Genomic DNA, 62,350 nt, shown 5'->3' with positions numbered 1-62,350 from the left:
TTTGATTACGCTGGCTAATTTACATTGGCTTTTTTTGTCATGTATACGATTTTGCCGACGGAACATGCTGCCCATGCTTACATCTGATGATTGACGCCTCGTGACTAGATCTTGTGAGAAATCGAGCGCTTTGACTTTACGCTCCCTCTATCGCCGTAAGGCCGGACGTGGCTTTGTAGTCATTTTTATTTTTGGATGAATTTTGATAACTTCTTTCTGCACGTTACTAGTGCTTTCAGACGGGAGTGCGCGATATCTAAATGTTAAATCAACTTTTTATACTTTTTTTCTATACATTGTGAAGCGCCTGCTGACAAGATTAATTATTGATTAGTTCAACTGCCTGCATGTTTTGAAAAGTTTCCGCGCTGGTGTATCCTATTTATGGTGTCTGCTAGTTTTGGGAGGCGATGTCGAGCTAAACCCGGGACCCATGACTAAGGCTCAAGAGGAAAAGCTGGACCTTGTGGCTGGTTCCATCTTACGCCTTGAAGCTAGCAATGCAGTCCTTCAAGACTCTGTCAACAAAGTGCTTCAGATTCACGCAGACTTAAAAATTGACTTAGAAAAACTAACAAAGCGAGTTCACGATCTAGAGCAGAAATTTGCAACCGCACCATCTGCTGAGCTCGTGGTGAACAGTGACAAGGGTCTCGCAATTGTACAGGAAAAAATTGACGACCTTGAAAATCGCTCTAGGCGATCCAATGTTCTATTTTACGGTATAGATGATCCAGAGAAGTCGGAAACTTGGGAGGAGTCTGAACGTCTCGTAAATGACTTTTGTAAAGAAAAACTTGGGCTTACTGTTGAATCTGTTTCTAGAGCACATCGCGTGGGCCGCTTTTCTTCCGAGAAAAAGCGGCCTATCATAGCCAAACTTTTTAATGAAAGGGAAGTTGACACTGTCATGAGCCGCGGCTATAAGTTAAAAAACACTAATTTAAGCATCTCGCGCGATTACTCCGAAGCCGTTCGCGAAAAGCGACGGAAGCTTCTCCAGTTTCCAAAATCTATTAAGAAAGATGGGGATAAAGTGCGACTCGTTTTCAACAAGCTCTTCGTTAACGATGATCTTTACATGTGGAACACCAACGAAAGTCGAGCCATTCTTGTATCAGGGCGCGAGGATGGCGAATGACGTCCTCCCTCCGTTTCCGTTAACCTGAGTTCATCGACCACCTCACCTGCCAAATTACATTGTGGTAATGATAACGAATGGCTGTTTTTGTACACCAACATTAGAAGTGTTGTAGCTAACGGTATTGCACTATCATCTTTCATCGATTCATGTCAAGCTTCTTTAGTGGTACTAACTGAGACGTGGCTGAACGACACTATTCATGATGTCAACGTCTTTAGCAGTGCATGCAATTTCAAATTTTTTCGCTGCGATAGACAATTGCGAAGGGGGGGCGGTGTTCTCATCGCGATAAAGGAAGATTTCATTGCCACACCTATCGTTATCGATTCTTTCCTTGAATGTGTTTGGGTTTCTTTGAATGATGGTGCATTTCGTGTCATCATCGGCGTTTTCTACCGTCCTCCCGACATGTCTGGTGCGTTTTCAGATGAATATCATCGGGTGCTCAGTGAAATGTATGCGCGTTTTCCTAATTCCGCTGTTATTATATTTGGAGATTTTAATTTTCCAAGAATTAATTGGTCAACACTTTCCGTAGTGGACACAGATGCAGAAGCACATTCTTTTCTCAGCACTTGCCTTGATTTTTCATTAACACAACTCATTAACCAACCAACACGATCAACTAAAGCGTCTTCCAATGTACTTGACTTAGTTCTCACAAACAAACCTGATATATTTTCAGGCATAACTCATGACGAACGCATCTCTGACCACGATGTTATCACTGGGTACATTAAATTTCGCGCTAGTAAAAAGATAACTACTAAAAAGAAAATAAGATGTTACGGCAAAGCAAATTTTGATGCAATTAATGCAGAATTATTAATGTTTTCTGATAAATATTTGCATGATTTCTGCTCTCGCTCTATAGAGCAGAACTGGATCCTTTTTAAAACTGCCCTCAATGATCTCATCGACCAGTTCATTCCCATGTTAACAATTACCTGTGATAGCAGTTCTCCTTGGTTTACCAACCGTCTTCGGCGGCTGAACAACAAAAACAAAAAGCTATACAGACAGGCAAAACTGAATGGTCTTGTGAGTTCACATGACAAATACAGAGCATGTGAAAAGGATTATAAGGCACTATTAAAATCTACTCGGCGCAACTTTTTTTCTCATGACTTGTCGTCCATGCTGAAAAATAATATTCGCCGTTTTTGGCGTGTGGTAAACCCAGCAATTCGACCTGACATCACTCTTACAGATTCTGTTGGTGTTCCCATCCCTGATTCAGAGTGCGCTCAACTTCTTAACGATGCGTTTGTAACTGTGTTCACAGATGAAGACATTACTTCCTTGCCTACATTAAGCGCACTAGTGGAACTAACTATGGACGAGATAGTCATCAGTAAGCCTGGTGTTTTATCTCTACTAAACAATCTCAAAACATCTTCTAGCGCTGATCATATGGGCTTCAATAATAAAATTTTAAGGAATACATCACATAGCATTTGTTCCATGTTAACCGCATTATTTTCCCAGTCGCTATCAACTGGCACCATTCCTAACGACTGGCGCATAGCTAAGATAATACCAATTTTCAAATCAGGTGATCGTGCTTCTCCGCTTAACTATCGTCCCATCTCCTTAACAAGTACAGTTTGTAAATTACTCGAGCATATTATACATACTCAGGTCATCAACTACCTTGAAGATAATAACATTATCTTCGATCATCAGCACGGTTTTCGCAAGGGCTACTCATGCGACACCCAACTTGCCGGTTTTATTAACGATATTCATGCACTGATTGACGCTGGTTTTCAAGTTGACGCAATATTTGTAGATTTTTCTAAAGCATTTGATCGCATTCCACACCAAAGGTTGTTTCTTAAACTTTCCCAACTGAACATTCACCCTAATATTATTGCATGGATAGCAGATTTTCTCTCATCTAGAATTCAGTTCACATCAGTTAACAACTCTAACTCATGTTACGCTAATGTTACGTCTGGAGTTCCACAAGGCAGTGTACTGGGACCTTTACTTTTCCTCATCTATATTAATGACTTACCCAATTGCGTGACGTCCAGAATCAGACTATTTGCTGACGATTGTGTGCTTTATCGACGTATAACCTGTAACACTGACAGCCAGCCACTGCAGTCTGATCTTGAAGCGATAAGCACATGGTGTTCTAATTGGTTAATGCCTTTAAATCTTTCCAAAACTAAGCTCATGTCTTTCACCAACAAGCCACGTATTCCTACTGCCTACTTTCTTGATAACAATAGTGTAGAATTCACCACAAGTTACAAGTATCTTGGCATTAACCTTCAATCCGACTTATCATGGAATCATCATATTAATCTCACTCTTGCCTCCGCTAACCGTACTTTCGGACTTCTCAAACATAATTTAAAAGAGGCCGCGACACATGTAAAAAAACTAGCGTACACCACATTAATCCGTCCGAAACTCGAATACGCGTCTGCCATTTGGGATCCTCATCAGAATTATATCATCAGTAACATCGAAGCCCTGCAAAACCGTGCTGCGCGATTCATCTTTTCTGATTATTCATGTTACACCAGCGTCACCTCATTGAAGACTAAAGCCGAGTTAGATAACTTAGCACTGCGCCGAAAAATTTCCCGTCTATCACTCTTCCACAAGCTTTATCACCATCCTTCCCTTCATGATGAATTCTTTCAGCCACCGCCAGTTATCTTTCCACGTCGCGATCATCCTTACAAAGTTAAACGCATTAACTGCCAGTCATTCCATTATGCCTATTCTTTTTTACCACGCACAATAACCGAATGGAACGCTTTGCCATCAGAAATTGCCACAGAATCTGATCTAAATAAATTCCAACATCTTATGCACTCATGTTTCAACAACTAAAAAGGTATTTTTTGAGCGTTCTTTTCTTCTGCCTTGTCTTCTTTTTATTTTATAATTTTTGTTTTGTACTTCAGCGCACCTTTTCCAGTGTCTTTTTCTTTTTCTAGCGGTGCTGTTATTTATGCTCAAATTTTGCTTTTATGTGCATTGTTGCGACTCTTTCTGTGAATGCCTATTTATGATTAATATTTTGTGATTTCTATTTTATTTTAGTGCAATATTTTTAACCTTATAACAATGCTTTGTACTTACTCCCCCCCCCCCATGTAATACCCTCAAATGAGGGCCTTTGGGGGTATTTTGAATAAATAAATAAATAAATTTCTGCATGTATGTTAATTTTTTCGCCTACATAATTTTTTTCATTCCTCAAAGTGCAGTTTGAGTAGACGTATCTGTACTCTAAAAGTAACGTCCCATCAGAATGCAATTCATAAAAAAAAGAAATCATATCATTGCATAAGCCGGAGTTAGTGCTACGAAACAAAACCGGTCAAAATAGGCACAACAGTCGTGAGGAAATCTGCTCCACGAAGACTGTTTTCTGAAAAGATCCCTTGCAATGTTAGACAAGTCATTATACTTGCTGATAGCCTTCCCTGTCCGGGCAGCCCTCGAAGGATCGAGGGAAGCTGTTTAGAGCCGTTCCCTTCGATTTTTTCATTTCATCACATGTCAAGGAAGTGCGTTTTCACTGGGTACGTGGACAGTGCGGAATTGCTTCTAAAGACAATGCTGATTTTTAGGAAAGTCTGCCCTTTGCGGACCTGTGGTCCCATTTATTCCAAGCACTGTGCATTTGACGATAACCAGCTTTCAACACTCAATGCAGCCGCTCTCCTTGTAATGAGCCTGTTCTCCTTACAGCGGATCTTAAGCATTTGGCGTTCCCTTGGGGTGTTCGGTTATGCACTTCACGGCATTTCGAGGTGTCCTTGACCCTCCTGCGGCACAGAATACCACGATTAAACTTTATCTGTGCTGATCGAGGTTGTCGTTGCTATTGCTGTAAAATTTTATTTTGCATGAGGAATTTTCAACGCACGCACGCCCCTTGGGTCTCCACATGACCCCCAACCACGCCATAAGTGAGTGGGTCAGCAAGGGTACCCTTACCCGTCATCATAGTATCCTGCCTGGCGTCCCTGCCCCCTCCGGGCCGGTGCCTCTCCGAACCTAGGAGGACTGGAAAACCTGCCTGCGGTCAGCGAACCTGCGTCCGCGTGCGTTGGGCGAAGATTACATGAATGTTTATAGAGTGCCGGTCGGGGTTCTCTGTGTGGAACCATTGTTATTCATGTGGCGAAACTGAATCACTTGACAGCTTTCTCTTATCCAGTCGGCGGGTTTTAAGGCTGAAGCCTTTAGTGCCGCATCGTTGTAAGCAGGGGTTGTCGACAGAAATGTCGGGCTTTTCAGTTGGTCGAAATGGTCGTGACGTCAAAGTGCGCAAATTTCACCATGCATCCAATTAATGGGATGGTATAGTGATGCTCCAAGTAAAATAAATGAATAAAACCGAGTAGGAAATCGGTCGAGCACGCTAACCACTCCGCCATGCCAGCTCGATGGTTTGGAATGAACAAATGCGCGTCTAATGAATACGGTGTCTTCGTTCACTTCCATCTTCCTCACTTCCCTGACGGAAAAATTTAATGAAAAGCACAAATTTTAGAAAAGGAAAAGATAAAGAATTAAAAAATTGAAAATTGAAAAAAATGTTAAAATTAAAAAAAAAAACAAAAAAAATCAAAAATAAATCATTGGAAACCAGTGCGCCAGGAAAGGCTTTCTGCTTGCAGCATTTTAGAGAGCCAAAGTGCCCCCTGAATTTTTCTCTGCAAGAGCTTATTTGGAGATTCCCGTCGCTCGATTAGGGCTTCCTCTCTCTTTTCCAATTCTCCTCTCCTTTGGGGCAAGTGCCATGAGACATGGCACTTGCTCTGGAAAATACCTAGCATTTGCACAGCGACGATATTATTCCAGAGGAAAGATGATCATAACCAATCAGGAAGAAAATGAGGCTGGGTGACAAGACCTCTTCGTTACTGTTCACCGCGTATTTATTCGAGGTGTTCAAAGAACTGCATTGGGAAGAGGTGAAGGTACAATCTAGCTGAGAATGCCTTAGTAATCTCCGATTCACTGATGACATCGACTTGCAAAGCAGGTCAGCGACGGATTGGGGTGCAACGTTGAGGACCTACACAGAGGTTAACAGAGCAGTGGTTTTAAAAATTTATATGCACAAAAGAGAAGCAATGTACAGCACACTCATAACGGAACAACGGGTTACTATAAGCAACGATGCATTGGAAGTCCTATGGCTACGCACCTACTTAAAGCAGGCAGTAAGCGCATATGCGGATAAGGAGAATTAAATAACTACGAGAATAAGAAGGGGGTGCAGTGCATTCAGTAGGTACTCTGAGGTAATGAATAGCAGTTGACCGGAATCAATCATGGAGAATGTGTGTAACTACCGGACCTTACCGGTATTTACCGGCATGGTAGCCCCACCTAGCGGATGCAGACCGCCTCACATCGAGCTCCCTCCAATCTGCCCCAACTGGCTAGAAATTTTGCTCATCGCCCCAAAATACCTTCAGCATCGTCTCCGGCAAGTTCGCAGCTTTCACCCAACACCCATATTTAGGGTATCGGTCCTTTTTTCACCACGGAGCGCTCTTTGAAAATACGAAATGCGGTAAGCCTACCGCCGACGCCGCGTCCGCCACTCCACATTCTATGCAGGCGATGGAAGTCGCCGAAGACGGCGTTTCGCCGGAAACCATTGAGGCCTCACCACAAGCCTTGCCTGCTCCCTCATTGCTACCCAACATCTCTCCACTTCAAGACATAGAAGACCCCACCCCATTCACCACCGTTGTGTACGGCCGCCGAACCCGCAAACTTCCCGTGCCACCCCGGCATCGACATACGCTCATCTCAGTTGGCTTTCACCTACCTGCCTCACTCATAGCTGCACCGGTAAGTCAGATCTTCCACCTTATCACGTACGCCGCCCGCCTCACTGACCATGCGCGCGCGGATATTACTGTCCACACCCGTCTGGACCAAAGGCTTCTAATTCTTCGGACTAACTCCAACGACACTGCGAAACGCCTTCTCGGCGTTTCATCAGTCTCCGTCGTTTCTGCGGTCTTCGGCGGCTCATCGGGCCCGGCGTCTCATCGGATACTGGCGGCTCATCAGAAGCTGGCGTTTCATCACTCTCTAGCTCGACTCTTCACCATCTAGCCCCGTTAGAGCTCACCGCCGCAAACTCAGCCCTGGGGATATTCCGGATCGACCGCACCGGGCTCACTCACTCCCAAATCTTGGCTGGCATCTCTTCCCGGACCCACACCATCATCGGAGTACGGATGATGGGATCCACAAACACCGTCCTGGTTACGTTTGAGGTGCGCACCGTCCCACGAACAATTAATTTCGAACAAATAGCGTACCGCTGCTACCCACACCGCCCCCGGGCATTGTGCTGCCTTCGCTGCCTTCAGTATGGGCACAGACAGTTCCAGTGCTCTTCCACCCAAGCCCTCTACCCTACCTGTACCACCATCCTTCTCCACCCGAACGCTGCCCATCCCTGTGCCCCATGGTGCCTGCACTGTCAAAAGGACCATGTTACCTTTGCCGACACCTGCCCTGTCCGCAAGCAGCAGGACCAAGCCCGAGCACAGCACTCTACAAACGCAAGACCTCGTGACTCACCGCCAAGCCACCTTTCGGGCAACATCCCTGAAATCCCCGCAACCACTCCAAACCCCTCCTCTCGCAAGAATCTTCCCTTCCCCATTCGCACTGGCACCACCAAGACCTATGCAGATGTCCTGCAAGGACCTTCACAACCAACAACGCACAGCTCCCTAACGCCCAAACTACCGACCTCTGCAGCACCAAGCCTGCTCCCAGAACCTGTCTCCCACCAGAGCCAACTACCGACCACTGCAGCACCAAGCCCGCTCCCAGAACCTGTCTCCCACCAGAGCCCAGTCTCCAGTACGGATGCCGCCAGCGTCCTGAGCCAAAAAACACCAGTCTCACGACCGCATCCAAGTGGGCCACTTCCCATTCCCTCAGCTCCACTACCCACACCGGCACACTCCCTCACCCCCACACAACAACCCGATACCCTAGCCAAGCTTCAACTCGACATGCAGGCCCTTGAGGCACGCATGAACCACCTCGCCTCCTTCTTTGACACCATACCACAACGACAAGAAGCCCCGGAACCACAAATCCAGGCACAAACACTGCAGATAACACAGCTCACAGCTCTAGTCACTACACTCTCCAACGCCGCCGCCAAGCAGGCGGAATTCATAGAACAAATCCTACATACACTTACAGCCCTCTCCTCGCCATCTGACTCCCCACTCCTCAAAAAGAAAACGCCCAGTGCCCGTCTTCAGAGCCACAACCCCGAGGACACATCAGACTATGACACACCCCCCCTTCCATAGCTTTCTCCAGTGGAACTGCCCATGCATGCGCACGGCACGTAGGCCCCTTTCCCAACATCTCCTCACCCTTCCCAACGCGCCCTCTGGTCTCCTACTCCAGGGAACCAGAAGAGAACGCAACCTCCCGGGATACAGAGCGATTCATGCGAGTTCAACGGATCGAACACCACTGGTCTCAACATATGTCCGAAGAGACCTCAAATTCTCAGTCCTCCAAATTCCTGATATACTCACACAGCATCTAGTTGCCATCGAACTTTTCCTCGTACCTACATCCCCTCCCACCATTCTCGTTAACTTCTACAACCCCCCCAAACAACATTCCCTCCTGTCCCACCTTTTCGGCTTCTTCCAAACCATCACTTCCCCGCTCCTTGTGGCAGGCGACTTCAACGCACCGCACACAAAGTGGGGATACAGAACCGCACACAAAGCAGGGCGCTTACTTCATAATTACATATACTCTCGACACTACTCCTTGCTAAATGACTTTTTACGCAACACTAGGCAGGGTTCCTTCTATCACAGAGACACCACACCCGACTAGACCTTCGCTCTACACATGCCACATATTACTTGGCACAATACTGACACGTACCTACTAAGTGACCATTCCATCCTTGTTATCAACATACCCATAAAACACCTCCGACGCAGGGCGAAGGTGCGACACATTTCGTGGTCAGACTTTCGCCGGTTCTTACCCCCACCCCCGTCTCACCCCTCCGACTACACTTCATGGGTCGCTGATCTAAGAAACACCCAGTCGCGGGCCACACGTGAAATTTCCAATCGTACCCCCCCTGACAATCCTGATCCTCACCTTCTACGACTGTGGTAGCGGAGAAAACGTCTCCAACGCGCATTAGCTACACGACCACACAACACACAGCTCCGCGACAGATTACAAGCATTCCGCAACAACATTATCTCCCACTGCAAGACACTCGACACCAAACACTGGACACGAACATGCGACCGCTTAGAAGAAACTTTACATCAAAAATCATCATGGTACCTTCTCCGCTCCCTTCTCGGACCTCAAACTCATCCCACACCCACTCTCGAACGCCTCTTTGCCTCCCATACCCCAACAGAGGTTTTCACTAGCCTCCGACAACTTTATTTCCCACCCTCACAATCCTCTTTAAACCCACGATATCATGGCCCAGCCCTTCCCGCACTAGACGTCCCCTTCACGCACACAGAACTTGACACAGCACTCGCACGTTGTAACAAACACTCTGCCCCTGGTACAGATAAAATCACATACACAACTCTCAAGAACCTTCCTCCCGAAGCCCAAACATTTCTTCTTTCTGTCATAAACGACGCCTGGACTTCTGGCACCCTGCCAGTGGACTGGACATCGTCCCTGGTCTCATTCATACCGAAACCAAATAAACCCTCCACCATCAATAATCTTCGTCCTATTTCTCTCACCTCCTGCGCGGGCAAGCTCATGGAGCACATGGTGCTTGCCAGCCTCACTTCCCATCTTCAGGCCACCGACTATCTCCCCCCCCCACCCTCATTGGCTTCCGCCGAGCACTATCCACCCAAGACCTTTTCCTTCTCCTTCAACATACCTTCTTTAACACAAATGCTCCAGACGCTGCACAGGTCAAAGCCTTAGTAACAGTTGACATACGCAAGGCTTTCGACTACATATAATACGACCACATCCTCACCATACTAGCTGACACGCAATGCGGACACAGCGTGTACAACTACATAAGAGCTTTCCTCTCCCACCGCTCCGATCGTATCCGCTATCTCGACAAACTGTCTCACCCCATTCCACTCACTCGTGGCACTCCACAGGGAGCCGTCCTCTCTCCCATTCTATTTAACCTAGGCATGGTCCCGCTCGCCCGAGCCCTAGCCGATATTCCCGACCTTCATTTCCTCTTCTATGCAGACGATCTCACTTTGTGGGTCACCACTGGCTAGCCGGGAGAAGTCCAAACTACACTCCAACAGGCACTTAACACCATTTCCTCACACCTCTCCCAAGCGGGCCTGCAACCCGCTCCGGAGAAATCTGAACTTCTACTCATAACACGCAGTAAATATCAACGTACGATGAACCCCTCCATCTCCCTCACCCTAGCCGGACAACGCATCCCCCGTGTCGTCTCTTGTCGCATCCTGGGTATGCCACTGACCTCCAACACTTTCACCTCTGCCATCAATCAGTCCATACGCACATGCCACTCAATCACACACTTACTCCGCCGCCTAGTCTTAAAACATGCCGGCCTCTCCGATACACATGCCAGCCGTCTTGCTCAAGCGCTGGCCCTGAACAAATTTTTATACTATATCCCTATCCCTTACTGCCCCCTTACAAATACACAAGACAAACTAATCCGGGCCCTCAATACACTATACAAAGCAACACTAGGGCTCCCCCCTCAGGCTTCTACAGACACCCTGTACAGAACAGGCCTTTTCCATCCCCTTCCAGCACTCCTTAACCTGCACCAAGAGAGACAAATCAACCGCCTGTCCAGTTCATCAGCTGGGCGGTGGATTCTATCACAGACTCCCTACGCACCCATCTCTTTCCCAGACCCACCGCGGTCTCCGATCTACCCCTCTAACCTCCGCCTCGCACCTATTCCCAACATGTCCGCCCACACACACGCAGGCCGCCGCCAGGCATACGCATACAACCACAAGCCACCCTTGGACGCTGCAGCGGTGGCCTACACAGACGCCTGTCTCATGGAAACCGCGGGCTCCACAGCAACCTTCTCCCTCCACCCTTGCCTCTCTACAACCAGCACTCATACAACCGGTCCATACACCTCCCCACCCTCTCCGCTCGCCCTAGAAATACACGGGATCGCCGATTCCATCACATACTTTGCCACCCTACCCCCCGCCCCCCAATACGTTGTCTATACAGACTCGCAGGCAGCTCTGTGTGCCTTCCATGAAAGAGCCCTCCCTTTCCCTACCCGACCGGCCTTAGGTGCCGCCCTCTTAACATTAAGCCCACGACCGCTGACCCTTGGGTGGATCCCTGGTCACATGGGCATCCCCGGCAATGAGCTGGCTCACCAGCTTGCCTGCGAAACTGTACACCGGGCGCCGATGATCCCATGGACGAGCCCACCGACGGAGCAGGCGGTCAGGGCTTATAGACATACTGTCGACGAATACTACACGCAGCAAAAATTACACTTAGCTGATTTACCGCCACCGCACCCATCCTTATCGATCCGTGAAGCTCGCATTCTTCACCGAATACAGTTTAATCTCCTACGTACACCAGCCGAACATTATCTGTACCGGCACACTTCTACACCTCAGTGCCCAAACTGTCCACACACATATGCAGACATAGAACACTGGCTTACAGAATGCCACGTAGCCTTCCAGTCCCCCGCCTATCCTTTCCCGCCGCCCCCACCGTGGCCCATCTGGCTTGCTTCCCGGGACCTTAACCTGCAACGCGCCCTCGTCGCCTTGGCCCAGAACCTATTGAACGCCTAACATAAAGGCTGATAATAAAAAGTGGCACCCCACCTACCGGTATTTACCGGTGGCTAAACGGTGGCTAACGAAAACGCTTTACCTATAAATTGAGGACAGCGCATCAAGTTATTTAAAGCGAAATGATAGATGATATGTTAAGATATAGGAAGAAAGCAGAGGTGGTCAAGGAAACCACGCGAATAAATGCAAACTTAGGCGAAATCAACGAGATATGGCACGTGAGTTCTACGTCCCGAGGTGGCCTGTGGCCTATGAGGAATGCCGCAGTTAAAGGCTCTAAAACGGTTTGGACCACGTAAAGAGCAAATTGGCATAGGCAAGTTAAGTAATTCGAAGCAAGATAAGCGATCGCCCTTAAGGGTAACGGAGGAGCAGGCGTGGCAGGGAATAGGACCGAGTCAAATGGGCAAATGATTTGAGTACCTTGCTATAACTAAATTATTTGTATCGGGATAATGGCTGGAACAATAGAATAGACATAGTACTTAAGTCTTGCATCTGATAGGTCATTTTTACGGGAAAAAAATGCCCTACGACGGGGTATACGGAATTTAAACTGACGCTGGCCATTTCTCGCTGCAAGTATCAGTTTGTAATGATGCGCGCCAGTTCCGTAACCTTTCGATGGGTAAATTGAAACTGGTGCACATAAAGAGATGTACACAGCTCACATCAAGCACAAAAATTTTCAGCTTCAAGCATAGCCCATATGGACCATTTGTCCAGGTGGTTTTCGCCTTAGGCGTCAAAACTGTTGCCACCAGCGCACCCATGTTAGCCGAAATAAGGGTACCCGCCCCGCTAATAGATGTCCCGTTTACAAAGCACTGCTGCCACACAACCTGGTACGCGCGGCTGGTTACGCTACCACAGACATGTCACGCTCGAAAAAATTCCCTCGCTCTGCAAATTCCTCGCTACACAAGGCCCACCGCTTGCGAGCTTTTCTCAGGTGCTGTCTGCAGTTAAACGTCCACTCGTGCGGCGTGGTGGCGAGGTGTGACCGCTTGGCACTTGCCTCAGGTGTGCTTGACTGTTTCGATGTCCCGTTAGTTAAAAGAGGTCAAGATAAGTGACGGCGGTAGAAACCGAAATCACATGATACATATATAGACCAAAAGGCGGACATGATCAAGAACTTCCTTGCTTACTTGTGGCTCAGTCGTACTCCATCACATGATGGTGTTGTCAAGCCGTAAAGCTAGAAAAGTGGCGCTCATGTTACCAGCGTGCTCATGCATCATGCGGAGCAGCCAAAGTGAAGAGGTAGTCACGACGGGATTTCCGCCGCGTGCCAGCTTTTTCCACAGCCTGTATCCGCGTCCCAGGCAAGAAAACGCGGATAAATAATCGCAATTGGTGTGTCCCTACTGTCTAAGGTTTTTTGCTCATCGAAGGCCCGTTCTCTAGGGGCTGAAGCCTATGCGGACCGCGGTAGAAAGGAGTGTGCGTTGACGAGGCTTACATATTTGGTAGGTTTCAACTTTATTTGTGGGCATCGGAGGTGCGTTCAAGTCCTTTTTGAGGAATAATGCAGGAAGGAAAAGGCGTCTACCGATTTGTCTAAAGCGTCCAACTGACGCTGGGGCCAATATGGGCTGCGGTGAATGGGCCGCGGCACCGATCTGTCACGGCCCACCGTTTAGGTTGTCTTTCGATGAAAGGGTCGTTTTGAATTCACTATGCTGGTGAAGAGTACCCCAGTGCACATGGGCTGCAGACTAAACTTCAGCCATGCTGTCCTCACTCTGCATGGTCGCTAAGCCCGCTGGCAAGCAGCAGTTGCAGCAGAGGTCACCTACCGCTTTAACGAAGAAATAGCTGGGCCCCTTCGATTTCGTTATGTAAACGCTGACCTTCAACTTTGAGAAAAACAAAACAGAAAAGTTGGAATGCCGCAAACGGTCACGCACTGAAGCTGAGAGCCGCCTACGTTATATAATTCTCGTTGCTTTCAGTGCAATCTAGAAGGTAGCAGGTCAAGCAGAAACAAAGACGAAAGTATGTCGAAAAAAAATCTGAACGATTTTTTGCTGTTCTAAAATTTCTCAGCTAAAAACTGCGCGGGCTTTCCTTGTTTTGAATAATGCTTTGAGCTAATCATATCTGATCCGATGTCCGTGCTCAGCGGCATAAAACAACACAAATACGGATCAATTAGCAGGCTGAAAACTTCCCTCTGCGGTGTTGTTAGTTTTGCGATATATGATTAGGGTCCTTGGTTTAGAGGTTCTACGGTGTTGGAGGGGTTGAAATCGAGCGATTTTTTTAAGGTAAGAATTCGAAGTCACGCCATCCAGTGGAAGGTTGCATAATTCTCTTTTTTTGCGTTACTTTCTTGCGGCGAATGAAAATTCACTCTAAGCGCTAATGTTTAGGAGAGACATGAACCGAACATTGTTTGGCTCAATATCTCATAAATAATAGAGGAAAACTGAAAGTAGCATTGAGATACTGCCCACAAAATCAAGTATTTGCTTTTTGGTTATTCGCGTATTTCGCCTCGTGCGTCATCATCGACGACCCAGTATTTCGGCGTCGGTGCAATATTCATCGCCTGTGTGCGGTCGCTGCAAAAAAAATCATTCAAAATCAAAGCGACCACTTTAAGGGGGTAGACAGCAATTAAACGGCCAATTTGGAAGAAAATCTTTCTCAATCTATTTTTATCGTAATCCTCGGGTCTTCATCTCTCTCGTTCCAAAAAATCTCAGCTAATGCGGCAAAACTTAGGAAACCACGTTTTTATATTCCTGGTAGCCAAAAAAAAGAGGGAAGAGCTTTAACATCGAGAAACAGGCTTTGCGTCAGCGAACACGCGCTCTAATTCCTCCGTGTTCGTACCCTCTCCCCCGGAGTCTCACTCGGGAGGAGGAGGTATCTGTGCCCCGGATTCGGGCAGGAGCGGCTCTGACTCCTTCTGTGCGTCATCGGTGGCATGACAAACGTTACGAAGTGACTGACAAGTGTCCCCATTGTGGTGCTGCGCCAGACCAGTGTGACGAAAAACACTGGCTGTGGACTTGCCCGGCTACAGCTTCCGTGAGACGACGCTTCCTGAGAAAGGTTGGCCTGCGATGGGACGTTGCAGACGACTATCGCAAGTGGACTCAAGATAACCGCTTTATCGAGACCTTTTGCCGCTTTTTAAGCGAGGCTTGTTTACACTGCTTTTTATAACTTTATTTCCCTTTTCCATTATGCCTAATGGCAAACAGCTCGAATAATGAAAAAAAAAACAAGCAGACATGCAGAATCGTGGTGTAGTACTTCGCGTCGTCTTTCTGGATGTGGAGAATTGTGCACGCAACCCCATTTCTCGCTCTCCATCATCCCACCCCCTCTCCACTCAGCGACAGCTGGCGCGTCGCCCGTGCCATTGGCTACAGCGGGCGTCGTACGTAATTTTTGTTCACACATATTTAGCCAGATGTAATAACACTCTCAAACGTAATGGTCCGATCTCAAATGTAATGGACACTTTGAAAATAGAAATTCCATCCGCGATCCTTCAAACGTTTAGTTGTTAGGCAGCGGAATTTCGAATTTGCTGTTCTCGTCGATTGTGACACACCGTAAGAAATTTTCGGCTACCCTATAAAAAATCAGCAGCTAGAATTTTGCAATGGAAAACTAAATTTACTTCTTTAAAGGCTGAATTAATATTGAGGCTGAAAGAAATGCTTACTTCAGAAGGACGAAAATTTTTGCTACCCAGACGGTAAAGTTGCCTGTACGGCACTAAAACCAACTCGTTAGATAAACATAACTTCCGATCCTGATCATGTAAACGCACCGAATTTGCTTGTGTGCATTTAATTTTTCGGCTTGTAGGCATGAATTACAAGAAAGTCGCGGCTCCTTCCACTGGAGGCAAAGCGCTTCCTGATGTCTTCGATTAAGTCGAGTGTGAAGTTCTGCAGCTCTTCCCTCTCGTCATCGTTCAGCAGCTTGTAAACAGGGTTCATAAGAGTGAAGAAATCTGCAAGGAAGTGGATAAAAAGCAAGAACTGCTTAATTGTTGCTGTGCTGTTATATGAGTATTTTACTCGTTAATCGGTCAGTGTTGCACAGAGTAGTATCTATTTCTACGCGGAGAAAGTGAAAAAAACATTTCGTGAGCTCATCGTGCACTATTTGCACATAACACTCTTACCAGTCGTTCAATCGGCTCAGAACATGCAGATGTGCACTGTTTCTCTATATAAATAATCTAGCCACATGTTACCATTTGCTGAGAAGGCACATTGTCGCATGTACTGCACCTCACGCGCTTCCCTTCAAATGCTGCGTGCAAGAATTATTTCAAAAGAGTGGAAATTTGGGCTGGTTGGTGCATGATCTGAGGCTAAAAACAGCGCTAACGGGGACAAAGCAGAGAGAGGGACACGACGCTGACTATCAACCAAGTTTTATTGCACGTTCACCGGTTAAATACCTCTCGTTCATGCAAAAAAGGAAGGAAAAAGAAGAAAAAGAGAAAGAGGGAAGGCGGGATAGATTATGCATTCATACACAGATAATTAATTTCGCTGTCGCGAAGTGAAATGGAAGTGATGCTGACGCACTCTTCACCATTTTGCCGAATGTTGGTGGCTTCTTCAATTTCTCTCGTCCGTTCGTCTGGGTAGGTAGATATGATTGTGGTGTTGCCAAGCTGGGGAGCACATTCATGCTCTCGGCAATGTCTTGCCAGTTCACTGCTGATGGCGCCTTTCAAAGATCTTTTATGCTCTTGCAGCCGTTTATTTAAACAGCGCCCTGTTTGGCCGATGTAGGTGTGCCCGCATGAGAGTGGTATTTGATAGACGACGTTTTTAGTACATTTCACGTGCATCTTCTTGTGCTTCTTTTGGCACTGCTTCCTTCCCGTTCGCTCACTATTTACCTTGGCACACACGCTCATTAACTTGTTAGGTGCTGGCATCAGCACTTTTACGCCAACGTTTTCGCCTATCTTCTTGAGGTTGTGTGAAAAGCCATGAGTGTACGGAATTGAAAACGTTCTCAGCAATGGGCACAAATTAAAGGATTCAAGCTTTAGTGTTTCTCGTGTTTATTCTGCTGCCGTTCGCGAAAAGCGCAGGAACTTGCTGAATTTTTGTAAAGAAGTAAAGAAAGAGGGGAACAAAACTAAGCTTGTGTTTGACAAACTTCACATCAATAAAGATGTATATCAGTGGGATCACAACAGCAGCAGTGCAGTTTGTATCTCCCGTTCCACAAGTACATGAAGTCGTTTAAGCGGTCCTTCAACTCCCCTTCTTTCATCTTCGTTTCCACCCTGTTCCGAGCGTTCAGTTAAGTTCACTTCTTTTCTTTACACTAACATCAGAAGCGTTGTTCCTAAAGCCGCTGCTCTCTCTTCCTTCATTGACTCTAATTCTGCCTCGATTGTTGCCTTAACGGAAACATGGTTGCACGATGCTATTGCAGACAGTAGTGTTCTGCTGAGTGAATCCTGCTTTAATATTTTTCGTTGCGATGGGAAGTTCCGGAAAGGAGGCGGTGTCTTCATTGCAATTAAGAAGGAAATTGTAGCTATACCTTTAATAGTCACCTCTTTCATTGAATGTGTGTGTTTTTTTGAAATGCGGCATTGCTAACCTTATAATTGGAGTATTTTACCGTCCTCCTGACATGTGCGACGGTTTTGCTGAAGAATTACATCGCATATTAGGTGAAGTGTGTGCACGTTTCCCGAATTCTATTTTACTCATTCTCGGTGACTTTAATTTTCCCAACATTAGCTGGGATATGTTGTCTGCCCCTCCTAGTGACAAAGAAGCCCATGCCTTCATACAGACGTGTCTCCACTTTTCGTTATCTCAAATTATCTCTCAACCTACTCGGTCATCGGTGCATTCCTCAAACATTCTGGACCTCTTCCTAGCCAGTGACCCAAATATTTGTTCAGATATCATTCATCATGAAGGCCTTTCCGATCACGACATTATCACCGGGCACATCAACTATCTGCTCAGCGAAAAAACAACTGTTCCAAAAAAGATAAGATGCTACAACAGGGCTAACTTTCACAAAATGAACTCCGAATTAACCACCTTCTCAGTGCAATACCTTTCTGATTGGTCCTCTCATTCTGTTGAGGAAAACTGGATGTTGTTCAAAACTACACTTACTAACCTCATCAATGATTGCATTCCTCTTGTATCGATAAAGTGCAACCCAAGTGTACCCTGGTTTGATCTCAGGCTTCGTAGAGCTAATAATAAGAAAAAACGTCTGTACAGACAAGCCAAAGCGCATCGAACTACTGATTCCTTTGAAAGGTATAAGCAAAGCGATAAAGAATACCAAGTATTACTAAAAAAAACCGCAGGGAATTCTTCAGCAATGTTTTGCCAACAATCATCACCAATAACCCACGTAGATTCTGGCGCGTTATTAATCCCCGCAGCTCTGATGACATTATCCTTACTGACTCGAATAACACTCCAATTCCTGCATCCGAATGTGCTCAGATGTTTCTTTCAGCTTTTTCATCCGTATTTACTTTAGAAGACATCGCTACAGCTCCCATCCTAGATCAATTTCTTGAGGTTTCTATGCCCCAATTAGTTATTAATGACGAAGGAATTAAATCCCTCCTGAATAATGTTAAACTAACTTCTAGCTCTGATCCTCTGGGCTTTAACAACAAGATTCTTAAAAACATTTCTGAGAGCATTTATCCAGTATTGTCATCACTCTTTTCTCAGTCATTATCAACTGGATCGATTCCTAGCGATTGGCGCGTAGCTAAAGTAATACCCATATTCAAATCTGGTGAACACTCTAATCCTCTCAACTATCGTTCAATATCCTTAACTAGCTCCATATCTAAGCTAATGGAACATGTTGTTTACACTAATATTATCAGCTATCTTGAGCACCACAACATCATATTCAAATACCAGCATGGATTTCGAAGGGGTTTCTCATGTGACACTCAACTTTCCGGCTTCACCTACGACCTCTTTTCATCAATAGACGCAGGCAAACAAGTCGATGCGCTATTCCTTGACATTTCTAAAGCATTTGACCGGGTCCCCCATTACAGACTTTTGCTCAAACTAACCCACTTGAACATTCATTCCGATGTTATTGCCTGGGTTAAAGCTTTTCTTGCATGCCGATCTCAGTTCATTTCTGTCAATAATCATCTTTCGTCCTCCTCACCCGTTTCGTCCGGTGTTCCCCAGGGTAGCGTTTTGGGTCCTTTACTTTCTCTAATCTTCATAAATGACTCACCCGCCTGCGTATCATCCAAAATCAGATTATTCGCTGATGATTGTGTTATATACCGTAGCATTTCTAACGACTCTGACCGCCAATCTTTGCAAACTGATTTAGACTCCATTAGTAAGTGGTGTTCTTCTTGGTTAATGACCCTTAATTCCTCTAAAACTAAACTTGTCTCTTTCACTCGCAAGTCTTGTCGCATCCCAACATCTTACACTCTCCTTAATAGCCCGGTTGAACTTTCTACTTCCTACAAGTATTTGGGACTACACCTTCAGTCTAATTTAACATGGAATTACCATCTTAGCCATATTCTTGCAGCTGCTAACCGCTCTCTGGGTCTTCTAAAACGTAACCTTAAACAAGCACCTTTCCACCTGAAAAAACTAGCATATGTTACTTTAATACGGCCTAAAATCGAATACGCGTCGGCCATCTGGGACCCGGATCAAGCATACCTTATTGATGACTTGGAATCTTTGCAAAACCGTGCCGTTAGATTCATCTTTTCTGATTATTCTCGTCATACCAGCGTCACCGCACTAAAGGCTCGCGCCGAACTTGATACGTTATCACATCGCCGCAAACTATCACGCTTGACCCTTTTCCATAAACTTTACCATCATGTTCTGCTCCATGACGATTTTTTTCAATCACCTGAATCTTTTTTTCCCCGTCGCGACCACCCGCTGAAAGTTAAACGCATATCATGCCACACTTCTTCGTTTGCTAACTCTTTCATACCACGTACTATAGTTGACTGGAATAATCTTCCATCACACATCGCTTCTGAACGGGATCTTAATCAGTTTCAGGACCTTCTTACCCAAATGTCTGTTTAGCTTCACTAATCGATTGTACCACATGCTGCTTCCAGCTTTTTTTGTTATTTTGTTTTGTTCCTGCGTTTGTTATGCCTCTAAAACACTATCTGTTTTTTTTTGTGTGTGTGTAAATTACAATGTATACTACAGGTTTTTGTTTATTTCTTTTGTTTTCTACATGTGCTTTCTGTTCTTATGTATAGCACATTGGCGCTTGCTCAATATTATTTTGTGTTGTGTGTCTTCGCTCCCCCCTATTAATACCCTCGATTGAGGGCCTTTAGGGGTTTATTGAATAAATAAATAAATAAATTACTGCTTACGGCTTCCTTTCTTGTGATGTGGCCTTGATCTTTTTCCTGCCTCTAAGTTCTTGCAGTACTCCTTCTGCGACACTGGACAGTAGCTGCGTCGGGTAACCTGCTGCTTCCAGCCGACAAATTTGGGCGTCGAAACTAGCTTGTACATCATGGTGGCAAGATCTTGTCAATGCGGCTTTCATTGCTGCTTTCACTATTCCCCGTTTGATGATCTTGGATTGGGCTGAGGTGTAAGGAAGCAGTCGCTTTTTGCTTCGTGGTCCGTACGGCCAACAAACATGACTGTCTAAAAAGGTTAGCGTCAAGTCAAGGAATCGCAGAACGTTGTTTTCTGGGAGTTCGCTCGTTATTTCTAGTCCTTTTACTTCTTCTTTGAAAAAGATCGATGAATTGGACAACGTGCTGTTGCTGGCGTGCTGTCTCGTCCTCTTTATAGAAAATTAGATAGCCATCTACATAACGGAACACCTCAGTGATGCTTGTCACTTGAATAGCAGTCATAAGACTTCTGTCAATACGAGCCAGAAACAAATCACTCATAATGGGGGCGAGCGAAGACCCGATGCATATCCCCTCCCGCTCAATGTAGAAACTACCCTTATGACTGATGATGGTGGATTGTAAGTAGCTCGTTAATAATTCCATAAAATTTCCTTTCGACAGGCCACAAGCGTTCTGAAATTTCACCACGCCCTGTCGGTCAATGCATTCTTCGACTTCTCTGTACACCATAATATGCGGGAGCGAGTAGTACAAGTCTTTTACATCTATCGATAAGCCGCTCACGTTGGGCTGACAGGCACCCTGAAGAAAGTCGTCCACGCTTTGAGGCTTGCGTATCAGGAACGGGTCGTCCACCGTGAGTTCGGTGAGGGCCTTTTGTAAAAAACCGCCCACAAAGACAGCCTCAAGCGGGCCTTGACCTTCTGAGGTCAACTGTGACGACCCGGCGTGAAGCTGACTTGCGGCTACTGCAGTCGGACAAGGAAGGAGGATTCGTCCTAGCCTCACCTCATGTGTACAACGATAAAGCGGACAAGGCGGTGTCAGACAACTTCAAGGAGCTGGTAGGTGTGAAACCGGCGACATTGATGAAAAAAGTGATGACGATGTGCGAGGATATGAGCCTGACGAAGATGGCCTCTGCCATAAGCAAGTGCGAAGAGACAAGTCTGACAGACTTCTTCACAGCTGCCGCCGCGGTGGCTCAGTGGTTATGGTGCTCGGCTGCTGACCCGAAAGACGAGGGTTCGATCCCGGCCGCGGCGGCTAGAATTTCTTTGGGGGAGAAATTCTAGAGGCCCGTGTACTGTGCGATGTCAGTGCACGTTAAAGAACCCCAGGTGGTCGAAATTTCCGGAGCCCTCCACTACAGCGTCTCTCATAGCCTTAGTCGCTTTGGGACGTTAAACCCCATAAACCAAACCAAACCATCTTCTTCACAGCCAAAACTCACAAAGAAGAGTGTCCTTTCAGAGCCTCAGAGCCATTGTGTGGGAAAAAAGAACCTGGCAGAGCTTTGTGGGCGGTTTTTTACAACGGGCCCTCAACGAACTCACGGTGGACGACCCGTTCCTGATACGTTAGCCTCAAAGCGTGGACTACTTTCTTCAGAGTGCCTGTCAGCCCAACGTGAGTGGCTTATCGATAGATGTAAAAGACTTGTACTACTCGCTCCCGCAGAATATGGTGTGCAGAGAAGTCGAAGAATGCATTGACCGACACGACGTGGTGAAATTTCAGAACTCTTGCGGCCTGTCGAAAGGAAATTTTATTCAATTATTAACGAGCTACTTACAATCCACCATCATCAGTCATAAGGGTAGTTTCTACATTCAGCGGGAGGTGATATGCATCGGGTCTTCGCTCGCCCCCATTCTGAGTGATTTGTTTCTGGCGCGTATTGACAGAAGTCTTATGACTGCTATTCAAGTGACAAGCATCATTAAGGTTTTCCTTTATGTATATGACTATCTAATTCTTTATAAAGAGGACGAGACAGCACGACAGCAACAACACGTTGGCCAAATAATCGACGTTTTCAAAGAAAAACTAAAAGGACTAGGAATAACGAGCGAACTCCCAGAAAACAACGTTCTGCGATTCCTTGACTTGACGCTAACCTTTTTAGACAGTCATGTTTGTTGGCGGTACGGATCACGAAGCAAAAAGGGACAGCTTCCTTACACCTCAGCCCACTCCAAAATCATCAAATGGGGAATAGTGAAAGCAGCAATGAAAGCCGCATTGACAAGATATTGCCACCATGATGTACAAGCTAGTTTCGACGCCCAAATTTGTTGGCTGGAAGCAGCAGGTTACCCGACGCAGCTACTGTCCAGTGTGGCAGAAGGAGTACTGCAAGAACTTAGAGGCAGGAAAAAGATCAAGGCCACATCACAAGAAAGGAAGCCGTGTGCAGTAATTCCGTACATTCATGGCTTTTCACACAACCTCAAGAAGATAGGCGAAAACGTTGGCGTAAAAGTGGTGATGTCAGCACCTAACAAGTTAATGAGCATGTATGCAAAGGTAAACAGTGAGCGAACGGGAAGGAAGCAGTGCCAAAAGAAGCACAAGAACATGCACGTGAAATGTACTAAAAACGTCGTCTATCAAATACCATTGTCATGCGGGCACACCTACATCGGCCAAACAGGGCGCTGTTTAAATGAACGGCTGCAAGAGCATAAAAGATCTTTGAAATGCGCCATCAGCAGTGAACTGGCAAGACATTGCCGAGAGCATGAACGTGCTCCCCAACTTGGCAACACCAGAATCATATCTACCTCCCCAGACCAACGGACGAGAGAAATTGAAGAAGCCATCAACATTCGGCAAAATGTGAAGAGTGCGTGAGCATCCCTTCCATTTCACTTCGCGACAGCGAAATTAATTATCTGTGTATGAATGCATAATCTCATGCCACATCCCGCCTTCCCACTTTCTCTTTTTCTTCTTTTTTTCTTCCTCTTTTTGCACGAACGAGAGGTATTTAACCAATGAACGTGCAATAAAACTTGGTTGATAGTCAACGTCGTGTCCCTCTCTCTGCTTCGTCCCCGTTAGCGCTGTTTTTAGCCTCAGAAGCATTATTTATTTTCTAGGAGAATGTAGAACTCTTCGTGGACAAACCTATTTAGTCTTCTGTGCAGAAATGTAACATATAAAATTAAGTTATAAGAAAAATCTTCATTATGTGACCGTTGTATTTGATAATATTTTTTGTACTATTCCTATGTACTATAGTAGGAGACAACCTAAGAAAACAGCATCTTTTCTTCGTCAACAGACCTGCTTCCAGCCAACGGCGTCGGTCGATTTTCATTACCCTGATAATTTGACAAAGCAGGGAGTGGTAAATGAAAGGGGATTATCCCTTCCCTTTATGGTCGGGAATAGACCCTTCTCTTCATATTGGCGCCGCTCCCTGCATTGTCGCCCTAGCAGGGTGATGAGAATCGGCCGACACCATTGGCTTGAAGGGGGGTCCTTTAAAGGGGAAATGCCGCCGTGTTCTAGAGTTGTGTCCGACTAAAGGACTATATAAACATCTGTCACTCTCCTAAGACCTTCAGGTAGTGTAAATTCACTTTCCATCAGTGAACGGTGAGCCTTGGAATAGTCCCATTCCCTCAATTTTAGGGGAAGCCATGTAAGCGGTGTTTCGGCCTTCTTGTGTTTTTCAAAGAATTCTTATAACTCTGCGGATGAAATCGACACCCCCTTTCATACAATATTATTTATGCGGTTGGTTTTGGATATTTTTAATGTTGCTCTTTTTGTAAGAATTATTGCTACATACAGATGTCCAGCCAACACCACAGTCTTTCTGCTTTGTGTTGCGTATACACTTGTAGGTAATTTTTACGCTTCGAAAAGCAGAGATACATCAAAACTGTTGCCCTGCTGAGCGACCACATTTTCCGAAACGACGAAAAATAATGTGTGAGATAGCTAGTCTGTGGCACCCCTAGCGTTACAGGAATCCTTTGAAAAAGAGCTCAAGAAGGAAGTACAGCTTACAGCGTTTTAATTATAGTTCAGGAAACTCAGATGCCATATCCGCAACGAACCGTCCGTTTCAATGGCGGAGGAGTCGAATAAGGGATGCAAAACTCGGCACTGGTGGCGGTTAACGCAGCGCCGGTTGTGGAGGCGCCGGGCGGGCGCCCAGCACATGTATAAGCGAAGGGGGCGGGCTCGGACACCGGCGGCGGCCGGGGCACCGTCTACGCCGTTACCTCTTGCGCCCAGCACCTGTATAAGCAAAGGGGGCGGGCTCGGACACCGGCGGCGGCCGGGGCACCGTCTACGCCGTTACCTCTAGCGCCCAGCACCTGTATAAGCAAAGGGGGCGGGCTCGGACATCGGCGGCGGCCGGGGCACCGTCTACGCCGTTACCTCTTGCGCCCAGCACCTGTATAAGCAAAGGGTGCGGGCTCGGACACGGGCGGCGGCCGGGGCACCGTCTACGCCGGTACCTCTTGCGCCCAGCACCTGTATAAGCAAAGGGGGCGGGCTCGGACACCGGCGGCGGCCGGGACACCGTCTACGCCGTTACCTCTTGCGCCCAGCACCTGTATAAGCAAAGGGGGCGGGCTCGGACACCGGCGGTGGCCGGGGCACCGTCTACGCCGTTACCTCTTGCGCCCAGCACCTGTATAAGCAAAGGGGGCGGGCTCGGACATCGGCGGCGGCCGGGACACCGTCTACGCCGTTACCTCTTGCGCCCAGCACCTGTATAAGCAAAGGGGGCGGGCTCGGACATCGGCGGCGGCCGGGACACCGTCTACGCCGTTACCTCTTGCGCCCAGCACCTGTATAAGCAAAGGGGGCGGGCTCGGACATCGGCGGCGGCCGGGACACCGTCTACGCCGTTACCTCTTGCGCCCAGCACCTGTATAAGCAAAGGGGGCGGGCTCGGACACCGGCGGCGGCCGGGGCACCGTCTACGCCGTTACCTCTTGCGCCCAGCACCTGTATAAGCAAAGGGGGCGGGCTCGGACACCGGCGGCGGCCGGGGCACCGTCTACGCCGTTACCTCTTGCGCCCAGCACCTGTATAAGCAAAGGGGGCGGGCTCGGACATCGGCGGCGGCCGGGACACCGTCTACGCCGTTACCTCTTGCGCCCAGCACCTGTATAAGCAAAGGGGGCGGGCTCGGACATCGGCGGCGGCCGGGGCACCGTCTACGCCGTTACCTCTTGCGCCCAGCACCTGTATAAGCAAAGGGGGCGGGCTCGGACATCGGCGGCGGCCGGGGCACCGTCTACGCCGTTACCTCTTGCGCCCAGCACCTGTATAAGCAAAGGGGGCGGGCTCGGACACCGTCTACGCCGTTACCTCTTGCGCCCAGCACCTGTATAAGTAAAGGGGGCGGGCTCGGACATCGGCGACGGCCGGGACACCGTCTACGCCGTAACCTCTGGCGCCCAGCACCTGTATAAGCAGGTGCTGTCGCTCGTGTCGTCTCTTGTTTCTTTCTCTCGTCCTGTGCATCGCGCTGCTTTAAGATGAATCCGTTCCAACTTGCCCAGTTTTCTGTTCTCGTTAAAGGGAGACTGAAGCACTTTTTCTGAAAATCGGGCTGGCAGCGGCGTGCTATAGTTTTTCATGCTGTATACTGGAATATCGCATCCAAATACGGCAAAAACAAGCGCGAATTGCCTTTTTTAGCCGAAATATGCGGCCTGTGCCGCGGGGCACGCCGCGCGGCGCGCCGCCGCCCGTCATTGGTCAAGAGAGATCGTGACGTCACTTTGAGGACTGGAGAAGCTGCCGACGCGGATCCGGCGCTGCGTTGAGTGCAGATCGCAGCTTTCCGTGTCGTTGTAAAAGCGAATACGGCGACTGTTTTTTTTTTACTTGCCACCGAAGAAAAGGATACTACAGTTTGCTCATTCCACGTATCGCCTGAAACCAAAAAAGACACAAGCAAAAAATTTTATGCTTAGCACAAGCATACGCCAGCGTCAAAGACGCGATGCAGACCGTGCGTAAAAGGTGCCAGCACAACCTCGGCTCGTATTCTCGGAAAGGAAGGGGTGCGAACAATACTCAAGTCAATTACCACCACGGGACGCCTCCTGGCTCGCCCGGAAGAGCGTCATCCTAAAGAAAAGGCCCAAAGCACTGTGTACAAGAAATCCTATTCTCAGTACCCGGCGTTGCAGGTTGGGGCAAGAAAGAATTTTAAGGAAACGATGAAGGAGCACAAAGTTGGTGTCAAAATTAGCGACGCAATCATGGTGCGCTGGAAACCAAGCCAAATACGCGCACAAGTCTGCTGCTTCACTCCTGGCGCGTTCAGCAGATGCCAGAAAATATTAATCGCTGCCTCGGAAACGGTCGCCCTTCCTAGATTTGCAGTTTAGGTTCAGTGAAGTAGTTGCCAACTATATGTGTGTTTAAAAGCCAAGCTAGCTCCAACTCGCCCGCTGCCACAACTTGATGAAGAAACCGAGTAAGGCTGCGGTGTTTTTTTGCAAAAACTCGGTTGGCATTCATTTCTCTCATAAATTTGCATCCCAAATCAACGTCGAACGCTTTCATTTTAATTGCTTAGCTAGGATTAAACGAGATGCCGCATATGAAGAGCTTCGACGCTTGCTTGCTTTGCTTTATTGTGCTTTGCTCTGCTTGCTTGCTTGCTTGCTTGCTTGGACACGTCGAACCGAGTATAAAATCACTAACCGAGCCTTTCTGAGCACGTCTCAGGTGGTCTGGCCGCACCTAAGCTGAGGAGAGCGACACATGCTTAAGCCTCTATAAGGTTTCTTCAGGGGCTAAGTGAGCATGTTTCTATTTTTAAAAGAGGCGCTTCTTCGGAATGGTGACACGCCTCTCATGCGCGAGGAAATCGATGGAACTGTGTCATGGTTCAGCCGCGCCTTTTCGGCAGAAATCACCAGAGATCACACTAGGACAAGCTCTGCCTGTAGCTGCTCTTACGAAAGTGTTTCGAGCAGAGTAAGCTTGCTTTAGTCGGCATGAATTCTTCGTCACAGCAGCGAACGGTTGCGCTGCGAGCTTGTGATCGTGCGGAAAACAGTGGAAGACGACACAGTCGCGGCCGTAGTTGTTCGTGGACACGAACGCAGAGTAGTACCTGTTGAATCTGATTCTCAAGGTCGGCTGACACGCTTTGTACGTCACAACGCACGCAGTACGAGGAGCAACGCATGCAGCACGAGAAACAACGCACGCTGAAAGCGCGCTCGGGTGCGCCGAAGCATCCCCGGCTCCTCAACATGACGTCACGCTGGCCGACATGGACGAGGTTTCCCTCTCCGCTGTTCCCCTCTCCTGCGCTCGCGCGGGGCGCGGGAAATTTAAACATCGCGTTTTTAACTGGTGATTGCGCCACTGTTTTAGCCAAAATCGAAAAAATAATTTCACAGACGTGATCAGCAATGACACTACTTCAAAACCCTAGAAGGTTAGCTGATTCGAAAACCGCCTCAGTATCCCTTTAAGCAAAGGAGGCGGGCTCGGACATGGGCGGCGGCCGGGACACCGTCTACGCCGTTACCTCTTGCGGAGTTAACTCATGTTGTTTCAAAATTGCCTTCCATGTACAGCAGTTTAGGCTTTCTAATCTGAATTATTTCATTTGCTAGCAAATCAAAGTTGGCGCGCCGGATGCTGGATTACGCTTGTGAGATTCGGAGAAACAATCAACTGATTTAGCACCCAGGAGTTTTGAGGATATCTTCCGCATCACAACAGGCATTGATCTGGAAGTCTTGTAAATATATCTCTTAAATGACGCTTTACATATTTCGAGGCTCTTCTTAAAGATACTCGTCGGAGGCAGTCAATGGACACCTCCATAAGTGCACTGTGAAAAGAGAAAATAATTTGGTAAAGTTCGGTTCCCGTCTTCTTCAAAGGGACGCGCTCCGGCACTGTACCCTCACTTAGGAGTAAAACCATCGGGCATGTATTGGGCTGTTTTAAACATACATCGGCTTTGAAACCCCGTTTCATGGGCGCGTATGTTGATTTGGGATCTAATAACTTTTGCTTGTCGAATGGTACTTCTAATAAGAGCACAAATAAGTTAGTAAACTACTTTGTGATAACTTGGTTTCTATGCATTCCTAAGGGTCGTCGGTATCCCATCCGTTGACCCCAGCCGACGACAGCAGCCACATAGTATTTTGCTCATTTCAAAGACCGTTGTTCCTCTGTAAGTACACTTCGCCCTAAGTGCATTATTACAGGTGGGTATTTGAGTGGGATAAGCTGCTGCAAATAACAAAAAAATTAAACAAAAACCAAACTTCGCAGATATTTGTTTGTTCGTGGTTGCAATTGTTTTTTTTTTTCCTAGTTTAAATTGCCCATACTCCTTAATCGCTCTAATATCCAACATTGCGTTTTGAGCTTTTCCGACTCTCACGAAGTCAGCGGAAAGTGATCTGTCAACCTGATGCTATGCATTATTTGTTAGAAACGAAAGAAGCTGCTGTTGCTTAGGGCCACGTCTCTGCCCTCTCGTTTTCCTCTTTCTTGCACTGCAAATTTTTTTTCGAAATTCCAAGTAAACGCAATTCCGGCCTGCAGCATCTTCCAACATGCGTTTATGCGATGAAATTTCATTTCATTGCATTTATTGTATCCTTTAAGGCCCCAGGGCATTGCATAAGGAGGGGCTACAGTTGGGGTAAATACAAGCATGGCAAAGGCAAGACAAAGGGTTTGGACAAAGAGCTTCGCGCCATATTCTTGTTAGAAAACACCCACTTGCAGCCGCAGTGTTGTCCAGTCCAATAGCGGCAGTAGTGTGGACTACCTCGCAGGCGAGAGGGATCAGGTTTGTAGCGCGGACCAAGTCGGCGGCGTAGCTTCTCAGGCACATGGTGCTCTCGAGGGCGGTCGTTTCAGGGAGAAGGCCCTCAAAAACCTGCGGGAGGCAGCACAAACTGTCCCGCACTTTGAAGAAAAATCTAAGCACTTTAAAACGGGGCTCGCTTAGCACAAATTGATAATGTGATTCCGATAAAACACAAAGAAAAAAGGCGAGCCCTTAGCAATAATGTAAGTATGTTTTGCGATTATTAGCCACTGGATTCGCCCTGATTAGCCACTGGAGTCGTCCCGACGAAACACCTAAAGATTCTTCCAGGCACGCTTTTATGTCGAAGTCGTATAGTAAATGGTTAGCTGCCGTCGAAAATAATAGTAATAAAAATTGGCTCTGATTTAGCTCTGGTTAAACCTAGTTGAATTGCGAAAGCAACTGAGCGCGTTGTCTCCTTCTCGCTTCGTTCTTTCGTTGTTGCCTCTCTTTCGCGCTCTCCATAACGACTAGAATCCACCGAGGCGAAGCGCATATATATATATGTATATATATATATATATATATATATATATATATATATATATATATATATATATATATATATATAAGATAAAGTCACTAGAAATTGAAAAATATAACAAGATTTAGTTCACGACGTTTCGCCTGGAGGACCAGCCTTTTTCGAAAAAGGCTGGTCCTCCAGCCGAAACTTCGTGAATTCAATTTTGTGATGTTTTTCAATTTCTGGTGACGTTATCTTATATTAATCAATCAGCTGCCAAGAAATAATTTTTGATATATATATGTGTGTGTGTGTGTGTGTGTGTGTGTGTGTGCGTGCGTGCGTGCGTGCGTGCGCGCGTGTGTGTGTGTGTGTGTGTGTGTGTGTGTGTGTGTGTGTGTGTGTGTGTGTGTGTGTGTGTGTGTGTGTGTGTGTGTGTGTGTGTGTGTGTGTGTGTGTGTGTGTGTGTGTGTATACGAGGTCTGTTAGAAAAGTATCCGACTTTATTTTTTTTTTGCAAACACCTGATGGATATGGAACAAGCGCGCTTACAGCAGCCGACCTTGAACCCTCGTGCGCATGCACGAATTTTTTCCCGCCTGCCGATAGCGTCAGTCGCTGGGAAGCAGCGTTTGAGTGAGGCAGTGCGCAGTGCTCTCGTCGGTTTTTTGTTGCAAGGAAAATGGCGGAGCGAGAGGAGCAGCGCTACTACCTCAAATTTTGCCAGAAACTTGGCGATAGCCAAGTGGAAACCATTCGAAATGTTGAGACGGCTTTCGGTGATGATGATATGAACAGCACACAGATTAAGCAGTGGTGCAACTGGTTTAAAGACGGCCGCACATCTGTGGAGGGAGAGCCACGCTCCGGTCGGCCATCAACATGCCTTAATTACCAGGTAATTGCCGAAGTGAACGCTGTGGTGATGCGGGATTGTTGTGTGGCTATCCGAGAAATTGCGGAAGAGGTGGACATCAGCAATTTTTCTGCACATTCCATTATCACCGAAGATTTGGCCATGGAGAGAGTTGCGGCGAAATTCGTGCCGAAGCTCCTGGCGGTGGAGAAAAAGCAGCTTCGTGTTGAAGTCTCACAGGAGATGTTGGATTCCACAAACAGTTACCCTGACTTCACCGACGCAGTAATCACTAGTGACTAATCTTGGGTGTACGGGTACGACCCGGAAACCAAATCCCAGTCGTCACAGAGGAAGCATTCCACGTCACCAAGACCAAAGAAGGCCCGCCAAGTGCGCAGCAATGTCAAAGTGATGCTGACTGCTTTTTTGACTCCCTCTGTGTGGCACACCACGAGTACGCACCCCACAGGATCAAAGAATGACCAAAGAGTACTACAGAGATGTCCTCCATCGCCTACGTAATGCTGTGCGGCGCAAGAGACCGGAATTGAGGTCAACAGGAAATTGGCGCATCCCTCGCGGCATTGCTCCTGCACATTCCTCGCATTTGATTCAGACTTTTCTGGCGAAAAACCAGACTCCTGTAGTGGAACAGGCTCCTTACTCTCCTGATATGTCCCCCTACGACTTCTGGCTGTTTCCTAAAATCAAGAGGCCATTGAAAGGAGCGCGATTTCAGAAAAGAAAGGACATTATGGCTGCAACGACAGCAGAGCTATAATCCGTTCCGAAAAGGGCCTTTTCAGAATACTTCCAACAATGGCAGCACCGCTGGGAGATGTATATGGACCCCCAAGGAGACTACTTTGAAGGTTATTAGGTTTCTAACGCTCCAGTTATGCCAGTTTTTGTTCTTCGGCCAAAGATCGGATACTTTTCTAACAGACCGTATATATATATATATTGTACAGGTGCGTCTTCGAAGCACAGGTCGGAGGCCGTTGACCAAAGACGCGTCACGGCAGGCACACACCCCGGAGTCACACCGAAACCAGCACAGCACTTCGTTCTCCTCTTCGTCCACCGCGTGAACGGCTGCCGGTCGTTCCCATTACAGTTACCTCCCCGGCGAAAAAAAAGCCATCCTGGCGACTTACGGGGACGAAAGAATTGACGGGTCGTAGTAGGGCTTAAGACGCTCGACGTGTACAGTTTCACGCCCCCGGCGACGATGATCCGGGGAGGGGTCAAGGGGCTCAACTATGTAAGTCACGGGAGAAGTTCGTTGAAGAACGCGGTAAGGGCCGTGATAGCGGGAAAGTAGTTTCGTGGCGAGGCCGGGAGTGGAGGAAGGCACCCAGAGCCAAACGAGTGCGCCGGAGGGATATGACGCGGGAGGGTCCAAGGGGTCCCGACGGTGCTTCTGGTGCTTCTGGTGCTGCTGGAGTTGTGTGGTGAAAGAGCGCGCAAGTTGTCGACATTCTTCGGCATACATGTGGGCTTCGGAGAAGGATGTTGTCTCGGAAGAATCAGGGCGATAGGGAAGGATGGTGTTCATTGTGGAGGTAGGCTCGCGACCATATAAGAGGAAGAAAGGAGAGAATCCCGTCGTTGTCTGCGTAGCCGTATTATACGCGTCGGTTACGAAAGGAAGTACTTTATCCCAGTTGGAGTGGGCGGTATCAACGTACATAGCGAGCATGTCACTGAGAGTGCGGTTGAACCGTTCAGTCATGCCGTTGGTTTGGGGGTGATAGGCGCTGGTACAGCGATGAACGATTTTGCATTCCTTGAGCAGTGCCGCGACGACTTCCGATAGAAAAACACGGCCACGGTCACTGAGCAATTCTTTCGGGGCGCCGTGACGAAGAACAAGACGGTGTAGAATGAAAGAAGCAACGTCCTGTGCGGTCGCAGATTGTAGAGGCGACGTTTCTACATAGCGGGTTAGGTGGTCAACGGCCACGATTACCCAGCGGTTGTTAGCCGAACTGGTGGGAAGCGGACCGTAAAGATAAATGCCGACGCGGTCAAAGGGGCGGGCAGGGCAGGGTAACGGCTGCAATGGGGCGGTGTTGTGGCGGGGAGGGTTCTTGCGACGTTGGCAGGCTGTACACGACCGAATGTACTGTCGTACGAAGCGGTTCATACCGCGCCAATAATATCGCAGACGCAGGTGAGCATACGTCTTCAATACACCGGCATGGCCGTATTGTGGGTCTGCGTGGAAGGAGGCGCAGATCGCAGCACGGAGGTGGCGAGGAATCACCAACAGCCACTTCCGCCCTTCGGACAGGTAGTTACGCCGGTATAAGAGGCTATCACGAACGGCAAAATGGGGGGCTTGGCGACGAAGAGTACGGGATGAAGAAGGTGGCGAGGGATTAGAGAGGAAGGTGAGGAGTGAGTTGATCCAAGGATCCTGCTGTTGCTCGGAGAGCATATCAGGGACACCGAACGACGAGAAATCATAGGCACAGACGAGGGCAGAGGCGGAATCGCAAGGAAGTGGTGAACGGGAAAGTGCGTCGGCGTCGGAGTGCTTGCGTCCAGAGCGATAAATGACGTGAATATCAAATTCCTGCAGACGTAAAGCCCAGCGGGCAAGTCGGCCAGAGGGATCTTTGAGGGAGGACAGCCAGCAAAGAGCATGATGGTCGGTGACGACATAGAACGGCCGGCCGTAGACGTAAGGGCGGAACTTGGCAATCGCCCAAATGATGGCCAGACACTCTTTTTCTGTCACTGAATAGTTAGATTCCGCCTTGGTGAGAGTGCGGCTGGCGTAAGCGACAACATATTCTGGATACCCAGACTTCCGTTGGGCAAGAACTGCGCCCAACCCCACACCGCTGGCGTCAGTGTGAATTTCGGTCGGACAGTCAGGATCAAAATGGCGCAGTATTGGCGGGGAGACCAGAAGGCGACGTAAAGTGTCGAATGCGGCATCGCAGGCGGGTGACCAAGACGAGAGGTTCGGGCTGCCGGCAAGAAGCTGCGTTAAAGGGGCGATGATACAGGCGAAATTCCGGATGAAGCGGCGGAAGTATGAACACAAGCCTACAAAACTGCAAAGTTCTTTTAAGGTGGTCGGTTTGGGAAAGTCAGCGACGGCGCGAAGTTTGGCAGGGTCAGGAAGAACACCATCTTTGGAGATGACATGACCTAATATCGTCAGCTTCGTGGCACCGAAGTGACATTTCTTGAGGTTTAGTTGTAGCCCGGCTGCAGTAAGGCACGTGAGAACACGCTGGAGGCGAAGTAAATGGGAAGAAAAATCTTTGGAAAAAACGACAATGTCATCCAGATAGCACAGACACGTTTCCCATTTGAGCCCGCTGAGAATATTATCCATCATTCTCTCGAATGTGGCTGGGGCATTGCATAGGCCGAATGGCATGACATTGAATTCATACAGGCCGTCTGATGTGACGAAGGCGGTTTTCGGCCGGTCAGCAGCAGCCATCGGGACTTGCCAGTATCCAGAGCGTAAGTCTAAGGACGAAAAATACTCCGCTCCCTGCAAGCAGTCCAGTGCGTCGTCGATTCGGGGTAGAGGGTAAACGTCCTTGCGAGTAATCTGGTTGAGACGACGGTAGTCCACGCAGAACCGGATGGAGCCATCTTTTTTCGTCACCAAGACAACAGGAGAGGCCCAAGGGCTGTGAGAAGGCTGTATGATGCCGCGCTGTAGCATATCGTCGACATTTTCACGGATGACGCGGCGCTCTGTGGGCGAGACGCGGTACGGTCGCTGGCGCAAGGGGGCGTGCGTACCTGTGTCAATTTCGTGAGAGACGGCGAACGCACGGCCCAAAGAAGGTTGGGAAAGGTCAAAAGACGCGCTGAAGCGTTGGAGAAGTTGCAGTAGCTGGTCACGTTGAGCGGGCGGAAGGTCGGTAGCGATGGCGCGATGAAATACGTCGGCGGGACGCGGATCGGGCGTGGTCGCACAAATGTCCAGGAGAGCAACCTCGGGACATGCACGGTGATCAGAGAACTCGTAGGCAAGTGCAGGGTCCAGTTCTTCGATACGACCGAGGCATTCGCCGCGAAGGAGAGAGGACGGGCAAGCAAAAGGGTTGGAGACATAAATGGCACAGTGACCACCGGAAATCGTGAGAACGGCGAAAGGAATCAGAAGGTGGTGACGGCGGATGGCAGCAGTAGTGGGTGTGAAGAGAACAGGGCTGCTGAAGGCAGAGTCAGGTAAGAGCGGGACGAGGACAGAAGAAAAGGGAGGTATGGTGGTGTCGGCGGCTACGAGAAGTTTAGCGGAGGGCACAGGCAGGTCGCACAGGGAAACGTTACACACGGAAGATAGCGCAAGTTCAGCACGAGCACAATCAATCACTGCGTGGTGGGTGGACAGGAAGTCGCATCCTAGGATGATGTCGTGAGAGCACGCACTCAGCACAACAAACTCGATGAGATATTCTACGTCGTTGATCGAAACTCGTACGGTGCAGGCTGCGATGGGGTGAATGCGCTGAGAGGTGGCCGTACGGAGCGAAAAGTCAGACAGGGGCGTCGTCACCTTGCGAATTTTGCGGCGAAGAGAGTCACTAATCACAGACACGGCAGCGCCCGTGTCAACGAGCGCGAGAACAGGTACACCTTCGACAAACGCGTGAACCACATTAGCGGGAGCAAACGGAGGACTTGGTGAGTTCGCAAAAGACGCAGTTCTTGCCTCCGGAACTGCGGCATTCAGTTTTCCTCACGGAGAGGTTCCGGTCGCCGAAGCATTGGGGAAATGGAACGGCGGCGAGGCGAAGGCGAGCGGCGAGTCGAGTACTGGGGGCGAGACATAGAGGAGCCAGAAGAGCCATTGGGCAAGGTCGGCTCGTGATCGTATCCGTGATCGTACGTGTGCGCAGCATCCCCATAGCGAGGCAAGCGCTGACGGCAGAGACGTGCGACGTGCCCTGGAAGCCCACAAGCGTAGCAGATGGGCCGATTATCGGCGGTGCGCCAAGGGTTCGTAGGATGTCGTCGTGTGCGAGGAAACGAGGCTGGCGGAAGTGGCATGGATGGGGTTGGAGCATAATAGGCAGGGCTGCTGCGGTACGTAGGAGAGGCAAGCGAGCGCGGTGCCCGTCGGACGGCTTCCGCATAAGTGAGTGGTGCTGCGACAGGAGGAGGCGGGGGGCTGGACGGCAGGACTGCAGCGACCTGCTCCTGAACAACACGGCGGATAGTCGGCGCAAGGGAGGGCGCTAGGTCGGCAGTAGGGCAGACAGGGTCTGGAACGGCGTGATGGAGAAGAGAAAGCTGGCGGGCGATTTCCTCGCGTATAAAATCTTTCACGCGCTCCATGAAGAGGGTTTGGTCCGGAGACGAGGGACCAAGGGCCAAGCCAGCAAGACTCTCGGGAGGCGCACCAGACTGCCGCGTAGAAGCGCGTTGCTTGCGCAACTCGTCGAAGCTTTGACACAGCTCGATGACGGCACTGACGGAGGTGGGGTTCTTCGCCAGGAGCATTTGGAAAGCGTCATCTGCTATGCCTTTAAGAATGTTATTAACTTTGTCAGCCTCGGACATCGAAGGGTTCACGCGCTTACACAAATCGACAATGTCTTCAATGTAGCCGGTGAATGTTTCGGTCGGTAGCTGTGCTCGAGCACGGAGGCGTTGCTCGGCGCGGAGTTTCCGCACGGCGGGGCGGCCGAAAACGTCGGCGAAGCTAGTCTTGAATGATGACCAGGTGGGAAGGTCCGCTTCATGGTTACGAAACCATAAGTTGGCAACGTCTGTGAGATAGAAGAGCACGTTGCTCAGCTTGATGGAATCGTCCCACCGATTGTAAGTGCTGACGCGCTCGTAGGTCGCCAACCAGTCGTCGACGTCCTGGTCGTCCGTACCGCTAAATGGGGAAGGGTCGCGCTGTCGTTGGACCCCGGAACAGAGGACGGTGGCAGGGGTGGCCGGCGACGACTGCGTCGAAGTGTTTGGCATTGTTGGCGGTGCAAGTAGCGTTCCGCTCCTGAGTTCCGGGTGGAGCACCGGGACGGGGATCGAAGCACCTCCACCAAGTGTACAGGTGCGTCTTCGAAGCACAGGTCGGAGGCCGTTGACCAAAGACGCGTCACGGCAGGCACACACCCCGGAGTCACACCGAAACCAGCACAGCACTTCGTTCTCCTCTTCGTCCACCGCGTGAACGGCTGCCGGTCGTTCCCATTACAATATATATATATATATATATATATATATATATATATATATATATATATATATATATATATATATATATATATATATATATATATATATATATATATATATATATATACATATATATATATTAAGCAAACAAGGGAAGGGGATGAGGGGCTCGTTATAAATATTACAGAAGCCAACAGCCACAGAAACCAAACCAAGGGGCAGAGGGGATTTTTTTTTAAGTTATTTATTTTGTTGTGTTGATCAGTTTAGAATATTACTGAATATGTTACCGTTTAAAGATAACTGATTAGAAAAGCAGAAGAAAAAACAACCACCTGCCGCCGGTGGGATCCGAACCCACGACCTCCGAATTACGCGTCCGGTGCTCTACCTCTGAGCTACGGCGACGGCTGTCAATTCTTCTGCTTTCGGGGGTATTTATGTTTACAAGTAACCTAACCTTGAGAGTGTTCATCAGCGCCACCCACGTTCATAAGCGGCGGACGTAGAACGTCCTGAGTTACCGCAGGTGTGACGTAGAACGTCATCGAACGGAGCGGGTGGAAGCTGCGTGAGAACCCTCTTATGCTTCCTAAGGCGTCAAGGCTGCCAGAATCGAGGCCCTCGCTAAGCAATTAAGCAAACAAGGGAAGGGGATGAGGGGCTCGTTATAAATATTACAGAAGCCAACAGCCACAGAAACCAAGGGGCAGAGGGGATTTTTTTTTTAAGTTATTTATTTTGTTGTGTTGATCAATTTAGAATGTTACTGAATATGTTACCGTTTAAAGATAACTGATTAGAAAAGCAGAAGAAAAAACAACCACCTGCCGCCGGTGGGATCCGAACCCACGACCTCCCAATTACGCGTCCGGTGCTCTACCTCTGAGCTACGGCGACGGCTGTCAATTCTTCTGCTTTCTTCCGCTTATGTACGTGGGTGGCGCTGATGAACACTCTCAAGGTTAGGTTACTTGTAAACATAAATACCCCCGAAAGCAGAAGAATTGACAGCCGTCGCCGTAGCTCAGAGGTAGAGCACCGGACGCGTAATTCGGAGGTCGTGGGTTCGGATCCCACCGGCGGCAGGTGGTTGTTTTTTCTTCTGCTTTTCTAATCAGTTATCTTTAAACGGTAACATATTCAGTAATATTCTAAATTGATCAACACAACAAAATAAATAACTTAATAAAAATCCCCTCTGCCCCTTGGTTTCTGTGGCTGTTGGCTTCTGTAATATTTATAACGAGCCCCTCATCCCCTTCCCTTGTTTGCTTAATTGCTTAGCGAGGGCCTCGATTCTGGCAGCCTTGACGCCTTAGGAAGCATAAGAGGGTTCTCACGCAGCTTACACCCGCTCCGTTCGATGACGTTCTACGTCACACCTGCGGTAACTCAGGACGTTCTACGTCCGCCGCTTATGAACGTGGGTGGCGCTGATGAACACTCTCAAGGTTAGGTTACTTGTAAACATAAATACCCCCGAAAGCAGAAGAATTGACAGCCGTCGCCGTAGCTCAGAGGTAGAGCACCGGACGCCTAATTCGGAGGTCGTGGGTTCGGATCCCACCGGCGGCAGGTGGTTGTTTTTCTTCTGCTTTTCTAATCAGTTATCTTTAAACGGTAACATATTCAGTAATATTCTAAATTGATCAACACAACAAAATAAATAACTTAAAAAAAATCCCCTCTGCCCCTTGGTTTCTGTGGCTGTTGGCTTCTGTAATATATATATATATATATACATATATATATATATATATATATATATATATATATAATATATATATATATAATATATATATATATATATATATATATATATATATATATATATATATAAATACCCCCCAAAGCAGAAGGTTTGACAGCCGTCGCCGTAGCTCAGAGGTAGAGCACCGGACGCGTAATGCGGAGGTCGTGGGTTCGAATCCCACCGGCGTCATGTGGTTGTGTTTTCTTCTGCTTTTCTAATCAATTAGCTTTAAGCGACAACATACTCAGTATCATTCTTACTTGTCAACACCACAAAAATATATTCATTAAAAATCCCCTATGCTCCTTGGTTTCTGTGGCTGTTGGCTTCTCATATATATATACACACACCTCCGCGAGGTGACACCTCCTCTCCCTCTACCCCAGCCATAGAGTTTCTTACTATTACCTAGAAGGAAAGCTGGCGGCGCTGCACTTCAGCCGCCATGGACGCCCAAAGCATCATGGGGCGGTGAGCTACTTGTTGCGGAACAGTCATAGTTTTTCAGGAACACGGAGTGTCATTACTAAGATGTTTCATTCCAAAAACGCTGTCCGTGTGTGCGCAGACGACTTTCGTGCGAACGCAGAGTGCAAAAGCCATAGTAGTGAAAACGCGACGACACACGACGCTAATAAAAGGTTTCACTTTTCCGAAATGCCATTAAAAAACCTCTTATAGTGTTTAAGCAACATCATCTTTTTTGAAAACATATATACTTTTAAAAGTGCGCCTGTTAATTACGAAATATTAGTTTTTATAGTGTTCACTACTTGGCCAATAGGAGAGCGAGTCGTCTCTTATTTTGGGCAAACTTTGCACTTAAATGCTTTTCTGCTCGTTTGTTGCAATCATTAGACAAGATATTGAATATTAGGACGTTTGTAGTTATCAAACAGCTTAATTTTTCTATTATTTTATGGCCAAAAGTTGCAGTTCCGCAACAAGTAGCTCACCGCCCCATGATGCTTTGAGCGCCCATGGTGGCTGAAGTGGTCTCGAGGGGTCGCCATGCAAACTCCCATAGACGGGCTGCCAGCTTTCCCTCTAGGTAATAGTAAGAAACTCTATGACCCCAGCGGAGCACATCTGGTGGAGCGACAGCAGCGGCGTCGACGGCGGCGCCATCTGTTGGAGCGCGGCTGCGGCGTTGCTAGGCAACGGCGGCTTGACTTCGTTCGTGGGCCGCGGCATACGGCTAAAGTGCGACCACGCGACGAGCCGAGCTGGCTGGCGTAGTGTTGCTTTCGCAACAATAATGCAAGGGAACTGCAGCCGACGAATAAACGCCACACGCTAAAGAAGACATGTACCCAAGGCTGCCTACTGATGTATCGAAAGTGGAGTGCAGAAGTTGACTTTTTTCCTGCTAAGTATTCGCTCGTTTTCGAGTCGTGTGGTTGCAAACGGTTCTTATTCTTATTCATGGCAAACCTAATTCGGCGCAGACGAGATACTCAACTTCACAGATTATCACGCTGACCGACAAGGCGGCAAATTTCACACAATACTGAGCTCTTTCAAGGTGGAATATGTGAGGACGTTTTTCTGCCCGAGTTCCATGACGGTCTTCTACACTGCTATTCATTTCGAAATGGTCACCACGAAGTTCTTTTTTGGTCATGACTTGAGGAATTTTGACATGAGCAAACACGACATGAGCAAACTTTTAGTTCATTTTTAAGAGCACGCTACTGGTATCCCTTATTTTCCAAAATGGCTTAAGCCGCGCGGGCCAATGATATTTTCATTACTGAATAATTCGCTGGCTATTCCTTTTTTGATGTCATTCCTGACGAACGAACTCTAAATATTCAATCCCTAATCACCGAACGGAATGTATGTGATCAGAGAATACCGTCAATTTATCCCTGTAGTATGTACTATTTCCTATCACCTGTAATTTTACCACACGCCTATTGCTTAAAGGGGCTGCGAAACACTGCTTGGGGGGATACCGGCTATACTTCAGGTGGGTTCTTTATGTCACACAGATGCTGACTTAAAAAGAATTACAGGAATCGATGCACAGGTACGGGAGTTATTCAGTGAAGAAATTTGAAAATACAAGCAAACAAAACGCTGCCCTCAACTCAATTTTGGCGGGGCTTCCCACTCCTATTTCGCTCTCCCAATGACGGCACCTGGCGCAACCAATAAAAACAGCCAGCCAGAGCACGTCGCGGAAGTTTGTACTCCATGGTTGCCTGCTCTCTGTAACTCGTTCTTGCTGAGATTGGCAGCGTCGTTTCCATGCCAGAGCGCCCCTGGTGGTGTATTTTTATTTTACTTGCTTTGCAGGGCTTTTATCTAAGACAAACAAGCTGTTTTTGTTGATCTAATATAAAACGTAGACAGGTGACAAATGTGTCTATTTATTCACACAATTTGCAGTATATTTACTGTTTGTGCGATCATCAAGCTCGCGCCAGGTGATGTCATATCCGCCGCTGTGTGGCGACACCATCAGAGCCGTGAAGTTGTTTTTGGGAGGACATTAAAATATTAAAAAACGGAATATACGCGGTATTACCGACGCTAATAGCACCATTATAACTCACTGTATGCAATCAACAGGCAAAACAGTTAACTAAGATTGTGTTTCTGGGCCCCTTTAAAATGCATAATGGCTGAATTTCTTACCAAAGCCCTCTCAGACCTGCCTTAACACCTGATACTGCATTTATTTTGCTATATACAGAATAGCAGAGGAAATATTGCCTCTTTGTCCTACCCATGACTTTCACCTGAATTCATTTCCGTTCAAAACACATTGTTTATTGCTCCCAAGCAATTTAACTACGAAAACATAGCGCAGTCTGCTGCATACAAGAACCCTAGCTTGCCGGGATACGATGTAGGATGGTTGAAATACTGGCGTCTCTTCTCGGGGTCATCGTTAATAAAGAACGCGGGGCTGAAGCTCCAACGTTCATACAGCTTGGAGGCTTCGCAGAGTGCGTTGTAGATTAAGTGAACTCCGTTCAGCCTCTATTATCGGGCCTCAAGACATCGCCGCGAACCTTGGAATTTTTTTTTAGCGCAGCTCTTCATGATCCCGTTCCTGTTTTTAGCCGCGTGCTTCGCAGCGGAAGAGGGAAGATGGCAGCATAGAAATGAATGCGAGGAAGAAAATTCAATGTCAAAGTACGTGGTCAAAGTTCAAAGCCAAATGTCAAGGCCAAAACCAAGTGTCAAGGTCGGAATTGTAGGTCGAAGCTCAAGGTCAGAGGTGTTTAGGTGTTTAGAGAGTGTTTTAGAGAATGGTACCCATGCGTGCATGAGTAATTGTAATCATGTTAATTAGCAGTTAGGTAACTGAGTAGACGATGCGAGCGGCACAATATAACGCTAGCGCTTTCTGCTCGTTGTCGGGACTGGGATTCCGAGCCAGGAAACGGTCGAGGCGATGGTGAGTCAAATGACTTCTATGTACAGTATGTACAAGGGCTTTTACATGATACAAGGGCCAAGAGCACCACGCGCTAGCACAAAGGAGGAGGGCGGCCCCGGCTCTTCTGCTGCCCATCGCTGCGCGGGTTCAGCGCGGCTCCGTTTTTAAAGCCGCCGGTGTCCGTTCAAATCCTCCAATCAGCTAACGGCACTGGCCACCGTTCAAATTAGACGAATGGTCGAGAGGCGGGCGGCCGGCGAAGCGCCGCAGGTGTTCAAACCGACGGAGAGAACGGGGAGGAGGAAGGGTCCGCACCAGGCGCCGGCGAGGCGGGATGATTCACGCTGCAAGCCGCGACATGTCCGAGAGAGTCTGGGCCTGCTTTGAGCGACGGCGGGCGCGCAGCGCTGGCTTCCAGAGAGGCCAGCCAGCGAAATGTGGGCGGCGGCACAACATCTTATAGGCGAAGCTTAACCGTCCCCACATTTTTTCGAGTGACGGCTACCACTTTTCATTTGTCAGATATGGTGTCCTACATTTTCGTTATGCCTCCCATCAAAACATTCTTAATGAGCAATGAATGCTCAAATCTTCAAACAAGAAAGATTACGTGATTACTTTTTCTTCACGAAGTAGAATCACCTGAGAATATATTACGATTTGCAGGAAGTGTGAAGCCACCTGGCAGAAAATTGTGAGCAAGGTCTATCATAAAGCGTCTTTTTAATGTACAGATATTTTCTTGAAACTACTTAGCAAGGCAAACTTTTCTGATCTCAAGTTTTTTTTCCAAATAAGCTTTTGCTGAATGGTACGGCAAAACAGCGCTGACGGACGGGAAGGAAGAAGATGAGACACATGCGCTGAAGACACATGCACATGCGTCCCGTCCGTCAGCGCTGTTTTGCCGTACCATTCAACATGAACCAACCAGCCCGACTCAGCCCTCTCCTTGAAGTTTCTTCTGAACTGGAATGGCATGTCTGCGGTTGAAAGTTTGTTTGCTACCGTTTGTTCGATTGAAAAACCGTGCCTCTTTGTTCCATGCTCAGTAGATATTTAGTAGAAAGGAAACTGGTGCTTCTTGTCTTGAGCCTCAGGACAATTCAGCGTGCTTCATAGATGTGTCATTTAACTGATTCCTTTTCTATTCTCTCCTGTAGGGGCTAAATCACGGCCCTTCATAAAGTTCAAACCAAACGAAACTAATAGAACCCCGATAGCCTTCGCGGGCTATCACCCGGGGCTTTTACGACGGGGTTTAAGATTTTACACAATTTTCAAAAATAGTCTTCTTGCGTTATAAGAGCGCTTTTTCCGGCATCGCATTTTCTAGTTTAATGCATCATAACAGGGCTAAGATGTGCTAACTATCAGTATCGTTAACTAATATTGGATAGTAAGCTTTTTAACTATTACCGTTAGGCTCCTTAATTATTCATAGGCGTGCAGCTCACTGTTATTAATATCCATATAAGTTTTAAAAATGTCAAACACGGTTTAGCGTCGGCACTATAGCCCAAGAAGTTTTGACAACATCGCGCCAAAATGCATGCTCTTCCGAGAAGCTTGCAGGCAAAGCAACCTCTCCAGTCCACGTAACTCGTCGAAATAGCCAAAATCTTTCACACCGCCGCGGGTGAAAGCGTTTTCGAAGTTCTAAAAACTGATTTGGACATCAATTACAGTCTGCTACACGCCTCTCATTAGATAAGGAGTGTAACAGTGATAGTTAAAGATTAGAAGGCACTGCCGAAACCGCATTGGAGTAATGCGAAAGCGTTGACAGTGGCTGATCTGACTGCCGCCTCAACTGTGGTTGCGGCGCACGCAAGCTCTCCTTTTCAATCCTCCGACGTGTTATCAGGCATGCGACACAGCTGGCGGAGCGAGCGGAGGCAAGCGCAACGACGAGGCAAGCGGTGTGACGTCATACCGAACGGCGGCGGCGGCTCCGCTACAGTGAACTGTAGCTCCGCGGTGAGGCGCGCGGTGTGACGTCATGCCAGATGGCGCGGCGAGCGCGCGGCGTCCGCCAGCAGCGGCGGTTGCTAGGCAACGGCTCACGGTCGGTCTTTGTGCCTCCTCGCAGCGCCGCCACAGCGAAATAGCAAGTTCGCGTGACTAATGTAGCCATCGCTACAAAAGGTATATATCCAATATTAGTTAAACCCTAGTAATCTCGTCTTATCTGTATTCTGGTGTACTACACCACTGACAATGCTATGTCGAAAGAAGCGGTCATGTAACTCAAAAAAAAGCCTGTTTTTAAAAATTGTGTTAAGTCTTAGGTGCAGCATCCTGTATATTAAGGATTTAGTCTGGAGAGCGCAGTCTCATTCAGAGTCAGTCTGGCTTACTTACATGAGAGTGCTTGCTCCACCGGGGAGAGCACTTTACGGCGGTGAAGATGTCGTGCACGTCCAACCTGCTGGCAAAAACCAGGAGGCACTCTCCACCGTCGGCCATGAGCGTTTCGATGTTTTTCATCGCATGCCGCTGATCCGTCATCCAGTTCAGCGCCAAGAACGAATAGACCCGCTGAAAATGGCCTTGCTCACTCACAAACCTCGAGACGTCATCTTCCGAAACGATGTCCAGAGTCTTGTACTCTATCCGGGGATCCGCGCGCTTCTCCCGCGCGAACTTCAACATGGCCTCCGAGATGTCGACCCCCACAAGTCGCTCGCACCAGGTGGGCAGACGAGGAAGCAGATACTTCAAAGTGAAGCTGCGAATATAGACAATTTGGCGACAATGCGGCGACCCACATTGGAGCAATGCGAAAGCAAAACGGCCACATACTATATTGACGTCCGCGGCTGTTTTGACGTCTAAGTGTATTACTCACGTTTTCTCGCGTTTAATTTAACAACCAATTACACCTCATCAACCAAAATTTTCCCCCGGCAACATTTTATCACACACTGATACAATCACACTTTCATACATTTATCTTCAAAGAACGACGTACTCGTGCAGACAAATTTTGCGGACATGTTTTGCGGACAATTTTCGCTGATGCGACATACTCAGATAATGCTTTGACATTAATAAAGCACTTTAATAATCAGTGCATAAACCTGAAAGAGAGACCGAATAAATGATTGGGAGCAATGAATTCGAGATGAATGTCCGATTGGCAAGGTTTAGGGAGGTCAGTTGGAAAAAAAAAATGTGCATGTACATCTTCGCTTAGTTTCTGACCATTGAAAAAAGACTAGAAATGACGTATGATGTGGTCTTTTGCTGCCAAAGTACAGCACCGTAGTAAAATGAAAAGAGAACCTCAAAAGGAGTACTTCAGTGGTGAGAAAGAAGCACTTAGACAGGTATCCCTTAAAGCGCACTTTCCAGCTGCATACTGCCTAAACTCTTTTCTCTTCACGTAGCTTTTGCTTTACAAGCCGTGGTGGTTTCGATATTTAAATTTATTTCACTCCATAATGACAGCTCTTTTTTTACCTTTGAAGCTCTACCGTTAGGGTCCCGGGCTGGTACGGCTTTCACATCTTGCTATAAAATCTATTCCAATGCGTGTTGGCTGTAGGAACGTCGTGGCATGAGTTCTGCTGCTGACCGCGATCCAGGGCACACCTCACTTTTTATGATCAAATGGAAACTATTCAGTGGAACGATTACCAGAAACAAATGTTTCGAACTATGGATCTTCTAACATGCAGAGTTTGATTGCAACTAAATTTGGAATAGACGATATGCGAAATTGCTTGGCGGTCTGGCAACACCGCGCCCACAACTTCCGGTTTCCATCTTGGCGCGGTCGAGCTCGTCGAGCTGGTGCATCGTTTGCTATGCGTACTTTCTTCTTGCGAGTGGAATTTCAACAGGCAAGCTTCAGCTGCTGCGTTGTTTTCACAGCTGATCTTTGACTAAATGTATACGTGCTTACAATAAGCGCCAGCTTACTCCTATCGCGTCCTTAGCTTTGCTTGAAGTCTGGCGCTGATGATCGCAATAATCGGCACTCGAAGTGGGTTGTAAAGTCGAACCGTGACCGTGTGCTGTTGCCGTTTTAATGCTCGCATTAAAGCACCAGTTCAAGCGTCACGCATTATCATGGCTATTTTATTCCCAAGTGGACGCGAATTCATCTGGTAGGGTAGCGAGCGGTTATTTTGCGGTGAGTGCTCACGTGTGTTGACAAACTTCTGTGACAGTGCGAACTTTCATTCGCGCCGACGCCAGGAGCTTCGTGCATTGCAGTATAATCACACAAGACCCTCGACCAGCTGCGTAATTCGATTCATTTACTGTAATGTGTAATGCGCATCCGCGGTTTTCAACGTCACCGTTTCAGAGCCCGGCGCCGGTTGACTTTCGGCACAATTCGTTGAAACCGCGTCCTGCTTAAGACGCAGTCAGTCAGTCGACATCAACAAGAGGAAAGTAGGCATGCACATATAATTCAAAATATTGTAAGCAAAGACGCAGCTTTTTTTTTTTTTTTCAGATAAGCACTGAGCCACCGCGGCGCCTTGATTAGAGAAAGATGCTACAGCTGTAGGTGCATGCACGGACTCGGTACGCTGGTTAAGCTGTATGTGCAGGGGCGAAATTAACATGTTCGGTTGCTTCCGAAACTAAATTAGCTTACTCCCAAACTTGGACAAATGGCTTTGTTGCGAAGCAAGCTGTTGAAGCTTGCCACAACGATAATAAAATCAGATGGCCTGAAGCGTTTTCAGAACACTGTTGCACGAACTTTCTAGCTTAGAAATGCGTCCCTCCTTCATAATAAAGTAGCTATATTATTCGCTTTTTTTTTAGATTTTCGGCGCCGCAGATATGGAAGGTATAGGAATCCTCAAGAAATAAAGCATTCGCACCTCAGTTTTTATACGTAGGGTGTATTGCTTCATATGCGTATGGTCCAGAGAGTTTGCTCGCCCTTCTAAAACTGATTGAACGCGGGAAAAACTTGACTGAACACGTAGCAAACTAAGCTGTAATCGGCATATGGTTCTTCGAGTGGACTTATTTCGCCACGGCACGAGCGATTGGCCCGCTCAAAAAAATTACCTTCTCTATTACGTTGTTCAGTCTATATATATTAACGCCCGACCGGGGAGTTGATAAATGCACGAAATCGGCTTCTAATTTTGATCACAGACAACAAAGGCTGTGGTCCTTATCTTAATTTAAACGCAAATCACCTCGAGAGATTTGTCAAAAATCAGCGCAGAAAGCGAAAGCTGCGCACTGATCCGCGCGCTGACACATGATACCTCGCATGGCGTTTTGTGTTACTAAAACGTTGGGACGGAGTAAAAAAATAAAAAAGCGAAAAGCTGGAACGCACCTAGTTCTGGCACGCACCGTAGTGTCTTTTCACAGTGGAGAGGGTAGCGCAACACTGCATCGGCATTTTACTTTTCAAACGAAGCGCAGCCGTTTTAACCCAACGCTGGGCAGCGGTTTCGTTTTCTGTACCGTGCCAACATGGAGGACTTAGTTCTCGGAGCGTCGAGAGATGGCGCTGCGCATTTCGCATATCGTCTATTGCGACGTGTAAATAGTGTTGATATAGCTGCTTCCCTCAATGCCTTCTTTCATGCTACATCACAGCCGCCGTGGTGGCTCAGTGGTTATGGTGTTCGGCTGCTGACCCGAAAGACGCGGGTTCGATCCCGGCCGCGGCGGTTGAATTTCTTTGGAGGAGAAATTCTAGAGGCCCGTGTACTGTGCGATGTCAGTGCACGCTAAAGAACCCCAGGTGGTCGAAATTTCCGGAGCCCTCCACTACGGCGTCTCTTATAGCCTTAGTCGCTTTGGGACGTTAAATCCCATAAACCAACCAACCATGCTACATCACAGAACTGCATTAAAGCTACACTACCTTTCCCGAATAAGTGTATAAGATGGCAGGCTATGTAAACAATTAAATGTGAAGACGGTGCTTTTTTCCAATGTCCCCTAATGAGAGTTGCACGCAGGACTTCTCTCAAATGTGTGGCGGGTTATAATTAGTAATGGCTGTTACAATCTTCTCGGCGATATAAAGTGTAATTACACGCTTTTGTATTGCGTTGCGCGGACAACTCGGTCCCGTCTGTGATGATCCATTTCAGCACGCTGCTTTGTTGGGAAAGTTGGCGCATTTTACACCGGAACATGAAAGCGAAAAGAAACCGTTTGACTGATATGTCGTAATCTGTTGCGATTGCGTATCGTAACCTACGTTCAGATCCTTAAATTAGTTCACTTTCGCCTATCAATTATTCTACATATGCGCCGTCGAGGCGAGGTCCTACTTCTTTAGAACAAGCTCCACTTTCAAATATTCCGAGTTCAGATCTTGTTCATAGAGAAATACTCTTGCTTGGCAGCTAATAACAAATATTAATTAATATACTTACGCATATAAACACAGCCACAAAAGTAGCTATTAACTATAGACAGATTTTTATTTCCTCTTTAAATATTCTATCATGACCGTTCAGGTATAAAAATTTTTAATTTTTATATCTACAAATTTCATCGTCCATTCCGTGGACATGCAAGGCTGCTTGATTATACAGATAGGATTTCAAGGCGAAATAAATACTCAGTTTGTTTGCCGCGTTGTTCTGCTGTCCCTTTAAGGATTGGACAGTCGATACAATCGGCTTACCATGTGAATATCCTGATACCGGTAGTGGGTGTTGTAAACGCTTTAGCAAGTAATCTAGAAAATAGTTGGCTTCCGTCGAATCAAGGCCTACGAGTTCGAAAACTAAATTTCATTATTCCTAAATTTTTTTATCTGAATTTTAAACTGCGAAACGCGATAACGTGGAGGTTATTCTTCAGTAATAATGTACTTGTAATACTTGCTGGGAAAGGTGACGTAGTTTCATTAGATAGGGGCATGGCGTCCCTCCCTGTGCTTTGCACATCAGTAGAGCCATGGGAGAGAGAGAGGGCGGGAGATTGTTTGGTTTGGTTGGTTTATTGAGGTTTAACGTCCCAAAGCAACTCAGGCTATGAGGGGCGCCGTAGTGAAGAGCTCCAGTAATTTCGACCACCTGGGGTTCTTTAACCTGCACTGACATCGCACAGTACACGGGCCTCTAGAATTTCCCCTCCATCGAAATTCAGCCGCCGCGGCCGGGTTTCTTGACAACACAAAGTGAACAAAGCAGTATGGGGGGGGGGGGGGGGGTCTCACGGTGCTTACCAGCATTTAGACGTGACCACCTGTCCTCGCCTGGACAAAGACAAGACAAGGACAATTGTTCTTGGAGAAACGTTGCCAAGCACCGTGAGGCTCGCTCCTGTTTCGTTGACATTCGATGCATTTGTAACAGTTTACGCAAAAGTGGTACGGCCACCTCCCAGCTATGTTTTTAAATGTCTAAATCCCCAAGAACATAATTCGCCGGAAGAAATAAGAATCGGGCCTTATTTGAATTGAAGCAATGCTCGTCTCCAAATATCTGCGCTTTCAGAAAGCTGATAATTTACAAGTTTGCAAGTTCGATAAATTGCTGGCCCCGTGTTTGTGCAAAGCCGTTACAGAGTGCGGCCTTGTACAGGTTGCGTTCTAAATAAAACAAAAACGGCAGATGTGCTCAATTCGTTTAAAAGGACTGGCCATGAGACAGCTGCGTCGGAAATTATATATTGGCAACACGCGGCTGGCCAGCGGGAAATAACATCCGCTCGTTTTGTTGCTGCGACTACGAACCGAACCATGCTCCATAGCGCCCTTAATAAGAAAAGGAAGGAATGTTCAGGACGAACCAAATTTCAGGTTTGCTGACTGCCTAGGCAGGGAAGGCTGCTCCGTGCTGAACTAAAGCTTCCAGCACGCTAGTAGATTGTAAAGTTAAAAAGAAGCCTCAAAGAAAGCTTGCAGTGATGTTCAAAGACGCCTTTCAACCTGCTTCACTCAACAGGTGAACCGACGAGTCATTCTGAACCCTGAAATATCCGGCGTATTGCATGTGCTATAGACTCTAAAAAGGTGAACAAATTTGTTGTTGTTTATGGCATTCATGTCCGACGGCTGCACACTGGCTATGAGAGACGCAGTAGTTAAAGGCTCTAGAATAATTTTGACCACCTGGAGTTCTTTATAGCGTAGCCACTGACAACGAACTGCCACTGGTGCTTTAAATTTCGCCTGCGTCAGAATGCGGCCGCTTCGAACGGGATTGGACTCTGAGTCCATGTGTTCAGCGGCGGAACGTCATAGCCACTTTCCTTCATTGCAGTGCCTTAATAGTCGTAGAGCCTTCCATTTTAGGCGCAAGCTTGAGGCGAATCTTGTTGCAAGCTATAGGTGGGGTTAGCCTTGGGATAATTCTGCCGGATGGAGGAAGTTGGGGGGATGATAAGAAATTACCCATTTATTTTAAATCTACTTCACCTTTCCGGGCAGCGTAAACGCGTTTGACTAGAAGCGTTTACACCTCGAGTTGGTGGCCAACTAACCAGCGTCCTTCCGCGCGCTTCGTAAACATGTCCTGTTTAGACGGGAAGAGACGACGCCTGAAGGTTGGATCACACGATCCGATTCATGTTAAAAGGTTCTTAGCATGCAGCCTAAAAGCTTAGAAACATCCGAGAGAAATAATGACTTATTACCGTTTTATTAATGATTTGTTACAAGCTAGAAGAAATAAGCTGTTTAAACACCCGAGGGAAATAATGACTGAACCGTTGTATTAATTGTTGGTTACAAACTAGAAGAAATAAGCTGTTTTAAACTTATATTCCTGGGTTTCAATGGCGGTGGTGGCTTCAGATCATCTCAAATTTCTTGTTCGCTGTTATATTTTAGTTTTAAAAACTCATAGCAGAAGGAGAGCGGTATTTCCTGGAAAAGAGCTTCGAAGTGCTTTTTATGAGTAGTATAACGCAGTGTAAGTTTATTATGTTGCGGAACCAATGGAAAAGAAATGATTTCCGCCGCTATGGGTTCTCAGAAAAAAAATCCTATTTTCACTTATATGGCAGAAAATAGATCCTCCATAAAGTTCCATACAGAGTAGGAAACCTTGTCCCAGCCCTGCCACCTGCTAGCCACGATGTGTGTTCAGTAAACACACAAAAGCACTCGTTAGCTCGTTTGATTGAACGACCGCACAGGACTGGTGGTGGTACCGGATTCAATGCCCGAGGCATGAAAAAAATATTTTTTTTGAACTTCCATGTCGCCCTGCATGCCGTATAGCTCTCCTCTGCAGCCTAATGTCTGTGTCTATAGCTTATGACTGCGGGGTGGATTCTAATAAGTACTACTCCCCTATTTGAATTTCATCTATCCTGGCAAAGGTACTCCCACTGCTCTAATTTCCGTACACGGTGCTGTTGCCTACATAATTTTAAAGGAAAAGTAAAATTACAGCTGCAAGATTTAAGAAATACCTACTGTGAGCACGCCATTTCCATTATACCTGACGGCAGAGCTACCTGAACTTTTAATGGTCGAGCAGCTGCAATGGCTGTTGGCTGAATAATCTTTAGTTTTGATGCTTATTTATCGTGTGCTCCTGAGGGGGTTGGCGCAGATATGCGGCTTTTACAGGTTCATAAATCATCAGAGCTTGTAAATTTTATTTTCTCGAAAATAATACAGTGCTATACCTGCGCTTGATTTCAACTTCCTGCAAGTAACAATTCTGTATGCAAGTAAATTTTACCAGATGATGTCGTTTCGTGGACGCCAAGGTTGATGAACAATGAATAAACCACGATGGCTAGATGCTTATCCTGCGCCACGCTGGCTACGTAACGGTTTTAAGCGTGTTAGCTCTTACTCATCACGTTTCGAGATTTCGTGGGGTCTGCTACCATCCTGATATCACAGCGCCACCTGTGGCAGCCACTACTCATCACATTTCGATATTTCGTGGGGTCTGCTACCATCCTGAGACCACAGCGCAATCTGTGACAGCAACTACAAAACAGCACATCTCGAAGTCTCGAATTCAGACTAGTAGCGCCATTTACAACAGCATTGTGGAAACAACCACCTGCAAGTGAAATGTTTTTGAGTGTGTTCATCATATGGAGAAATGAACGTACAAATTCGTATTCTCATTGCTGTACCTCCCTTCCCAACTTCACCAGCGCTGCGACGAGGAACAAAGACAGAGAAGGAAGGACAAGGACAAGCGCTACTAACAACTGAAAGTTTATTTGAAAAAACACAGGTTATATACTCTCAAATGACAACCCGAATTGCCTGCGTTTCCCGCAAAAAAATGCACAAAAGCCAGATACGAAATTTCACACTCATGGATGGATACAGAAGGTGTGCTAACACACGTGTGGCTGTTCTTGTGAATGTGATAGGCTTCACACAACTCCCTAGTAATCTGATCTTGATGTCTAAACTTAATCTTAGCCCTGTTAAGAAGAGGAAGGCATGCTTTTTTATTAGACACCTTGGATCAGTTGACTAGGGAGTTGTGTGAAGCCTATCATATTCACAAGAACAGCGACACGTGCGTTAGCACACCTTCTGTATCCATCCATGGGTGTGAAATTTCGTATCTGAATTCCTAACTTTTTTGTGTCTTTTTTTGCGGGAAGCGCAGGTGCTTCGGGTTGTCATTTGAGAGTATATGACCTGTGTTTTTTCAAACAAACTTTCAGTTGTTAGTAGCGCTTGTACCTGTCCTTCCTTCTCTGTCTTTGTTCCTCGTCGCAGGGCTGATGAAGTTGTGAAGATGTACCAACTAGCTCAAATCACGGTTTCGCTACCTTCCTTCAATCTCATTTATATAGATTCTAGTAAACCAGACAGCTAACACTCGTTACTTCAACGTCTTCCAAACAGTGGCGGCCTTTTTTCTATTTTATATATTTAAAACTGAGAAATATTCCATATTTCAAAAGAAATTCAACGTTACCTTCCAGACCCGCAGCCGATGTCGATAAACTGGCGCGTCTCTCTCGAACTCTCCGGACCGTACTCGTGTTTTACGTCGTTTGAGTTGAGGAACATCGACTCGAAGGACTCCAGTATGGCAACCATGGGCGGTGCCACAGGTTCCAGTGCGATGTCGTACGTCTCCACGCAGTTCTCGACACCGAACATATCGGAGTTCTCGGCTGTGGCTTCTCTGCCGTCATCGCGCTGGTTCGATGGCGCGGATGTGCTCTTCATTGCTGCGAGAATAAGATGCCCAAAATTCTTGCAAAAAATTTTGAATACTAGAAAACTGTTAGGTACTGGTATAGAAATACTGAAGGTAATGGTTCATTCTTCCCGACATGTAGCAAAATCTTTTTTATGAGTTTTTTATCGCTCACATCGAGCAGTTAAGACTGTCATAAAAAACCAATGCGGAACACTTTTGACGATAGCAGAAAACGTTAATAGCAAAAAAATGCAAGTCTGCCTACTCGAGATCTGCCGATATATTGATTGTTATAGTAAAATCTCACAATAAGTGAAAAGGTTGCACTGATAAACTCTTCATCGTTCAAAAACGCTTTTGTTCAGAATTGTTGGGAACGGCAGTGTGCAATAACCTAAACTGATATGTTTGTCCAGTGGTGCTAGTGCAAACAACCGGTTTTCTCATCTTGAACATTTCCGAAGTACATTTCCCCCCGACCCATGTTCTTGGAATGCGTTAAATCTAGGAGCATTCTTCTCGGGAAGAACAACCTTTTTCTCTACACTCTGTCCACAAGAAGAAGTGCAAATATAGTGCATTTACTGCTCGACGGTATGCTAAATGTCCTTTGTCTGTACCCATGTTTAGTCGGAGAGTTCAAGACCGGGAGCATGTTCCTCCAGTAGTGGCTATCGGCTTCCAATATATTTCTGCTTACACTGAAAGGTTACCTCTAAGCACAACCTAGACGTGGATTCCCTGAGGGTTAAATAATGTTTTTGCCAGTGTCACTGTCCAGGCTATATCCAAGACCATACTTCAGCTCTCACGTCTTCAAAACTTTGTAATAGTAGGAGTCTCAGTACTGTGGCACATTTCAAAGAAGCCTCTTCATGCTCTGCGCACCAAGCCGTACTTCCGTCGACCAGGTTAATGCATGACAGTAGTTGCATTCTGTACTCTGCTCAGAGACCATTGAAAGCGGCGTAGTACTGTTCGCGCCTTTTAGTCAACTTTTACAGGGGAAGCTTGGGACCATGACAACATGATTACGTCCACTCACGTAGCAAGCACGCTATTCGCAACTCCAGATCATTTCTCGCCCCCTAGTGGCCTGCGCCAGAAACCGTTGTTACATGTCTGCTGTAATGACAAGCGTTAGTTTACCTTTACTCAAGAGCTGTAACACGGCATCTCTGTTCTTGACTCGTCGTGAGGCCGTAACGTGAAGAGAATAAAACTAAAAAGCGAACGTCGAAAGCGTTCTCCTGCATTTCAATTTGTGTGTCTGCTCGCAACAGTACCCACGCAGTGTAATTTTGTCGGTGTGTATACCCTGATGAAGGACGGTCCTCCGTTCGAAACTGTTGGTATTAAATGAAGATAATCGGAAAGTTTTGACCCCTTCTTCTACAAGTCTTCCTGGCCCATTCAACGATACGACCTGCCGCAACTATATATATATATATATATATATATATATATATATATATATATATATATATATATATATATATAAATGACAGAACGAAAGCCAACAGACCCAGGAACCAAGGAACACAGGGGATTTTTTATATTTATTTAATTTGTGCTGCTGATCAATGAAGAACCTTACTGAATATGTTATCGCTTAAAAATAATTCATTAGAAAAGCAGGAGAAAAAACAACCACATGCCACCGGTGAGAACCGAACTCACGACGTCCGAATTACGCGTCTGGTGCTCTTCCAACTGAGCTACGGCGACAGCTGGCAGATCTTTTGCTTTTGTGGGTATTTATGTTTACAACTGACCTAACCTTGAGAGTGTTCATCAGCGCCGCCCACGTTCATAGGCGATGAACGTAGTACATCCTGAGTAAGCGCCAGGTATGACATTGAACTTATCGAACGGCGAGGCGGAAGCTGTGTGGAACGCTCTTATGCGTTCTATGGCATCAAGGCTGCCAGAACCGAGTCCCTCGTTAAGCAGTTAAGCAGAGAAGAGAAGGCGAATGAGGGGCTCGTATATATATGAGAGAAGCTAACGTCCACAGAAACGAATGAACACGGAGATTTTTTTTATATTTGTTTAATTTGTGGTGCTGATCAAGGAAGAATATTACTGACTGTTATCGCTTAAAGATAATTCATTAGGAAAGCAGAAGAAAGAACCAGCACATGCCACCGGTGGGATCCAAACCCATGACCTCCGAATTACGCATCCGGTGCTCTTCCAACTGAGCTACGGCGGCGGCTGTCAGATCTTCTGCTTTCGGGGGTATTTATGTTTACAAGTGACCTAATCTTGAGAGCGCAAAGGCTCTCGTTGATGATGATGATCTCCTCAGGCTTAATGGCACATTATGCAGAAACTCTGGCGTCATAGATGACGCCCTGGATAGATGCCTTCAATCTGCAAGCGCTCGATTACTTCTCGATCTTCGGAATCGTATGGCCCTATCAGTCGACCATCGTTCCACGTCTCAACCGTCTCTACAGAAAATAATAAACTGCCTATTCACTCCTCTCCGACACTATGGCTTAAGAAGCGGAGAAGGTAGCTTGTGTAACTGCGGCCCTGGACTAGGGTCTTCACTTTGAAGCCTAATTTATTGTATTTGTGATAAACAATAGCTACGTGGATCCTGCTATTACTTCTACTGTGATTAACTTTTACTAGTGACAACATTATATGCTACGACTAATTCTACTTGGCCGCCGCGGTGGCTCAGTGGCTATGGTGCTCGGCTGCTGGCCCGAAAGACGCCGGTTCGATTCCGCCCGCGGCGGCTGAATTTCTTTGGAGGAGAAATTCTAGAGGCTCGTGTAATGTGCGATGTCAGTGCACGTTAAAGAACCCCAGGTGGTCGAAATTTCCGGAGCCCTCCACTACGGCGTCTCTCATAGCCTTAGTCGCTTTGGGACGTTAAACCCCATAAACCAACCAACCTAATTCTACTTGTACAACCGCTAGCATCGCTATCGCCTTCATGTGCTAAGTTGCGCTGCTTAGAATTCAAGTCCCCGACAATCCTTTGCAGTATAGCACCTGGATGAAACACCTTGTGATCACTCGAAAAAGTCTCTTACCTTTTTCACAGGCGGAAAATAGTTTTTTTTTTTACACAGAAGGAACAGCAAGTTCGCACAACGTCTTTGCCGTGAGTTCTACCCTGTGCAAAGGACTGCTTTGAACAAGTGCAGCCGCCGATGTTGATTCCCAGATATGTCTCCCTTGTGAGCTAGAATGTCGGGAGGTACAACTGGCGCTGATATTAAGCGAGCTAAGCCACAGAATAAAAGAAAAAAGACCGGACGTGAGGCACTCCACACTTCGGTACAGAGCTGAAAAGCTGGCAGAACTCGAAGCAGGGCCTGCTATTTCACTGAACTTTTCTTTTCACGACGCAGTGGAGTGCTCGCTTGCAGGACACGGTTGGATGAGCTCGCACATGTGCTATAAAAATGTCCCGACAGCCCTATTATCACTGCGCTAAAGCTGCGGCCCCATTTCTTTTGTGCCTGTATGGAAGGCCATGAAGCGCGCAGCTATCCTATCGTACGAGTGTCAAAATATGAGCAGCGAACGCTCAGGCATATTAAATAGACATGCGAGCCATCTTGAGTCCAGCAGCATCATTTGGAACCCTCACGAATCGTGGCTCGCCAAGAAACTAGAAAAAATCTGATATAAGGCACTACATTAATTTTTTCCTGCTCCTGGAGCAACGCAAGTGCGATTTCACTGCGATCGCAAGCACGTATCCCTGCCCTTGCTTACCGGCGACGCGTCGCTTCGATGACATTTTGTTTTCCTGTTTACCACGGCGGAATAAAAATTGAGAAAAATGAGTACTTCCAGGCACCTTCGTTCACGACGATTGAATCATAAAATGTGCATTACATCAACATATCGAACCATTCTGGACAAAAGCATTATGGAGCGGAAACCGTTTATGAACGCAATTTGTTCATTTAATGTAACATGTCACGATAACAATATCCGCAGATCATCCCGCGGCAGTCTTGTATTTTTTTTCTATTAACGTTTTTGCTATCGTCAAAAGCGTTCCCGATTGGTTTTCTATGGCAGCCTTAACGGTTCAATGCAATCGATGGAAACACTTTAAAAGAAAGATTTTGCCACATATCACAAGAATGGGCCATTTCCTTCAATATTTCTATAGCAGCATCTTACATTTTTCAGTCTTCAAAAGGTTTCTCTGAAAATGTAGGGCATGAAATTCTCATTTTTCCTTCAGCCATTGAAATATGAAATAGTTTGCCCAATGAATTCATGTCAGCCATGCTACTTGATTTCTTCACGAAAAATGTACAGTAATGTTTGCAAATCAAATTCTACAATAAAAACTTACTAACAGGAATTGACTTATTCACCGGGTGTGTTGTTTTTTTCCTTTTGACAACCGAGTTCCTTCTGTGACTTCATGAATTTTGTTGCGAAAGCAACACTGCGCTAGTCGCCGAGCCATTTCGCAGAGCTGACGAAAGGCCACACTGCGCATGCGCGAGGAGCAGTGACGTCACATGGCGCACAGCTGGCGCGCCGACGCCATCGCTGCGCCGGTGATCCAGAGGAGCCGCCGCCGCGCTCGCCAGTTGCGCATGCGCAGTAGCGGCGCATGGCTGGCGTGCCTATGCCGCGAGCTCTCCATTGCCTCTCCATTGCCGCTCTCCATCGCCGGTACGCCAGCTGTGCGTAGTGACGTCACTTGCTCCTCGCGCATGCGCAGTATGTACGACATGACGAGCGACATTAAACGCACCGAAGCACAGATTCTTCGCAACGCTTTGAAGGTCATCCTACGAACTGCGCATAACTGTAATTTTAGCCATTAGGGTTGCGGCGTTTATAAGGTCTCTGCTGCTCTAACGCCTGTCAAGGACATCTATCTCTATGCACGAATCTTACTAGATCCGTGTGAGTCCGAGTTTCATCGGTTCCTGAGCTATTCTTGGCGAAGTGGTGACAGGCCAACGACTGCACGCAAGGCATCTCACCACTTTCCGATGTCGACGGCATTCCATCAGCCTGAGAGCTAAGCCGAGCCTTACGCCCTCGTTACCGTGCAGGGCACTGCTCTTTTAATTCATTGCAAGGATTCTTTAAAAACGGAAATAGTGCCATAAACACCACGCAGTAGATACGAGGACATTACGGGCCCTACGAAAACAACTAAAAAAATCGAAAATTGCCCATGTTCATGGGCAATAAACGACCATGCGTGAACGAAATGTTCTCAGAGAAACGAAATATGTTAACAAATCAAGAACAATGACGCTTTAATATGTCAGGCATGAAGGAAAATCAAGCTATCTGCTGCTAAAAAATGGTTTGCCCAGCAACTTAAAAAGTGCCGCTCAAGAAATTTTCGTTTTTTCTTGCGGAATAGGTTTTTCAAACGACATCCACGTTCTTCACTACTAGTAATCATCATCATCGGCCTGACTGCACCCACTGCGGGGCAAAGGCCTCTCCAATTAACCCTGTCTTTTGCAGCTGCGGCAACCGCATCCCCGCAAACTTTTTAATGTTACCCTTCCATCTAACTTTCTGCCGCCCCCTACTACGTTCGCCTTCTCTTGTAATCCACTTCGTTACCCTTAAGGACCAGCTGTTATTTTGCCTTCGCATTACATGCCCTGCCCAAGCCTATTTCTTCGTCTTGATTTCGACTAGGATTGCATTAACCTGCAATTGTTCCCTCACCCACTCCGCCTGCTTCCGATCTCTTAATGTTACACCTACCATTTTTTTTCCATAGCTCGCTGCGTTGTCCTTAACTTAAGCTGAACTCTCTTCGTTAGCCTGCACTGAACAAACCAGTGAGCCTTATTACCGGCCTTCAGGTTTTTTACACCACCTCCTCCAGAAACACCAGCACGGAGCAAAGGAGACTTCCTAGGTGCTCATCATAAGGGGCTTCTTTGTAGGTGGCGATCCTTCTTGCCTTGATAGTGATCGCCTAGGTAACTGGAAAGCGTGATGAAAGCAGGGTCACAGCATTATCGCTAGCCAAAGGTGCAACGGCTGGCATAAAACCGCCATGAAAATTAGAAAGCAGGAACAATTCGAGGCAACAAACTTGCATTTCTCTATTTTATCCCCTTCAAAAATTTCCTTGGACCTTTTGTTTCTTCCACCTTCTATACCTTATATACGATTGAAAGCGTCTGCAGGACGCTGCACCGGGCAGGCGAGGCTGCCGATCGAGCCGCCCCACCGCGCATGAGGGCGCTCGCGTCGAGTCTACGTGCAGAGCTCATGTGCAGCGACAGCACAGCGCTAGCGCGTCTCATCCACCTTGAACTTCTGGAGCTACGGGCATCTGGATGGGAATTCGACGCAGCTCAACACCGCTACTATCAAGACCGCAGAAGGAGGTGGTGGTGAAAATATTTTAATGAAATTGTTTATAACGTTGCAGCGGCGGTTGAAGCTCTCAGTCCGGAACCCCATTGGCGTAGGCTGCTATCCGGGCTCTTTTGATGAGCCGCTTTTGACTCGTTTCGTCCGAGCTGGTCAGGGCTGCCTCTCACCCCTCCTGCGTTGGCTGGTTATTGACAGCGACCGCCTGATTTCGCTGACAGGCCCATACCATATGGTACAGGTCCGCCTTCTCCCCGCAGAATTTGCAGTGTGAGTCAAATGACTACGGGTCTATTGCGTGTAGTCTTCGTGCGTTGTTGTAAGTGTTGGTCTGTAGCTTTCGGAGGTGTAGTATATGCCGCAAACGAAGTGAAGTGCACAGTGCTGAGGCAGCTCAGTTCTGAAGCGGGTCCAAAGAAGTGCCTGTATGGAAGTCATGGGATGGGCGAAGATTTTTCAGCTGCTTTTTTTTTAGGGCGGGGTACAAATAAAAAAAATGTTTTGGTGAACATGATGCTAGCCGTTGCGGCATCTGCGCAGGATTTTTATTTGCTGTCTGTAGTGCTGTTGTCACAGCGGAATAATTAAACAGCCTTTGATTACGTTGGCTATTTTACATTGGCTTTTTTTTTTCATGTATACGATTTTGCCGGTGGAACATGCTGCCCATGCTTACATCACTGATGATTGACGCCTCGGGACTAGATCTTGTGAGCAATCTAGCACTTTGAATTTACGCTCCCTCTATCCTCGTAAGGCCGGTCGTGGCTTTGTAGTCATTTATTATTTTTTGATGAGTTTTGATATGTTTTTCTGCACGTAACTAATGCTTTCAGACGTGATTGCACGACATTTCAGTGTTAAATCAACTTTTTATACTTTTTGTTCTATACATTGTGAAGCGCCTGCTGACAAGATTAATTATTGATTGTTTCAACTGCCTGCATTTCTGAATGTATCTTAATTTTTTCCACTGCATAATTTTCTTCATTCCTTAAAGTTCAGTTTTGGTAGACCTCTCCGTACTGTAAAAGTAACATCCCATCAGAATGCAATTCATAAAAAAAGAAATCATATCATTGCATAAGCCGGAGTTAATGCTACGAAACAAAACAGGTCAAAATAAGCACAACAGTCGTGAGGAAATCTGCTCCACGAAGAATGTTTTCTGAAAAGATCCCTTGCAATGTAAGACAAGTCATTATACTTGCTGATAGCCTTCCCTGTCCGGGCAGCCCTCGAAGGATCGAGGGAAGCTGTTTAGAGCCGTTCCCTTCGATTTTTTCATTCCACCACATGTCAAGGAAGTGCGTTTTCACTGGGTACGTGGACACTGCGGAATTGCTTCTAAAGGCAATGCTGATTTTTAGGAAAGTCTGCCCTTTGCGGACCTCTGGTCTCATTTATTCCAAGCACTATGCATTTGACAATAACCAGCTTTCAACACTCAATGCAGCCGCTCTCCTTGTAATGAGCCTGTCCTTCTTACAGCGGATCTTAAGCATTTGGCGTTCCCTTGTGGTTCCGGCTTATGCAGTTCACGGCATTTCGAGGTGCCCTTGACCCTCTTGCGGTGCATAATACAACGATTAAATATTTATCTGTGCCTATAGGGGTTGTTGTTGTTATTGCTGTAAAACTTTATTTTGCATGAGAATTCAAGGTACGAACGCCCCTTGGGTCTCCACATGACCGCCAATCACGCCATGCGTGAATGGGTCAGCAAGGGTACCCTTACCCACATTCTCGTACCCTGCCTGGCGTCCCTGCCCCCTCCGGTCCGGTGCCTCTCCGAACCTGGGATGACTGGGAGACCTTACTGCGGTCAGCGGACCTACCCAGGAATAAGATCGCCGTCAGCGGGCCGCATGTGTTGGACCAAGATAACATGAATGTTTATAGTGTGCCGGACGGGGTTCTCTGTGGAATCATTGTGATTCATGCGGCGAAACTGAATCACTTGATAGATTTCTCATATCCTGTCGACGGGTTGTTTCTCTGAAAGTTATTTGGAGATTCCCGTCGCTCTATTAAGGCTTCCTCTTTCTCTTCCGGTTGTCCTCTCCTTAGGGGAAAGTCCCATGGGACTTTTGAGTCCCATGGGCACTTGCCCTAAAGTAACACTCCTATTCAAAGGTACTGGAAAATATCTCTAGCAGTTGCACAACGACAATATTCCTCCAGAGGAAAGATGATCATAACCAATCAGGAAGAAAATTAGGCTGGGCGACAAGACCTCTTCGTTACTGTTCACCGCGTGCTTATTCGAGGTATTCAGAGAAATGCATTGGGGAGAGGTGAAGGTACAATCTAGCTGAGAATGCCTTAGTAATCTCCGATTCACTGATGACATCGCCTTTCAAATCAAGTCAGCGACGAATTGGGGTGCAACGTAGAGGACCTACACAGAGGTTAACAGAGCAGTGGTTCTAAAAATTTATATGCACAAAAGAGAAGCAATGTACAACACTCTCATAACGGAACGATGGGTTACTATAGGCAACGATGCATTGGAAGTCCTAAGGCTAGGCGCCTACTTAAAACAGGCAGTAAGCGCACATGCGGACAAGGAGAATTAAATAACTAGGAGAATAAGAAGGGGATGCAATGCATTTAGTAGGTACTCTGAGGTAATGAATGGCAGTTGACCGGTATCAATCATGGAGAATGTGTGTAACTACCGGACCTTACCGGTACTTACCAGTGGGGCAGAAACATGGTGGCTAATGAAAGCGCTTTATATGGAAATTGAGGACAGCGCACCGAGCTATTGAAGCATAAATGATAGATGAAATGTGAACATATAATAAGAGAGCAGAGGTGGTCAAGGAAACCACGCGAAAAAATTAGTCTAAATCAACTAGACGTGGCACGTGGGTTTTATTGTCCCTAAGTGGCATGTGACCTATGAGGAATGCCGCATTTAGGGCTCTGGAATAGTTTGGACCACCTAAAGAAAACATTGGCATAGGCAAGGCAAGTAATTCGAAGCAAGATAATCGATGGCCCTTAAAAGTAACGGAGAAGTGAGCGTGGCA

At 47.1% G+C, this 62,350-nt stretch overlaps 1 protein-coding gene and 1 non-coding gene across 2 annotated transcripts; one reads left to right on the top strand and one right to left on the bottom strand.

Moving 5' to 3' along the window:
* Positions 1-15,806: 15,806 nt before the first annotated feature.
* On the bottom strand, positions 15,807-52,984 carry LOC149347037 (uncharacterized). Its single transcript, XM_089585485.1, has 4 exons — positions 52,728-52,984; positions 44,230-44,596; positions 29,129-29,288; positions 15,807-15,973 (listed from the first exon to the last, which is right to left on the bottom strand). Exons 1-4 carry the CDS (start codon positions 52,982-52,984, stop codon positions 15,807-15,809), a joined length of 951 nt encoding a protein of 316 aa, XP_089441611.1.
* On the top strand, positions 38,222-38,293 carry TRNAR-CCU (transfer RNA arginine (anticodon CCU)). Its single transcript has one exon. It is a non-coding gene; the product is annotated as a tRNA-Arg (tRNA).
* Positions 52,985-62,350: the final 9,366 nt, after the last annotated feature.

Source organism: Amblyomma mixtum, chromosome 4 (genome assembly GCF_055824585.1).
Source record: "Amblyomma mixtum isolate Tamu chromosome 4, ASM5582458v1, whole genome shotgun sequence".
NCBI lineage: Eukaryota > Metazoa > Arthropoda > Arachnida > Ixodida > Ixodidae > Amblyomma > Amblyomma mixtum.
The sequence above is the reverse complement of the archived record's forward strand: the minus strand, read 5'-3'. Positions and strand labels throughout refer to the sequence as shown.

Bases quoted from the DNA above. Each gene is read 5' to 3' on its own strand.
- LOC149347037 (XM_089585485.1), bottom strand. From the start codon at position 52,984: ATGAAGAGCACATCCGCGCCATCGAACCAGCGCGATGACGGCAGAGAA. The intron at 29,289-44,229 runs GTAAGTAAGCCA...TGCCTCCCGCAG, and splicing joins GGTGGAGCAAGCACTCTCAT to GTTTTTGAGGGCCTTCTCCC. The intron at 15,974-29,128 runs GTGGGTGTTTTC...ACTTCCTTGCAG, and splicing joins GGACAACACTGCGGCTGCAA to ATTTCTTCACTCTTATGAAC.